This window comes from Lonchura striata, chromosome 15 (assembly GCF_050655825.1).
Source record: "Lonchura striata isolate lonStrDom1 chromosome 15, ASM5065582v1, whole genome shotgun sequence".
NCBI classification, from domain to species: domain Eukaryota; kingdom Metazoa; phylum Chordata; class Aves; order Passeriformes; family Estrildidae; genus Lonchura; species Lonchura striata.
The window spans coordinates 8,134,749-8,205,582 of record NC_140717.1 but is presented as its reverse complement, the minus strand read 5'-3'; the positions used below and the strand labels follow the sequence as shown (position 1 = coordinate 8,205,582).

The window sequence follows — 70,834 nt, the reverse complement described above, 5'->3', positions numbered from 1 at the left end:
AGGCAGCAAGGGGGCCTGGGGATCCAGGGGCCCGACTGAGGAGGGACAGCTCCCTTTGAGCAGGAAGCAGCCCTGCCTGGGTTGGGAGGGAAGCATGGCTGGGGGCACTTTGTCTCAAAACACACAAATACAAATTACAAATAGCTTGTAAAAGGTTAATTAAAGATCATCAAGCATTTAATCAGCTGTTACAGCCCAACTGTTTTATAGCTGTTGGGTTTGCATGCCCTGTGGCTTGTGAGCGTGGATTGCTGGGCTCCGCTCATCCCTGTCGGAGCGAGGCTCGGTCTTACCCGGTTTAACGTTGCTGGGCTGGCAGCGAGGGCAGGTTTTGGCAGGGCAGGGACCGGTGGGAAGTGGCTGGAGCAGCGTGTGCTGGCTGTGTGCCCGCAGCAGAGCCATGTGGAATGTCCCTGCCCTTATTGAAGGCACCTGGTAATCTGTGGGGCCACCCAGTTACACCGTGCCAGGAGCCTGGTGGGATGGTGGCATGGCCAAGCTGCATCTCCCAGGGCTTCCAGGCAAAGAGTTGCCTGAAGTAATGAGAGGAGAACATAAAGGGTAAGGGCTGAGCCCAGGGGGCAGGAGGTGGGATACAGCCCACAAGTGTCTGTGGTTTTGTCTGCCCAAGAGGAAGGTAAACGTCAGAGCTGAACATGGGGCACTGCTGGGGGAACAGTTCCCCAAACCCTGGCTGTAGGCAAAGGGGGCCCAGCCATGATGTGTGTGAGAAGAGCCAACAGTTCCTGCTGGGATGTGCTGAGCACCCCTGGAGATGGAGATGCCCTGGGAGAACAGGGCTGGAAACACTGGGGGAGCTCCTATTCCCCAGCTGGGACTGAGACCAGACACTGGTGGTGCCCAGTGCTGATACCTCTATCCTGGGCTGCACCAGGAGGAGGAGTGGGATGCCGTGGCAGCCACACTGGAGCAGTGAACAGCAGGGTGGCTGGCTGGCTATATCCTACAGCTGTAGACTGCCACAAGGTTTGCAAGAAGATATGATGTTGGGGCAATGGGGACAAGCCACATATATGGGTTATTTGTGTGTTCTGGCCATGGTGGCAGCCATGGGGACCCTGCTCACAGCCCCCAGCATTGTGGGTTTGCAGTGGGTGCAGTTGGCTGCCAGCACTGCTGTGTCCTCACCCAGCTCCTGCCATGGTGACCTCCCCACCCCAGCAGCTGCTGATGGGCATTGTGTGCTTACCCTGGAACATGTGTAGGATTTGTCCCAGGATGAGTTGTGTGGCCAGGTTGCACTGTGTCCTGTCACAGCTGGACAGAACCAGAATGAGTAGGCTGAACATGCTAAAACCTGCAATGGGCAGAAGGGGCAGGGAGAAAAGCCTGCCCTTCACCAGCCAATGTGGACGCTGCTGCCAGGCTAAATATAGCCCCTGGCCCCTCGAGGAAATCCTGCTGAATTATGGATGAGGCTGCAATAAACCCCTGATCATCAATAGGGAGGAAATTTAGCCAGGCAAGAGAGCAGTTCCCATGGGATGCAAGAGAGCAGGGCTGGGCTGGCAGGGACAGCAGGGCTGGTTGGGGACACAGCCACCCGTGGCCTTGTGTGCCCCTTTGGGTGGTTTGGTGGCTGCCCGTGGTGCCCCTGCTCCTCCTCTGCAGGGCCCAGCCACTGGAAGGAGCTGAAAGCCACATGTGGTGGTGACAAGCAGTCCCCTGTGAACATCGACAGGCACCGGCTGCAGCGGGATGGTGGCCTCGGGGACATCCTCTTCGAGGGTTACGACCAGGCTCCCCCTGGCAAGTGGAGGCTGACAAACAACGGGCACACAGGTGCGTGCTGGGCACCTTCTCCTGCTCCAGTGCCCCAGTCACCATCCTGACTGGGGCTTGGCTCTGGTGCCCCTCCTGGCTGCTGCGGGATCCCATGCAGATGAATGTTGGTGCTGGGATGAAGCTGGGGAAGAAGGAGCTGTGCCAGGGCTGTTCCCCACCCTAAGCCTCCCCTCACCCTGTCCTGCTGCCCTTGCAGTGATGCTGAACCTGGCGAGTGAGTCGGCCTCTGAGCACATCACCATCAGCGGCGGGGGCCTCCCCGGCCGGTACCGCGCGGTCCAGCTGCACTTCCACTGGGGCAGCCCGGCTGGGAATGGCTCCGAGCACACCCTCGATGGGCGCCAGCTCCCCATGGAGGTATGTGAGAAAAGGTCCCCATCACGTTCTGGGTTGCCCAAGCCCTTGCTGTGGTGGGAAGAGGTGATGCTGGGGCACCCCAAGGCTGTCGTGCAGCTGGTGACTGGGCTCTGCAACTCTGCACTGGTGGCTTCAGCTGTGCTCCTGCACAGGCACCCGGCTGTTGAAAAAGCAGCTGATGTGAGACTTGAGGTGTTTCTTTATCATGTGTGGGCCAGGCTGCTTCGTCCAAGGCACTAAGTGGGGTTTGGGAGGCTCTGTGCCCTGTTGGGACCACACACTGAGCTAGTGAATGCAAGTGAGAGCAAGCAGGAGCGTGCTGTGCCAAGCACATAGGGATCCTTCTGGATGAAAGAGACTCTGCGCCTCTAAAATATTCATTATCTGCCAGAGGAAAGCAGAATTTATGTTCTGTGTCTGGAGAGCACGCCGGGACTGCTGGCCCTCTTTTGCACACCCTTCAAAGGATGCTTGCTTCACTGGGGTGCTTTGATCCTCCAAGAACCCAGCCCACAGAAGTGCCAATAGGACCAGAAGGGCTTTACTGGGAGAGGTTGACTCAGTCTGGCCACCCCAAGCTGGCTGGAAGGATCCATAGCAGAATGCCCTGCTGCCAGGGTGTTGGCTGGGGGCAGCTATGCATGCCTGACTCCTCTGTGCTTTCCTCAGATGCACATTGTCCACATGAATGCCAAGTACCAGACACTGGCAGAGGCCAAGGGGCATCCCAATGGGCTGGCTGTCCTCGGCTTCTTCTTCCAGGTGGGTCTGCAGGGGTCCCCTGGAAACTGGGTGCTGGTGGTGCAGCCAGGCGAGCATTGCACAGGTGTCCTGGAGGAGTGGGAAGGGGAGGAGGGCTGGGTCAAGGCCAGGAGAGGCTGGGGAACCCAATGACTACAAGAGAGGGCTGGCTGGGAACCTTCCCCACTGCTCTGCAACAGGGGAGGCTGGTTCTGCCTGCGCTTGCTTGGCAGGACAGGATGACCCAGCTCTGTCCTGCTCAGGCTCTGCCTGACTCCAACCCCTTATTCTCCCCATACACAGGTCTCTGAAACCAGTAACACCAACTACAACACCATCGTGGCAGGGCTGAGGAATGTCTCCCATGCTGGTGAGTCACCTCCTCGTCAGGGCAGGGTAGGAAATTGGGACCCTGCTATAGGAGGGCAGGGATGCACCCCAGTGGGTTGGATGGGGGACTTGCCAGTCTCTGGCTTCATCTGGGTTCATCTGCTGAGGGGAAACTGGTGGGGGTGGCCCTGCTGTCCCCACCACATCCCTGGCAGGGGACAGGCTGAGTGCCCCTGTCTTGCCCCACAGGGGACTCTGTGGATTTGGCCTCCACGTTCCGCCTGAGCACGCTGCTGCCGCGTGCCGCCCGCCTCTCCGGCTACTTCCGCTACCAGGGCTCCCTGACCACCCCCGACTGCAGCGAGGCCGTCGTCTGGACTGTTTTTGAGGAGCCAGTGGAGATTGGCCGGGAGCAGGTACAGCCCCACGTGCCAGCACCCGAAAGGCTGGATCCCCAGGGTGACCCCTTCCTGACCCTTGAGCAAGAGCACAGGGAAAGTCATCTCTATAATAATGCTCCTGGCAACTTGGCAATTAATTAATTTTATGAAGGTTAAGTAACGGAGATGTGGCCACCTGCCAGTGGAGAGAAATCCCATCCATACTGCATTCCTGCCCAGCTCTGGCATTCAGAAAGAGAAATGGGAGTGAATCCATTGAAGCTCAGTAGAGACTCCAAGGAGATGGATGGATGCGTGGATGCATGGAAGGAAGGAAGGAAGGAGTTGTTCTCTGTTGCTCAAGCATCTTAGTATATCTATTTTCTTGAGGGAGTTATGGGCCAGCCACTCTCTAAGTGCTTACTATTGGCACCAAAACACAATTAGCTCCTTTAAAACTCAAGACCTGATCCTTGTAAGGGCCTGTCTCTGTGCTTACGTATGGGTCTGGCTTCAGCAGAGCAGTGAGGGGTGGTGGGAGGACACCCACTGCTGTGGGGCCATGCCATGGGTCCTGTGCCATCAGCAGTGGGGCAGTATGAGGTGGGCTGGCAGCGGGCAGGGGCCTGGGGTGCCTGGCAAAGCAGCTGCCCACCCTCCCTCTCTCCCTGCACAGCTGAAGGCATTCGTCAGCACCCTCCACTTCCCACTCGAGGGATCCATGCTCCTAAAAATGATCAACAACTTCCGCCCGCCGCAGCCCCTCCGCAGCCGCAAGATCTTTGCCTCCCGTGGGGCCACAGCCAGTGGCGGGTCCCTGCACGGGGGCCACCACCAGCTCCTCTCAGCCCTGCTCCTCCTGGCCCTGCTCAGCCTCTTCTCACCAGCCCCGTAGGGTCTGGCCCTGCTGCAGTGGAGATGGAGGTGATGCATCTTGTTAATGGGTAATGGGAAGCAAGGAGAAAAAAAAGCACCTTGAAACCTTGGCTGGGTGAAGATTTTGTGAACCTGCATCCCTGCAGAGGTGAATCTCTGCAAGCCTGGAGCTGCCCCATGATGCTCCTGTAGATGGCCAGTGGGAGCTGCTGGGAGGGGGATGTTGTATTGACTGGAATAAAGCCAAGGTATCATCACTGCTTCTTTTTTGCTGGCTCTGTGTCCCTTTGCCATCTGGGGCAGGTGCTTGGCATGGCACTGTGGGATCAGTGGGGAGGGAGCTGGGGATGGTGTCTGGGTGGTATTACAGGGATATCCTCTGCGTGGTGGTGCAGGCAGGCAGGAAAGAGCCAAATCCCGGTCGTGGCTCGGGATACCCACAGTCGCTGCGCTGCAGACGCTGCCCTGTCGCTGCCCTGTCGCTGCCCTGTCGCTCTCCCCAGGCTGGGGATGGCTGTGGGAGGGATGGGGATGTCCCTGGAACACGGCACCTGCAGTGCCCTTGTGCAGGACACAGGGATCTTTCCACGGAGCTCATTTTGTGCTGGCAGGAATAACTGCAGCTGCCGGCGCTGCCGGGGCAGCGCTGTGTGAGTGGGGTGGTTCATAATTAATGTGCTGGAGCTCCAGGCATGTTCCCATCTTCTCCTGAATTATGGGTGAAGAGCACAGCCCGTTATCTGGGAGAACAGGAGGCAGGCTGAGGTTTTTCGTCATTTCTGGAGGGATCTACTGCCAGTGGCCGCACCACTCGTGGGTCCCGAGCATCCCCTGGAGGGGGAGGCTCCTGGGGGAGGCCCTCGCTGCAACAGGCTCTTCCTGGGCGGAGTGGCCCCGTCGCAGATCCTCGATGCTCACTCCGGGGGGATGTGGCTCTGTGATCCCCCTGGAGCTCAAGGCTGGAGCCGCGGGACACGGGGACACGGGGACACGCCGGACACGCGGGGGCGCCGCGGGCACGCGCACGGAGAGGCGCCCGCAGCGGCTTGGCGGCCGCCAGGGGGCGCCCTCCGCACGGCCCCGACACCGCCACCTCTGTCCCCTGTGCTTCTGTCCCCATCCCCGACACCGCCACCTCTGTCCCCTGTGCTTCTGTCCCCATCCCCGACACCGCCACCTCTGTCCCCGTGCTTCTGTCCCCATCCCCGACACCTCTGTCCCTGTGCTTCTATCCCCATCCCCGACACCACCACCTCTGCCCCTGTGCTTCTGTCCCCATCCCCGACACTGCCACCTCTGTCCCTGTGCTTCTGTCCCCATCCCCGACACCACCACCTCTGCCCCGTGTGCTTCTGTCCCCATCCCCGACACCGCCACCTCTGTCCCGTGTGTCTGTGCCTCTTGTCCCTTGCTCCCTTGTTCTTGTGTCCCCGTCTCTGCCATCTGCGTCATGTGTCCGTGTGCCTGTGTCCCTGCATCCTGCCATCACTGCCTGTGTCCTTCTGTCCCCGTTCCCCATGTCCTTGGAGCCCTTTCCTTTGTGTTCTTGGGCCGCTGTCCCCTGAGCCCCTTGTGTCCTCATTCAATTTTCCCCTCTGCCCCTGTTCCATATGTTCTTGTCCCCTGTGTCACTGGCTCCCATGGCCTCTTGCCGCTCTCCCCCATGTCTGGATGCCATTGTACCCTGTGCCTTCATGTCCCCAGCCTCAGTGTTCCTATGCTCCCTCTGCCCTACTACCCTCCCTGCTGTGCCTTCTCTTCTTCCCATGTCCCATCATGTCCCCTGTGTGTTCCCTGCCCTTCTGTGTTCCCATGTCCTCCATTCTCAAGTCCAGCCATGTCCCACCATTCCCAGCTGCACTGCCCAGCTCCAGCCCTCGTGCCCAAAGACCACAGGGCAGCTGCCCCATGGATCTGCCCAGCTCCAGCCCAGGGTGGGCCCAGCCCAGCTGGCAAGAACAGAGGATCCGGTTGGCCATGGTGAGCCCCAGGTGGCTGCAGCCCCCAGTCCACTCCAGTACCAGGCCAGGGTGTGAGGGGTACCCAGGCAGTGGGACCAGGTGCCTGCCCAGGGGGGACCATGGAGGGCATAGGCTGTGGTCCCCAAAGACATTGGAGACCAGAGTGTTGGGCAGTAGCTCTGGCAGCAGGCACTCCACAGGGTCCCCATCACCTGTGGGACCTGTCCTGGCTGGCTGTGGTGTCCCCAGCAGAGGACAGTAATGGGCAGCAGACCAGGCAGGGTCTGGCACCAGCTGGATACCAAAACCACCCCGAAGGCTCAGCACACGCTGAGCACACACCCAAAATCTGTGCCTCTGCTGGGAATGCCGGGCTGCCTGGGAAGGAACAATGTCCCCTCACCATGAGCCGCTGCTGAACTGGGGCCCAACCCCGGCTTCTCCCGCTTTTGCCCTGCCCGCGGCGCGGCCGGGCAGCGGTGCTTGGGTGCCACGTGCGGGAAGCTTTGTGCCAAGGCAGCGGAGCGTGGCGAGGCCAGGGCTATTCCTGGCTGCCAGCTGATGTTTGGCCGAAGCGGGCTCTTGGTTTTGGCGGGCTCTTGGTTTTGGCGGGCTGTAATTTTAGCAAGGGCTGTTTCAAGCTGCGGGGCTGCGGTCAAAACAGCTGTCTGTGTGTGTGCCTGGCCCAGCTGGGGGGCTGTGATGTGCATCAGCACCCCCTGCCCACAGCCAGCCCGGGGGTCTGGCCAAAAGTGCCCAAAACATGGCAGAAATGTTTAAAGCTGGTGGGTTTTCCCCACAGTAGCTGCAGAGGAAGGGGAAAGGCCTGTGGCTCTGGCATGGGGCCGGCAGCATGTGCACAGGGTGGGGAGCTGCTGGTGAGGGTGTCACTGGCTGGGGTAGGAACCCAGAACCTTACAGATGGAAAAACTGTCCAAGATCATACTGACACTGCCAGCTCCAGCCATGTCCCTGAACACCACATCTTCAGGATGCAGGGTCCAGCCCCAGGGTGCACCCAATGCTCTCTGCCACTCCCCATCACGCTGTCTGCTCTGCTCACTCTGGCTGTGGAGAAGGAAAAACGGAAATTTGGCTAAAAGTCTTCCCTAACTGGGTAAGCCTAACCCTGAGGGCCTGGTGTGAACCCTGGCAGCCGCCCCCATCACACCCCTCAGCCACCACTGCCACAACCTTGTTGTCACCATGCCACCAACATTCCCCACCTAGAAATTTCTTAACATTAAGCTAGAAAGTCTCACCCAGGGAGTCATAACAAGGTCTGCAGCTCAATTACTATGTTTCTCCAGACAGAGAGCACCAGCCCTGTGATCAGATCTTCCTCCATCAGCACACCTGAGTGGGGATGAGCACATGTTTACCACAAATATGAGAGAAAACAAAGGTTTGCTGCGTCCCCAGACCAGGCTGAGGCTCTCCTGGGAATTACATTTTACTACTACAATAAAATTGAAATAATAAATATTTTGAAGCAGCTGAAAGATGTTTATTTTTGAGTTGGTTCAGCTTGTTTACAATCTGCTTACAAGCCCGGGCACCTATCTTTGGAGCTGTTTACTGGGCTCTCCTGCAGGCTCTGGTGTGGTTTCATACACATCTAAATAACCCCCAGCAAGGGGGTACCTTCCTGCCAGCTGTGTGCCCTGGCAGTTGCTGTTTTGACACAGTTATGCAAATGATTGCTCTCATCTTCACAAATGAGCTTGAATGGTCAGGTTGTGTTTTCAACCACACAAGCCTGAAACATATATTTATTTCATTTAATTCTTTTCCAGTTGCAGCGCAATAAACCCTGGTCTTGCACTCTCTGACTGTCTTCAGCTGGGGCTTTGACCCAGGGCTGCCCAGGGATGTCTGATAGTATTTTGTCATTCATGACTTGTATTTTATAATTTGTATCTTGTATTTTATTAATTTATAACATGTATTTTATTAATTTATAAATGTATTTCCCAGACTTAGGTAAACCTGCTCCGTATTTTGTGAACCTGGAGGCTGCCCTTGTACCCTGCAACAGGTCAGACTGAGGGATGACCCCAGAGAAGGGGCTGCTTTGGCAGCAGGCAGGGACTGATTAGTTTAATTCAGTAAATGAGTGAGTAGATTCAGGGTGACCTGAGACAGGGTAGCAGCAGGAAGCTGTTCAGGCTGGTCCCCCTGTGGTGGCGACACAGGGAGACAAGGCCACGATGTGAGCAGTGTCAGGGTCTCCCCCGGCCTCAAAGCCCACGGGTGTGGGGTCAGTGGTGCCCAGCCCAGGGCTGGATGCACTGGGGTCACTGGGGGTGGAGTGTGCACATATCTGCACATACGTGTGCAATGTGAGTGCACACACGTGTGTGTGCATGTGTACAGCAGCTGGGACATCCCACACCAGGGCAGGGACCACCCTGTCAGGCAAGACCCCACTGGGCACACTGTCAGGGACCCTCCAAGGGACTGGAGGGGTGACCCTGGCCTGGGGACACATACCCTGCTATGGCACGGAGTCTCGGCACAGCCCCAGCACCAGCCCCCAGTGGGTATTTGTCCACCACCACCCACCCTGCCAATTTTGGGCAGCATCATGCCACCCCAAGACCCTTCCCTTGTGTCACGGGCTGATGTCCCCCACAAGGTGATGGCCCCAGGGTGAGCCTGGTGAGGCAGGACACAGAGCTGGCCACCACCTCAGGGCTGAGCTGACTCCAGCTCGGCCGCGTGGCGCTCACTTGCCTTCACACGTCAGCACCCACTGGAGACAGTTTCACTTCCTTTTTTGGGGGGCCCTTTTGAATTTCTGATTGGGGACTGTAGTGGGTGAGGAGTAAATTTAGCCAGGGGATGCCCCACCGCCGCACAGCTGCACGGTGGGGCTGGCCTGGGGAAAACAGGGGCCAGTGCTGGCGTGGCACAACCTGGGCTCTGCACAGCCTTTCCCCAGGTCCTTCAGAGAACACAGCGATGTGCGTGGAGCAGGATGGGGTGCAGGGACCAGCAGCACCCTCCTGCTGCTGGGGGGCTGCAGCCCCTGCCTCAGGCAGGGCAGAGGCCATGGGTGTCACCCGGGCTTTGGCACACCAAAGCGAGGGGACTTGTGCCATCCTCCCACTGCTGTCCCGCTGGGTCTGGCTCTGTCCCACTCCCCCAGCCTGGGCTGGGGCTATTCTGGGACCCTGCTCTTGCTTTCGAGTTTCAGCCCTGCTGCCTCCAGGAACGCGGCTGTTTGTGTGGCTGCAGCTGTGCTGGGGGCAGCAGGACCCATCCCCTCCTCTGCCACGCCGCCCGTGCCTCTCCAGACGAGCTTTTCATCAGCACCAGGTGCACTCTCTCTGCTCCTGCCACGTCCCCACAAAAACAGACCCCACCTCCTCCTGGTACAGGACGTTGGGGCTTGCCTGGCCTGGGGAAATCACCCGGTGATGTACAAAAAAAAAACCAAACAAAAAACAAGCAAACAAAAAAAAACACCAACCAAAAACCAACAAAAAAACCCAAACAGGTCAGGGCTGCTTTTTGGGGCACAAATGTGACCAGAGGTGGTCATCATGGAGGGGACCCAGGGAGGGTTTGGGGAGCAGAGCAGAGCTTTGTGCTGGAGGTTTGTGGCAGTGGTTTAGGAGGGAAGGTTGCAAGAGTTCCTATGGTCCCACATTCCTTTGCCGGCATTCCTGCATCCTTCACTCTGTTCTCAGCTGTGGGACCCCTCCAAGCCCAAGATGTCCAAACCCCAGGCTTTATCAAATGCCCCCTGAAAGCCTTGCTAAGCCCTCACCTGGGAGCCTCAGCCTGAGAGAGCATTTTCACCAAGCCTCAATCCTACATGGGAGCCACTGCTTCTCTTTGCAGCTAATTAAAGCCTTCCTGAAGCATCTCATTTACTAAATTAGATCCCCCTCATTTTAAAATTACTGGCAAGCTGGGAAAATGAGAAAATAAATGACTGTTAAAATTGCAGTGCAGGAGCCAGCAGAGTGAGAGCGGGAGCTGCAGCTGGGGAGGGGAGGGAGGTTTCGGTTCTGCTCAGCACATTTGCTCACCAGACACCCCAGCAAGGGTGGTGCGGGAGTGGATCCTCTGCTTTCCTCCCTGCCAGGGGATGGATCAGGCCCTGCATCCCTCTGTGATTCCCAGCCGAGGCTCCCTGGCCCTGTAGAAGGTTTGTTAAGGGTAAAACTCCGGCTGGGAATTCGCCAAGTTGCAGGCAGCGGGGGAGGATGGGAGCCCTGGAGGGGCCAGGGCCACTGATCTATAATTAATCAGGCTTTTTTCTTGACAGTTGTTGCTTATGGAAAAGATTTAGCAAAATCTTTTAATCAATAATTAGTGAGGTTTAAGGCCCCCTGAGTCAGAGATGTGCCTGTGCCTTGCCCACACAGACCTGAGCTGAAGCGAGACCCCACCTCATGCCCCAGATTTAGCCCATGAAAGCTGGGCCTAGTGTCCTGTGACCAAGGAATGGGATTTACTCAGGAGATGTCAAGATGAATCTCAGGACCTGGGGAAAGAATTGCCCTGACACCTTCCCCCAGTGCCTCTCCCCAGAAATGTGGCATTTCTTGGGGTAAAACCTGGCAGCACAGCTGGGATGGGGGCCCTGTGTTACCTGTCATTCACTGCAGCCTCAACCACTACTAAGGTGATTCAACAACTGCTGGAATTGGTAATTATTGAGGCTTGATCTTCGCAGCAGAAAAGAAGTGGACATCCTCCCTGGCAGCAGGTCTTGGTCATTGGGGCATTTCTGGCTGGCAGAGTCTCAGGCAGCAGCTCTCCTGGCAGCACCACAAGGCTGGAGATGAGATGCCAAAGGAAGGGGTTTGCCAGGGAATAACCTTGCTTGAGCAAGAAAGGGGATCAGTGGCAGCGTGGAGGAGCTGCTGCCATCTCTGGGCTCACATTCCTCAGCAGTGAGCTGGGATGGATGGCTGCATGCATGGATGTGGCCAAGCTGCAGCAACCCTCACCATCAGGACCGCCTTCCATAGCCCAGTAGCCCCTCAGGAGCTGGCCCTGCACCTCTGCCATGGAGAGCCTTCTCTGCTCAGGAAACTCTGTTAAAGAAGCTTATATTGAAACACAGTTGGACAGATCCCTCCATCATCTGCCTTTCCTTCTTTTCCCTGGCTCTGACTCAGGCTGAGCATCCTGCTGAGGCTCCTTTCTTGAGGCCAGCAGCAGCCCAGGGGTCTGGCCTGCACATGCTCTGTAGCAATGGGATTTGGGATTTCCTGCGAAAACCATGAGCTTGTCACCCCGCACGTGGGAAGGGAGATTGTGACTGACACCCTGAGCAGGCTGATGGGAAGGGGGGTTTGCCCTATGCATGGGGCTGTTCCATGGCAAGGCCTCCTCTGCCCAGCTGAGGAGGAGGATAAAGCAGGATTAAAGCAAATTAAGTTGTTTTGGAGCATGAGGTGCCTTTTGGCAGCTGAGGTGGGGTCAGGGTCTGCTGCCAGTGCCCTGACAAAAGCAGAGGGAAGGGCACTGTGCTCTCATATCAATACAGGCTGGGGCATGAGGGAATTGACAACAGTCCTGCTACAAAGGATTTTAGGCAATCAGTGGATAATGACCTGAAAATGTGCACCTGCAGCCCAGAAATCCAGACATATCCTGAGCTGTATCAAAAGCAGTGAGGGCAGTGGTTTGAGGGAGGGGATTCTCCCCCTATATTCCGCTCTGGTGAGGCCCCATCTGCAGTGCCGTGTCCAGCTCTGGATCCCACAACATAAAAAGGACATGGACCTGTTTGGGTTAGTCTAGAGGAGGCCACAAAGATCTCAGAGCACTGGAACACCTCTGCTATGAGAAAAAGAGAGGAGAATTGGGGCTGTTCAGCCTGGAGAGGACAAGGCTCTGACAAGACCTTATAGCAGCCTTTCAGTACTTGAAGGGAGCTTATTGGAAAGATGAAGACAGACTTTTAGCAGGCCCTGATGTAATAGGACAAGAGATGATGTTTCTTACCTAAAGAAGGGTCAATTTAGTCTAGGTAAAATTAAGAATTTTCTTACTTTGAGGGTGGTGAGTTGTTGAAACAGGTAGCTGAGGGAAGCTGTGGATGTCCCATTCCTGGAAAGACTCAAGATCAGGCTGAAAGGGGCTCTGAGCAACCTGATCTGGTTGATGTCCCTGTTCATTCCAGGGAGCTTGGACTGGATGACTTTTAAAGGTCCCTTCCAACCCAATCCCATTCTAGGGTTCTATGATTCTGTGTCCCCAGAAGAAACTTGCAGGGACATGTGGCTACACAAAGCCTGGAGCAAGGCACTCCACTAGCACAGCCTGAGGAAGGGGATGTGGTGGGGCCATCCCCCCCGTTCCCAAGAGGCTGGTGAGGGATACCTCCCCCAGACCTGCACACAGCACGGCTGGGTGCTCCCAGCCCCTGTCCCTGGAGTAGCTCCTGGCTGCCCTGATGGGGTGACGACAGCAGAGCACTGGTGCTTTCAGTAAAGCAATGGCTGTCAGGCCTTCCATGGGCACGGCTGCAGGGAAACTTCCCCAGGGCTGAGCTGGGCATGGGGACAGGGCATGTGGCACACAGGAGTCCCGGTTGTCGTGGCACAGGGTATGTGGACAGGTTGGTGTTTGTGCTCAGCTGGCAGCTACACCGGGACCCCCATTCCGGGAAGTATGGGGTAACAATGAAAGAGAGACAGGGCCAGGCCTGGTGGCACAGGGACATGGCTGGCTGTGTCTCCACCAGAGGCCACGTGTGCCTGCAAGGCAGCTGGCACCCAGAGGCACAGGAGCAAGGGTTGAGGGTGGCACAGCCAGAGCTACGTGTTCAATGAGTGCACGGGGGCTCAGTGCAGGCTGTGCCCCAGGCTGCTCATTCCCTGGTCTTGGCAGTGCCAGGGGGTTTCATTGGGGTCCCCGGGGTTGAGCAGAAGCTTCAGAGAGCCCCCGCAATATGCGTGTGTGTGTGTACACATATGTGTGTTCCCATCCCACCCTCCCCACTGGTGCCACTGGGCCGATGCCAGGCAGCGAGTGGGCAGCGGGCGCATTGGAAGGACACAGAGACAGGGATGCTGAGCCAGCGCTAGTTCAGTGTCGGTGTTTATTTGTGTGACACTCACAGAGGCAGGACAGGGGCAGGGGACGGGCGGACATGGGCAGAGACATCTGCGGCAGGGAGCCGCTGCTCCCAGAGTGGAGGGGAGGGAGGGAGCCAGCAAAGGGCCGGCAGGGTGGCTTAGGCACACTCGGATGTGTTCAGGGTCTTCTCCACGTTTCCAGCCGTGTGCCTGACCTTGCACGAGACAGAATTGTAACTCTGCCATTCGGTGGGAGTCAGCGACAGGTAACTGCTGGCTATGTACCGGGTGCTGCTCTGCTGCTGGGCATTGCTCTGCTGCTGGGGCTGGCTGGTCTCCACACCACTGGTGATGGTCTTGCCGTCAGCCACCCATTCCACCGTCACATCCCTTGGGTAGAAGTTCTCTATCAGGCACACCAAGGTGGCTTTGCCCTGTGACATCTCCTCGGAGGATGGCGCGAAGAGGTTGACGGTGGGAGCAACCTGGGGCTGGCCTGCAAGGGACGAGAGTGGTTCTGGGTCAGAGAGGGCCCTGTCCCCCACCACAACCCCTGCCTGCCCTGCTGGCACTACACAGAAACTCCCCACCTTCCCCACAGCCAGAGCTTATCACTCATAACTGTACTGTATTTACATTTATATATATATATATATATACACATATATATATATATATATGTGTGTGTGTGTGTGTGTGTGTGTGTGTAATACATATACACATAGATCTCATATATGCTTGTATATATGTTTTATATACACTATATGTACATATATGTGCATATATGTATTACATATGATAGATATATACAGCTAATATACAGAATATATAGAAAGTATACAATATGCATACATATGTGGTCCATATCATATGAATAGATGTATGATTCTATTAAATGCATTTAACATGAATATTTATACATTTCTGTATCTCATATATATCTAAAAAGACTTGATATATATTTATATATATACATTATATATATTTATATATATAAAAATTAAATCTTAATTTCTTTGCCATAAAGCCATTTCTTTCCTTTTATGAGGCATTTTTTTTAAAACCCAAAAATTTCACAGACAAACAATCCTGTTTTCTGCCCAGTTCTGCTTTCAGACATTTTCTTGTCTCTGAAAAATTACCACTAAAAATCACTCAAAGGAAGATGGAAAAAAGATGTTTGGTTTCTGGTGTGGTTCTGCTGCCTTCTCCAATGTGCAGTGTTTCTATTTCTATCTTCACCTCTTATTTCTATCTCTATTTCCATTTGAAAACCAGGATGGAGTCATTAAATACTTTTTGATGAAGAAATGGTCAAAGTACATTTTTCTTGATCTTAGCCCTGAGTAATTTGGTTCAAATTGGGAATTTTCACCAAATTATTTTAAAAATTACAGACAAAGACAGACAAACGACATTTCCAACAGCATTTTCAGCGTAATAATCTCCATTTTTGACATGTCTTACCTGGACAATGGGCTCTTTAAGATACCCCTGGAATCTTTTGTCTAAGATTCCAGGGACATTTTTAACATGAAGTCAGGATGACTGTGGACTGCTCACAGCCAAGGACAGGCTGTTCTTTCACAGCACCTTCACCCCTGGCCACGGGACCCCACAGAAGAGCCCCTGGGGTGACAGACTTTGTCCTCAGGACTAAGAATTGGGGATGTAGACTTTAGACTGACAAATTTCTTTGACAAAGACAAAAATCACCTCTTTTAGGGACCTAAACTTGAGTTTCTTTCCCCCTGAGACCTAAGACACGTTTCCTGGACAAATTTTAAGACTTTTCGATTAAGAAAATACGCCCCGATTCTCCGTGGCGCGCACAGAGTCGTCAGAGTCCGCAGGGACGAGACAGAGCCCCCAGCGCCAGGCTCAGTGCCTGGCCCCAAACGGGCGGCAGACCCCAGCCCCGCGCCAAGTCCGAGAAAAAACCCCAAATCACCAAAAATCGACGAAATGTCAAAATTTTGTGGTGGGAAAGGGAAGGACGAGGGGAAGCCGTCGACTCACCTGTGACCGTCAGCATCGTCCCGGCCCCGAATACACCACACAGTGACACCAGGCCATACAAAAACCTCCTGTCTCATGGCAGAGCAGCACCGGACCCCATGGATGGGGGAGGATGGAGAAGATGGTCTGGAAATATCCCAATGGATGCAGTGGAATGAAGGTGATGGGATGGAGATGCCCTGATGGGCACAGCAGGATGGAGGTGTAGGCACAGCTGTATCTGTGGAGTTTTGGTCCTGGCTGGGCTCTTTCAGTGCAGCTCCCACACCAGCAATGGAGCTAATAGCTGAAGGTCTCTGCAGGCAACTTATTTGTATTAATATTTACCCTAAAATTAGGGAAAGGCAAGAGGTGGAGATGCCTACATAGAGCTGAGATAGCCAAGGAAGGAGTGAGCCAGAATGGGCTTCAGCTAAAACAAATTAACTTTAAATTTCCCTGCAAAAGCTTGGCTGCTTCTTTGAAAAGTGTTTTGCGTGTGGTGCCAATCCCACAGATTGGCAGATTCAGTGCTCAGTTTGGACCACTGAATGCCAACAGCACCAACGTAAATTGAACCCACAGATTTTCAAATGATGTGGTTTGTGCAAGTTATTGTAGAAAGAGGCAGAGTCAGTGAATTTCCTGAGTCACAGGAACTCTATAAATAGTTCACTGTAAAACAGGTAACACTTCGAAGATTTTGTGGTTTGAGACACTTTCTCTTTCAGAGGTTTGCTTTGAATCTGTGAAGGTTTATGCTTTTGTGCAAAGTCTGAAACTATCCAAAAAAGAAAAAACATGACTGAAATTGTCTACACAAAGCATTTAGCTGAAGCCACTGCCCTCCATGTGGATGATCATTTTCTGAGCATTTCTCAGGCTTCAATGGGGTTTCAATTTCATTTTGTGGGAGGACAAGAGGGGGAAAATGTTCAGCTCTTGAGTCCTGCTCTCCTTGGAGAGAGGCATGGAGGAGGACAGAGGCTGTGCTGGATGCAGCAGGGTGCTGCTGAAGTAGCTTTTGGCATTGCCACCAGAGCAGGAGATCTAGAAAGTCTCTCCCAGATTGGCTGACACCTCAGACAGCAGACTCTCAGATGCTGCCTGGACCAGGGAATGTAGACAGGGAGAGGGGAGAAGAGGGGTGCCAGTCAGTGCCTCAGGGCAGCCCTCTCTGACCTGCAGGACAAGGGCTCCTGTGCCAAAAAGTCCTGATGGAACAGAGGGGTCACTGCTTCAGACAGAGCCCAGGGCCTGAGCTGAAGGCCAGGGCCCCATGAAGAGACCTGGCAGAGCAAGAGGACGTGGCTGGCAGCAGAATGAGGTGCTGGGGCTGAGGACATGGCAATGCCAGGCACTGCAGAGCCCCAGGGCCTCCTTGTGCACAGCATGAGGCAAGCAGGAGGCCATTCACAGGCAATGGTCATGGAAGGGGGACATGAAGCTGCATCAAGCCCACAGCCCTGCTCAGCGCTGAGAGAGAGGGCAGAGAAGCTCTGTTTTTAACTCCTCTGTTTCCAGAGGGCTGTGCCCCTTGTGGTGATGGTCCAGGAGCTCCTGGCACAGCTGTGCTGGGAGCTGGGGTGGAGGCATCAGCAGGGCTCTGGGCACCAGCCAGGGAGATCAGGAGAATTTTAGCTCTGGAGCACAGGCAGGCACAGGAGGTCATCCCAGCATTTCTTTATTGAGAGTATGGGCAAACACTGGACAGATTTCCTAGAAAACTGGATGATATCCCAGGCCTGCAAGTGTTATACAGGCACTTGGACAATGCCCTACATTTTTGTCATCCCTGTAGTGGCCACGCAGTTAGACTGTGATCATTGAAGGCCTCTTCCATCTGAAATGGTCTGTTCAGTTCTATACTATCCGTTCTCATCCACAAATGACAAGGGCTGTAAGAATGGAGCTGTGTCACTGGGAACAGCCACATTCACTACAGGGCAGAAAAAGACAGGGTTGTGCCAGGGACCTGCCCTACCAAAGAGGGACAGCAGAGACTCCAACAGGCCCCTGCCATAGCAGGAAGACTTTGCATTCCTTCGCCATTGTTCTGTTTCACCATGGTAACATCATCACTGCCATTTTGGTAGTCACCACATTAACAGACAGCCTTGTCCTGGGCTTGGACACCAGAGATGGTTACTGTGCTCCCAGAGCCGGGTTGGGATCTGGAGACTCACAAAGGGATGTCTGGTGATCCCAAGTCAATGTAGTAGATCCTAATGACAGGGGCATGGCCAGGAAACTTGGGCTGGTACCAGTCACAACTGCTGCCATCCCTGGAGCAGATGACCTTGATGGTTTGTCTCACAAGGCTGACATCGAGTAGAGCTGACAGAGCACTTCCTGGACCAGGGAAAATGAAGAGGAAAAGGAGGGAGAAAAGAAGATGAGGGTCAGCCAGTGACCTGAAGCACAGCCCTCCCTGGTCAAGGGAACAGTGGAAGGACAAATCTGCCTCAATGCACATACATGGGACATCCTGGGCCATGACAGTGTTGCTGGGAGGTCATAACTTCCTCAAATGACAGAGGATGAGCACAGTTTTGGGGCTCCAAGGGTAAGCTGAAGCAGGAGGTTTTTGTACTACTTCCCCACTGCTCTGTGTCACGGTGCAGCAGTACTGCTGCTGTCATAGCTACCACAGAAATAGACAGCCTCGTCCTCGGCTTGGACCCCATTGATGGTTAACGTGGCCGTGGAGCCGGACTTGGATCCGGAGAATCGCGAAGGGATGCCCGAGGGTCTGTTGTTATTGTTGTAGATCACAGTGACAGGGGCACTGCCAGGGATCTTCTGCTGGTACCAGCCATAGTTGTAGCTGCTACCAGAGCAGGTGATCTTGACCGTCTCTCCCACCTTGGCCGACAGAGAGGATGGCTGAGTCAGCGCTGCCTGGACCAGGGAACCTGGAGAGGGAGAGAAGAGAGGGGAGAAGACAGGAGTCAGTCAGTGTCCCAGGAGCACAGGCCTGCCTGGGCAGCAGGATGGGGTCCCTGAGCCCAAAGGCCCAGTGCAGGCACGGTGAGTCTGGCCAAGGCACCTGTGCTGTGGGCGAGCACCACGAAGAGAAGAGGGGCCCACGCCATGGTTCAGTCCCACCAGCTCAGCGTCCCCAGAATGATGGGGCTGTGCCGTGGACCCTGACTCCCTTTTAAGCCCCCGCCCGCCCAGGACACGTCCCCTCCATGCAAATCCGACCCTGCGGTCACGGCCGGATCCTGCCCGCGCCTCTCTCCGCACACCCCTCCCGCTCCACACCCAGCCCCACCATCCCAGATGCAGCAGGCCTTGTCCCCAGACACAAAGCGGAGACACCCCCCAGCTCTGAGCCTGAAACCCACCAGCATTGACTCCCCTGTCCCCACCCCAGGCTGAGTGGCTGCAGTGCCTAAGGAGAAGGGAGAGCTGGGCGTTGTGGCAATGGCATACAGGAGTACCTGCAGCTCCCAGTGATGAGACTGGAACTATGCCAAGCTCCACCATTCCCCAACTAATTTTTCGCATTTTTCTCTCCCATGGGTGTTCCAGGCCTGTAAAATACCCCCTTGCTCTCCTGCTTTTGTGCCCTAGCTCTTCCTCTGACAGCTGAAATCCACCACTCAAGACCAAGACCTTTGCTCTTCCCAGGCATTCACACCCCAGAACAATGGGAGTGGGCCAGCACTGAGCCATGGGATCCAGCAATGCCGCCCCATTAGCTGATCATGAGCCCAGAGTGCTGGCGCTCAGCAGCCAGAGCTGGGTCAGCTCCTGCTCAGTCCTGCTCCAACTCAGAGCACAGGATCATGGCTGTCTTTGGACATCCCAACCCAAAAAAAGAGTGGCTGCAACGAAGGAAATTCCCTCTCCTCCAGGACCCTCCCTGTCTCTGACTATGCTGTCCCCAGGGTGCCCAGGGCACCAGGGGCCTGGCTGGCATGGGCAGGGCAGGGCTGTCTCCCTGTGAGCAGCATAGAGGGGACCTGCTGGAGCACAGCATGTGTCCCATAGCAGGAACTGCCACACAGGCACAGATGCTGCTCCATGGTGTGCCTGAGCAGCTGCAGGCAGCACCTGAGGATGCCCCATTGCAGCAACAGTGGCCCTGTGTCTCCCTTTTCCCGTGTTGGGAGTTACCATGGCCCTGATCACCACTGGTGTCCCAGCCAGAAGAGTGAGAGCCTCCTCCTGCTTTTCCTCCTCCTCTGCTTGGACCCAGCCATGGGTAATGTGGCCATAGAGGTGAGTGTGTTTCCAAGTGCTATATATCCCCTCCCAGACTGCAAAGAATGGGCAGGGATCTGGGGCTTTAAGGGAGTGCCAGGCTGAGACACCAAGCACAGCCACATTCAGTGCAGGGCAGCAAGAACAGGGCCATGGTGGGGGCCTGACCCCCATCAAACAGGCACAGCAGAGACTCCTGACTGATATCTGCAATAGCAGGAGGTTTTTGCATCACTTCCCCAATTGCTGCATGCTACTGTGGAAGCACTGCTGCTGCTGTCCCAGCCAGCACAGAAATAGTCAGCCTCGTCCTCGGCTTGGACCCCAGTGATGGTTAACGTGTTCGAGGAGCCGGATGTGGATGCAGAGAATGGCGAAGGGATGCCTGAGGGTCTCGTGTTATCAGCATAGATCACAGTGACAGGGCCACTGCCAGGGACCTTCTGCTGGTACCAGCCATAAGCATTGTTGCTGCCCCTGCAGCAGATCAAGGTGTTTTGCTGAAGAGACCTGGACACAGATGACAGCTAAGCCAGAGCTGTGTGAGAGCCGTGGGCTGTGGCAGAAGCTCTCCATGCCCAGCCAAAGCACCCAGGGCTCCTGTGTCCAGGCAAATGCCCATGTGCCCAGCCCTGAGCTGCCAGGGTGGCTGCAATGCTGCTGGGCCCAGGCAGGACTCAGACTGTGGAGCAGGTATGTGGCAAAGGTATTCTTGGGCAGCTCCACGGGCTACAGCTCCTTACATTGTCCCAGGCTCCTCTGCCTCTCACATGGATATTGGGCAGTGGGGATGAATCCAGGTCAGGGCTTCTACAGCACCAGGGCCCAGTCACTGGGAACACAGTTGTAGAATCATGGAATGGTTTGAGTTGGAAGGGACATTAAATACCATCAACATCTCTGCCTTGGGCAGGGACACCTTTCACTAGACCAGGTTGTTCAAAGCCTCATTCAACCTTGCCTTGAACACTTCCAGGGATGGGTCATCCACAAGTTCTCTTGGAAACCAGCTCCAGTGCCACATCATGCTATGAGTCACAGCCCTGAGACATGGAACACACAGGGAAGGGAATAAAAAAGTGCCAAAGCTGGAGAGGTGGTCATGCCTGGTGGAGTGGAATGAGGCATCAAAACCAGCCTTTTTGACACGCAAGATCTCGCTTGCGTGTGGCTCAGTGTCACCATGAGATCAGCACTGCTGCTGCCAAAGCTACCACAGTAGTAGACAGCCTTGCCCTCAGCTTGAACACCAATGACCCTCTGGAGCCAGACACAAAACCAGAGAATCATGAAGGAATATCTGAGGGACTTCTGTCATTCCAGTAGATCACAGTGACAGGGGCACTGCCAGGGACCTTCTTCTGGTACCAGCCATACTCATAGCTGCTCCCAGAACCTATAGCCCAGACAGTTTGTCCCAGGTTGGTTGGCACCAAGGATGACTGACTGGACCAGGGAGCCTGGAGAGGGAGAGGTGAAAGGCAATAAAAGATGGGGGTGAGCCATTGCCCTGGGAGCACATCCCTGCCCAGGCAGTAAGATAGGCCTCCTGCGCCCATGGTCCTCATGCCACCATGGGAAACAGCCTCAAGACAGAGAGGAAGATTAGAGACCCGTGAATCTGGAAGGAGAGCTGGCAGCAGCAGAGCAGTAGAACATCACCCTCTGAGGGAAAGGGACCTGGTCATAGCTACAGAAACATGAGGGAATCAGGGTCCAGCCTGGCCCAGGGCAATGCAGCAGAGACAGCTTCAGCAGCAGCATCAGCAGCTTCAGCAGCTTCAGCAGCAGCAGCAGCAGCAGCAGCAGCAGCAGCAGCAGCAGCAGCAGCAGCAGCAGCAGGAGGGAGCAGCCTGAAGCAAAAGGCAGCAGGGCTGGGGATGAGGCAGTGCCATTCCTATTGTGGGGACGGGAGAAGGGGGTCACCTCCTGTGCCTTGTCATGCACATTCATGTCCTCCTGTGGTGGCAGGGGACAGGAACCTGCCTCAAGTCCACTATCACAGCTTTGTTTGTCCATGAGAAAAAATGGCTCAAAGCCTTTCTCTCTTGACACTGGCTTCTGTGTCTCACTTCCCCATTACACATCAGTACTGCTGCTGTCCCAGCTAGCACAGAAATAGACAGCCTCGTCCCCGGCTTGGACCCCAGTGATGGTTAACGTGCCCGTGTAGCTGGACCAGGATCCAGAGAATCGCGAAGGGATGCCCGAGGGTCTCTTGTTGCTGCCATAGATCACAGTGACACAGCCCAAGGCACCCCAGCACAGAGGCAGCAGGGGGAGGAGATGGTCATCAGTAGCAAGATGTGATGGACTGGGGGACAAAGCCACACCAATCTTTGTAGGGACAAGGACAATGACCTTCAGACATGGTGGAGAACAAAAGAACCTCCAGTTCTGTGGGACAGCCATTCATAGCCATTGCTGTACAGAGGACACAAGAACCCACCTCACAGCCAGCCAAGAGGGAGGACAGTTGAAATATTCTCTTTCATTCTGGAGTCTGGAAATCCTTGGAATTTTCACTTCCTACTTCTTGCCGTCACGATACACCATAGCCACCACTGCTGCTGTCATAGCTAACACAGAAATAGACAGCCTCGTCCTCGGCTTGGACCCCAGTGATGGTTAACGTGGCCGAGGAGCCGGACTGGGATCCGGAGAATCGCGAAGGGATGCCCGAGGGTCTGTTGGTGTTATCGTAGATCAGAGTGACAGGGGCACTGCCAGGGACCTTCTGCTGGTACCAGCCATACCAGTTGCTGCTACCCCCAGAGCAGGAGATACTGACAATCTCCCTCGCATTGGCTGACAGAGAGGATGGTTGACTCAGTGATGCTGCCTGGATGAGGAGAGGGAGAGTAGAGAGGGGAGAAATCAGAGGTCAGCCAGTGCCCCAGTAAAACAGACCTGCCTGGGCAGCAGGTTTACAGGGAATGCCGCACTCAGAGGAGAGTGGACCCAGACACAGTCACCAGCATATTTGAGGAGTAGAGCCCAGGCCAAGGAGGCATCTCAGCGTAGAGTCAGCTCTGGCAGATGAAGATGGACATAGCCATCAGTAGCAAGAGGCAGTGAGGCGTGGAACACAGATATAACCATGAGTTTTGTAGGGACAAGGACAATGGTCCCCAGCCACAGAGTTCTGTTCTCTGGGACAAAAAATGGTATTCATAGCCATGTTAATGCAGAGGAGACATAAACCTGCCCCAGTCCCACATCCACAACTCTGCTTGGCCATGAGAAGGACTGAAAATCTATGCTTTTAATTCCTCTGTCTTTGTCAGTTCACCAGCATAGCTGCTGTCCTGGCCACCACAGAAATAGATAGCCTCGTCCTCGGCTTGGACCCCAGTGATGGTTAACGTGGCCGTGGAGCCGGAGGCAGAACCGGAGAATCGTGAAGGGATGCCCGAGGGTCTGTTGGTATCCCGATAAATCACAGTGACAGGGGCACTGCCAGGGACCTTCTGCTGGAACCAGCCATAATAGCTGCTGCTACCAGAGCAGGTGATCTCTACCGTCTCTCCCACCTTGGCTGACAGTGAGGATGGCTGCTGAGTCACTGCTGCCTGGACCAGGGAACCTGCAGAGGGAGAGAAGAATAAAGAGATCAATCTGCACCCCAGGAGCACAGCTTTACCAGAGCAGCAGGATGTGGCCCTGCATGCAGAAGCCCTGTCCATGGCCTTCCAGTGAGTCAGGCCATGGCACCTGAGCTGTAGGTGAACAGTGTGAGGAGGGGCACAGACCATGGTGCAATCCCACCAGCTCCATGTTCTCACCCTTCTTTGGTCTGTGCTGTGGACCTTGTCTAGCTTTTAAGCCACTACGTGTCTGGGACATGGCTTCTCCATTAAATTAAGACTCCATTCACAGGGCAGGAACCTGCTAGTCCATCTTTCCCTAGTTCCCACTCAGTCCCCTCATTAGGGGATATTTACTATACCACTTTTTAACTGCTGAGAAAAACTACCAGATTTATGATGAGTTACACCTGTCAGGGTGTTGGTAGCACCAGGGATCCCTAAAGCCAAGGGCACTATCTGGTGCACTATCAGTCTGCAAAAACATTGCTGTAAACTGCGGTTCTCAAATTTCAGTCATTCCTCAGAAACAGCATCCCCAGCATCCATGGTCAACAACAACCATCCTGCAGGGGACCTCAATCCTGACCAGCACTGCTGTCTATGCCACCACAGAAATAGACAGCCTCGTCCTCGGCTTGGACCCCAGTGATGGTTAACGTGCCCCCAGAGCCGGAGAATCGCGAAGGGATGCCCGAGGGTCTCTTGTCATTGCTGTAGATCACAGTGACAGGGGCACTGCCAGGGACCTTCTTCTGGTACCAGCCATAGCCATAGCTGCTGCTACCCCCAGAGCAGGAGATTCTGACTGTCTCTTCCATGCTGGATAGAATGAGCATGGCTGCTGACTTAGTGTTGCCTGGACCATATCATGTGGAAGAGAGAAGAGAGGGGAGAAGAGGGGAGCCACTCAGCGTCCCAGGAGCACAGGCCTGCCTGGACAAGGTTTCAGAGAATGCAACACTCATGGACAGAACAGGCATGGACATGGTCACAGGCACATTCCAGAAGCAGAGCCCTGCCAGTTGCTGAACGGCTGCACAGAAGCAGCTTTGGCAGCACAGAAGGACGTGGCTGTCTGTAGCAAGAGGCTGTGGGGGAAACACCTACACCAAGAGCTGCAAGGAGGGAGAAGGACCAAAATCTTTCCTCTGAATTTTGAGTCTCTGACACTTTCTCTTACTCATGGTCACCACACACCATAGCTGCTGCCACTGCTGCCTTCATAGCTAACACAGAAATAGACACCCTCGTCCTCGGCTAGGACCCCAGTGATGGTTAACGTGCCCGTGGAGCCGGACTTGGATCCGGAGAATCGCGAAGGGATGCCCGAGGGTCTCTTGTCACTGTAGTAGATCACGGTGACAGGGGCACTGCTGGTGCCAGCTATAGCTGCTGCTGCTACCAGAGCAGGTGATCTTGACCGTCTCTCCCACCTTGGCCGACAGAGAGGATGGCTGCTGAGTCAGCGCTGCCTGGACCAGGGAACCTGGAGAGGGAGAGAAGAGAGGGGAGAAGACAGGAGTCAGTCAGTGTCCCAGGAGCACAGGCCTGCCTGGGCAGCAGGATGGGGTCCCTGAGCCCAAAGGCCCAGTGCAGGCATGGTGAGTCTTGCCATGGTACCTGAGCTGTGATGAGCACTGTGAGGAGAAGGGCCCAGGCTATGCTGTAACCTCACCAGCTCCATGGGGCTGTGCTGCAGGCCTTGACCCACTTTTAAGCTCCCACTCACTCAGGTGCATGCCCTCCATGGATATGTGGCACCCAGTGTTCTCTAGAGCTCCTGTCCCACTGTTCCCTCAACCCACTACAGGCACCTCTGTTTCACCAAGAGGCAGCAAGATTGATCTGGGTTGCCTGCTCCTTCCTCAGCATGACTGATGAGCTCTCACATCAGCCAGAGACCACTCTGAGCCTGTTCCTGCCTAGTAGGACCCTGGCATCACTGCACACTTTCTGCTTCAACCGAGGGTGCCACCTTGGACCTCTCAGAATTGCCACAAGAGATGAGCAGAACAGAGAAATGGGGCTTTGAAAGGGAATGGGAACCACAGCAAGACCAGGAGCTTTTAGGCTCAACAACACTAAGGAAAATCAACCCCTCATTTCCTCCAAATTCAAAGTGAGCTGAGGGTCTCCAGCAGCTTTGCAGTGACTGTGGGTAGAGCTGGTCTGGTGTTTGTACCAATCATGAGCACACAGCACCTGCACTCCTGTCTGGCCAGGGGCTGCCCCTCTGCCTCCTGCGCACAGCACGGCCCCCGGCAGCCGCCGAAGGAGCCTGCGGGGCTGCTCTGAACCTCGCTGGCACCTGGCTGGCCACAGCTCCTTTGCCTCCTGCCTGCCCCGGCAGGCTCCTGCCTGTGCAGTGGAGCCACACTGACACCGTGTGGGGACAAGAAGGGACAGGGACAGCACTGCAGGAACTGCGAGCAGAGCCCGGCACAGGACTCTGCCCTTGCTGCCTCTCACCCCTGCCAGGGCTTCCACCAGGTCCAGAGATTCCTCCGGTCTTGGGCACAGCCATCAGGGTTTCTGCATGGCACCCTGCCCATGGCAGCCTTTGCTCACAGGGGAGAGTGTCTCACACAGACACAGGGTCCTTTGGCACAGTTGCTGTCACCAGAGATGAGGTGGCATCAGCCCTGAACTGGCAGGGACCAGCACCACTGTGGGTCTCCTGCTGCTATCACAGATCATAGTGACAAGGACGTCTGCTGAGACCAGGCATTACCACTGCTACTGATCTTGAGAGTCTCTCCTATGTTGGCTGACACCTTAGACAGCAGACTCTCAGATGCTGCCTGGACCAGGGAATGTAGACAGGGAGAGGGGAGAAGAGGGGTGCCAGTCAGTGCCTCAGGGCAGCCCTCTCTGACCTGCAGGACAAGGGCTCCTGTGCCAAAAAGTCCTGATGGAACAGAGGGGTCACTGCTTCAGACAGAGCCCAGGGCCTGAGCTGAAGGCCAGGGCCCCATGAAGAGACCTGGCAGAGCAAGAGGACGTGGCTGGCAGCAGAATGAGGTGCTGGGGCTGAGGACATGGCAATGCCAGGCACTGCAGAGCCCCAGGGCCTCCTTGTGCACAGCATGAGGCAAGCAGGAGGCCATTCACAGGCAATGGTCATGGAAGGGGGACATGAAGCTGCATCAAGCCCACAGCCCTGCTCAGCCCTGAGAGAGAGGGCAGAGAAGCTCTGTTTTTAACTCCTCTGTACCTCATTTCCACATCTCTCTCGGTATCACCATACCAATTGCCACTGCTGCTGTCCCAGCCACCACAGAAATAGACAGCCTCGTCCTCGGCTTGGACCCCAGTGATGGTTAACGTGGCCGTGGAGCTGGAATAGGATCCGGAGAATCGTGAAGGGATGCCTGAGGGTCTCTGGTTACTGCTGTAGATCAGAGTGACAGGGCCACTGCCAGGGACCTTCTGCTGGAACCAGGCATAGTTGCCATAGCTACCCCCGGAGCAGGTGATCCCCATGGTGTCACCCACCTTGGCTGATGGTGAGGATGGCTGCTGAGTCACCACAGCCTGGACCAGGAAACCTGGAGAGGGAAAGCAGAGAGGGGAGAAGTCAGGGGACAGTCAGTGTCCTAGGAGAACAGACCTGCCTGGGCAGCAGGTTTACAGGGAATGCCGCACTCAGAGGAGAATGGACCCAGACGCAGTCACCAGCATATTTGAGGAGTAGAGCCCAGGCCAAGGAGGCATCTCAGTGTAGAGTCAGCTTTGGCAGATGAAGATGGACATAGCCATCAGTAGCAAGAGGCAGTGAGGCATGGAACACAGATATAACCAAGAGTTTTGTAGGGACAAGGACAATGGTCCCCAGCCACAGAGTTCTGTTCTCTGGGACAAAAAATGGTATTCATAGCCATGTTAATGCAGAGGAGACATAAACCTGCCCCAGTCCCACATCCACAACTCTGCTTGGCCATGAGAAGGACTGAAAATCTATGCTTTTAATTCCTCTGTCTTTGTCAGTTCACCAGCATAGCTGCTGTCCTGGCCACCACAGAAATAGATAGCCTCGTCCTCGGCTTGGACCCCAGTGATGGTTAACGTGGCCGTGGAGCCGGAGGCAGAACCGGAGAATCGTGAAGGGATGCCCGAGGGTCTGCTGTTATCCAAATAGATCACAGTGACAGGGGCACTGCCAGGGACCTTCTGCTGGTACCAGGCAAAGTATTTATTGGGATTGCCTTCTGAGCAGTTGATCTTAAGAGTCTCTCCCCATTTCGCTGACACTGAGGATGGCTGACTCAGTGATGCTTCCTGAACCAGAAAACTTGAAGAGGGAGAAAAGAGAGGGGAGAGGAGGAGCTCAGTCAGTGTCCCAGGTACACACACCTGCCTGGAAAAGATTACAGGGAATCCAATAGTCAGGCATGGACATGGTTACAGGCACATTTGAGCAGCAGTGCTCAGACAGTTGCTGAACGGCTGCACAGAAGCAGCTTTGGCAGCACAGAAGGATGTGGCTGTCTGTAGCAAGAGACTGTGGGGGACACAGCTTCACCATGAGCTGCAAGGAGGGAGAAGGGCCAAAATCTTTCCACTGTTTTTTGAGTTTCTGTCACTTTCTGTTACTCACTGTTACCTCACACCATAGCCACTGCCACTGCTGCTTTCATAGCCACCACAGAAATAGTCAGCGTCGTCCTCGGCTTGGACCCCAGTGATGGTTAACGTGCCCGTGGAGCCGGACCTGGATCCGGAGAATCGCGAAGGGATGCCCGAGGGTCTGCTGTTATCCCAGTAGATCACAGTGACAGGGCCACTGCCAGGGACCTTCTGCTGGAACCAGCCATAGTCACTGCTGCTGCTACCCCCAGAGCAGGTGATCTCTACTGTCTCTCCCACCTTGGCTGACAGAGAGGATGGCTGAGTCACTGCTGCCTGGACCAGAGAACCTGGAGAGGGAGGAGAGGGGACAAAGTGAGGGTCAGTCAGCATCCCAGGAGCACAGACCAGCCTGGGCAGGGGAACATGGCCCCACTGCTCTCCAGGCACAATGACTCTGACCTGAGCACTGTAGAGGGGGAGGGGCCCAGGCTATGGTGCAATCCCACCAGTTCCATGACCTCACAGTGATGGGGCTGTGTCATGGACCTTGACCAGGAGAGCCTCTGCTGTCCAAGGCACCAAAGAAATAGCCTCATCCCCAGCTTGGACCCCAGTGATGGTTAACCTGCCTGTGGAGCCAGATATGGACACAGAAAACTGAGAAGGGATGTCTCTTATCATTAAGATAGATCACAGTGACAGGGGCACTGCCAGGGACCTTCTGCTGGTACCAGCCATAATTGTTGCTGCTCCCAGAGCAGGTGATCTTCACTGTTTAATTACACTGAGTATGGCTGACTCAGTGATCCTGCCTAGGCCAGAGAACCTGGAGAGGGAGTGGTGTAACACTGGAAAGGTCAGTTTTTTCTCCCCAGGAGCACATCCCTGCCCAGGGAGTGTGACAGACCCCTGTCCACAATGGTTCTTGTGCCACAGTGGGACAAACAGCCTCAAGACAGAGAGGAAGATTCGAGACCCATGAACCTGGAAGGAGAGCTGGCAGCTCTCCAGAAGAGCAGTAGAACATCATCCTCTGAGGGAAAGGGACCTGGTCATAGCTACAGAAACATGAGGGAATCAGGGTCCAGCCTGGCCCAGGGCAATGCAGCAGAGACAGCTTCAGCTTCAGCAGCAGCAGCAGCAGCAGCAGCAGGAGGGAGCAGCCTGAAGCAAAAGGCAGCAGGGCTGGGGATGAGGCAGTGCCATTCCTATTCTGGGGACAGGAGAAGGGGTCACCTCCTGTGCCTTGCCATGCACATTCATGTCCTCCTGTGGTGGCAGGGGACAGGAACCTGCCTCAAGTCCACTATCACAGCTTTGTTTGTCCATGAGAAAAAATGGCTCAAAGCCTTTCTCTCTTGACACTGGCTTCTGTGTCTCACTTCTCCATTACTCACTGGCTTCATCCCTTTGCCCTACCAGGACTGCTGCTGTCCCAGCTAGCACAGAAATAGACAGCCTCGTCCCCGGCTTGGACCTCAGTGATGGTTAACGTGGCCGTGGAGCCGGACCTGGATCCGGAGAATCGCGAAGGGATGCCCGAGGGTCTCTTGTCATTGTTGTAGATCACAGTGACAGGGGCACTGCCAGGGACCTTAAGCATAGCTGTAGCTGCTAAGCCCAGAGCAGGTGATCCTGACTGTCTCTCCCACCTTGACCTTTGTCTCGGATGGCTGAGTCAGTGCAGCCTGGACCAGGGAATCTGGAGAGGGAGAGAAAAGAGGGGAGAAGACAGGGGTCAGTCAGTGTCCCAGGAGCACAGGCCTGCCTGGGCAGCAGGATGGGGTCCCTGTGCCCAAAGGCCCCATCCTGGCTCAGCAAGTCTGGCCATGGCACATGAGCTGTGGTGAGCACTGAGAGGAGGGGAGCTGCTCAGGCTCCAGTGTGATCCCCCAAGCTCCATGATGTCATGGTGCTATGCTGTGGCACCCAACACCCTCTTATGTGGCTGCCTACCTGACACAGGCCCTCCATAGAAATGTATCTCCCAACATCTCCTGACAGCTTTGGTCTCACTGCTTCCTCTCTTTCTTGCCCATCTATGCAGCAAGATAACTCCAGGCCACCTGCTCCCTTGGGCAGGCAATCAGCTGGGAAAAATAGGACCTGCTCCAAGCACAGGAGGCATATCTTAGAAGCTGGTGTATCTCAGGAGCCACAGGATTACATTCAGCTGGATTGAGGTGTGTGGGCAAAGGCCTCAGCGTTAGCAAAGATCATCTCTTCCAACCACTTCCTTCCCATGCTGGGGCTTCTGCACAGGCTCTGCACCTGCAGCTGCTCAGCCGAGCCCATGGTCCCCTTCCAGTGCTGAGGTGCCACAACAGCCTCGATGCAGGCACTGCCTCAGCACCAGTGACTCTCCCCCTTGTCAGCAGCCCCAAAGGGAACAGAAGGGCTCTGCACCCTGAAGCCCCTGGAGCACAAGGGCAAGTGCTCAGCCTGGCCAGCTCCACACACCTGCACAGATCTCTCCACACCACCCTTCCCAGACCTGCCTCTGCCTTTCCATGCTGCTCTTTTGGCCATGAATGTAGACAGGAAAAATTGCAAAGGGATGCTCAAGGGTATGTTGCTCTAGTGACAGGGGCACTGCAAGGAACCCTCTGCCTGGACCAGCCAGCATAAATCTAGCTACCACTAAGCCCAGAGTGGTGGATCTTTGTGGTTTCTCTGAGGCTAGATGACACCAAGGATGGCTGAGTTGGCAACACTGCCTGGACCAGGGGAGAAGGAGACAAGAAAAGAAAGGTCCAGTAAGGCAGGCTGCTCTATTCTGTTGCTCGATACTGGAATCTAGGGAATCCTCACAGAACTCTGCCATAGTACATTTTTGTATCACATCAACTGTGCAATGTAGCAGCATCACTGCTGCTGTCATAGCTACCACAGTAATAGACAGCCTCATCCTCGGCTTGGACCCCAGTGATGGTTAACACGTTTGCGAAACCAAACCCAGATCCAGAGAATCGCGAAGGGATGCCCGAGGGTCTTCTGTCATTGTAGTAGATCACAGTGACAGGGCCACTGCCAGGGACCTTCTGCTGGTACCAGCCATACCAGCCGCTGCTAGCTCCGGAGCAGGTGATCCTGACAGTCTCTCACATGTTTGCTGACATTCAGCATGGCTGACTCACTGCTAGTGCCTGGACCAGGGAACCTGGAGAGGGAGAGGAGAGAGGGGAGAAGGACAAGGGTCAGACAGTGTTCCAAGAGCACAGGCTTGCTCAGATAAGGTTATGGGGAATGTGACAGTCAAAGGAGAACAGACATGGAAAATGGCAACAGGCACAACTGGGGAGCAGAGCTCAGCCCCCTGTATCAAAGCACAGAGGCACCAAGAGGAGGACATGGTCATTAGTAGTAGGTCAGAGAACTGTTGGAGACAAAGCCACACTATAGGTTTTGTAGGGAGCAGAACAATGATCACCACCCACAGAGACACCTCCCAGTCTCTCGGACAAAAAATTTAGAGCAAAATTTAGGGCCAGGATCATGTGGAGGAGGGAAAAACTTACTCCAGTCCAACATTCACACCTCTGCTTGGTCATGAGAATGCCAGAAAGTCTCCATTTTTACTTCCTCTCTACCTCACTTGAAAATCTCTCTTTGTTACTGTACCAGCACCACTGCTGTCCCTGCCACCACAGAAATAGACAGCCTCGTCCTCGGCTTGGACCCCAGTGATGGTTAACGTGCCCCCAGAGCCGGAGAATCGTGAAGGGATGCCCGAGGGTCTTTTGTCATTCTGGTAGATCACAGTGACAGGGCCACTGCCAGGGACCTTCTGCTGGAACCAGCCATAGCTGTAGCTGCTGCCAGAGCAGGTGATCTTGACCGTCTCTCCCACCTTGGCTGACAGAGAGGGTGGCTGAGTCACTGCTGCCTGGACCAGGGAACCTGGAGAGGGAGAGAAGAGAGGGGAGGAGAGGGGGTCAGTCAGTGACCTGGGAACACAGATCTCCCCAGGCAGTGGGACAATGATTGGACCCCCGTGCTCAATGTCAACAGCTGGTCACACTGAGTCTGGCCAGGATATCTGCACCAGGGGTGAATAACACTGCAAGGAGGGGGACAAGGTCAGCCAGGTGCCAGCTACTCAGAGATCACAGGATGGGGATGGGTTCAGGCTCCTTGCTGTTGTGGGGTCATAGTGGGATGTTATCCAGGGTCAGGGGCTTCCCTGAGAGCCAGAGGTGCTCGGGAACTCCTGTACAGGCTGAAAGTGAGCCCAGTGGGCTGGCACTGAGTACACCCAGCCAATGCATCCTTAGCCAAGCAGCTCCTCTTGAACACAACAGAGCAGCCCTGATCTTCCCTGGCAGCCTCATGCATGATGCCAGAGCTCCAGCACCCATGGGAAATATCCCTTCCCTGGTTTTAAATGCAAAGCTTTGGCCCAGCTCCCTGGCCCATGTCATGTCCCCAGGTCTTGGTGCTGGGGGCAGAAGGCTGAGCTCTATTGGATGTTGTTCAGGGGCTCCTGGTGCAGCTGGGCTGAAAGCTGAGCTGGAATGCAGCCAGCTGGGCCCTTGGCACAAGCTGAGGAACACAGGGGGCACATCGGTCTTGGCAGAGTGTGCAGGGACAGGGCTGCGGGGAGGTTGTCCCTTCCCCACATGACAGAGGATGGACACAGGGATGGGACTGTAAGAGACAGCTGAGGTGGGAAGCTTTTTTATCGCTTCCCCATTGTTCCGTGTCAGTGTGCAGCATCACTGCTGCTGTCAGCACCACCACAGAAATAGACACCCTCATCCTCGGCTTGGACCCCAGTGATGGTTAATGTGCCTGTGGAGCGGGACCTGGATCCGGAGAATTGCGAAGGGATGCCCGAGGGTCTGTTGTTATTGTAGTAGATCACAGTGACAGGGGCACTGCCAGGGACCTTCTGCTGATGCCAGCCAGCATAGCTCCAGCTGCTACCCCCAGAGCAGGTGATCTCTACTGTCTCTCCCACCTTGGCTGACAGAGAGGATGGCTGAGTCAGCGCTGCCTGGACCAGGGAACCTGGAGAGGGAGAGAAGAGAGGGGAGAAGACGGGAGTCAGTCAGAGTCCCAGGCGCACAAGCCTGCCAATGGGAGAACATGCCTGTTCAGGCACAGCAAGTCTGGCCATAGCACCCGAGCTGTGGGCAAGTACTGCAAGGAGAATGGCCCAGGCTATGGTACAATCCCTCCAGTTCCATATCCTCACAATGATGGGGCTGTTTTCTGGGCCTTGACACGCTTTTAAGCCTCTACCTGCCCAGGCACAGGCCTCCCATGGATATGTGGCACCCAGTGTTCCCTGGAGGTCCTGTCCCAGCGCTACTACCACATGCTGCAGGCACCTCTGGCCCACCAAAAATTGCTCTGGTTGCCTGCTCCTTTCCCAGTAGGGCTGATTACTCTCAGATCAGCTGCAGACCACCCTGAGCCTGTTCCTGCCCAGCAGGACCATGGCCTCGCTGCACTGGGAGTTCTGTGCACAGAGCAGGGGACAGCACCACCTGGTCATGGGGACACATCCACCTGTCCTGGAGCACCCAATCCTGGCTGGTGCTTCCTGGCCACACAGGGCACTGTGCTCCCTGGGTGCTGATCAGCAGCTGGGAAGACCACATCCTGCTTCAACTGAGGGTGCCACCCTGGATCTCTCTGAATTGCCACAAGAGACAAGCAGAACAGAGAAATGGGGCTTTGAAAGGGAATGGGAACCACACCAAGACCAGGAGCTTTCAGGCTCAACAATACTAAGGAAAATCAACCCCTCATTTCCTCCAAATTCAAAGTGAGCTGAGGGTCTCCAGCAGCTTTGCAGTGACTGTGGGTAGAGCTGGTCTGGTGTTTGTACCTATCACGAGCACACAGCACCTGCACTCCTGTCTGGCCAGGGGCTGCCCCTATGCCTCCTGCGCACAGCACGGCCCCCGGCAGCCGCCGAAGGAGCCTGCGGGGCTGCTCTGAACCTCGCTGGCACCTGGCTGGCCACAGCTCCTTTGCCTCCTGCCTGCCCCGGCAGGCTCCTGCCTGCGCAGTGGAGCCACACTGACACCGTGTGGGGACAAGAAGGGACAGGGACTTCACTGCAGGAACTGCGAGCAGAGCCCGGCACAGGACTCTGCCCTTGCTGCCTCTCACCCCTGCCAGGGCTTCCACCAGGTCCAGAGATTCCTCTGGTCCTGGGCACAGCCATCAGGGTTTCTGCATGGCACCCTGCCCATGGCAGCCTTTGCTCACAGGGGAGAGTGTCTCACACAGACACAGGGTCCTTTGGCACAGTTGCTGTCACCAGAGATGAGGTGGCATCAGCCCTGAACTGGCAGGGACTGGCAGGGACTGGCTGGGACCAGAATGTCCAGAGATCATGACAAGGATAGTCCCAGATCCTCTGAGGAACCACAGCACAGGACATTTTGAGGGCAAGGACTAATAGCCCCACCACAGCTCTTCACTTCCAGTAGCCATGACATGTCAATATCCTCCAGCACCGCTGAGGGTCTCTTCAAGCTGTCATAGATCACAGGGTCACTATCAGAGACCTTTTGCTGGGACCAGGCACAGCCACTGCTAGCCCCAGAAGTCTTGATGGTTTCTCCCAGAGTGGCTGACACTGAGGATGGCTGACTCAGAGATGCTGCTTGGGCCAGGGACTATGGAAAAAGGCAATAGAGGGAAAAAGAGGGGTTTCACCCAGTGTTCCAGGAACATGACCGTCTCCCGGGCGAGGGGATGGAGAATACCACACTCAAAGGAGAATGAGTGCAACCAGAGCCACTAGTGAATCTGGGGAGCAGAGCCAAGGCAAATGTACCCTAAGGCATCCCAGCACAGAGGCACCTCTGGCAATAGGAGGAGAATGTGGTCATCAGTAGCAAGAGGCAGTGGGATGGGGGACAAAGCCACACTGTAAATATTGTAGGGACCAGGACAATGATCTCAAGGCCCAAGTTTCCCTCCAGTGCTCTAGGACACAAAAGGGGGGACATTTGTAGCAACAGTCATACAGAGGAGACAAAAACGTGCCCCAGCCTCACAACCATCACTCTGCTTGGCGATGAGAAGAACAATAAAATGCCATTTTTATTTCCTCTGTACATAATTTCAAAATCTGTCATTTTCATTACACCAACATAGCTGCTGTCATAGCCACCACAGAAATAGACAGCCTCGTCCTCGGCTTGGACCCCAGTGATGGTTAACGTGCCCCCAGAGCCGGAGAATCGCGAAGGGATGCCCGAGGGTCTCTTGTTGCTATCGTAGATCACAGTGACAGGGCCACTGCCAGGGACCTTCTGCTGGTACCAGCCATAGTAGTTGTTGCTGCTACCAGAGCAGGTGATCCTGACTGTGTCTCCCACCTTGGCTGACAGAGAGGATGGCTGAGTCACTGCTGCCTGGACCAGGGAACCTGCAGAGGGAGAGAATAGAGGGGAGAAGACCGGAGTCAATCAGTGTCCAAAGGGCACAGACTGGGCAGCAGGGAGGTGCCACTCTGGCCACTCTGGCCAAAGGCCCCAAGATGCAATGGAGGGGCCCAGAGCCACAGACAGAACCCAAAACATGAGGGTCCTGCAGGGAGAAATGGCAGAGCAAAAGGAAAGAGAATGCTGCAGTCAGTGCCTCCACGGTGCTGACCACCACTGCTGCCGTCATCACTACCACAGAAATAGACAGCCTCGTCCTCGGCTTGGACCCCAGTGATGGTTAACGTGGCCGAGGAGCCGGACTGGGATCCGGAGAATCGCGAAGGGATGCCCGAGGGTCTCTCGTCACTCCAGTAGATCACAGTGACAGGGCCACTGCCAGGGACCTTCTGCTGGTACCAGCCATAGCTGCCGCTGCTCCCAGAGCAGGTGATCCTGACCGTGTCTCCCACCTTGGCTGACAGAGAGGATGGCTGAGTCACTGTTTCTGCCTGGACCAGGGAACCTGGAGAGGGAGAGGTGAGAGGGGAGAAGGAACAGGGGTCAGTCAGTGTTCCAAGAGCACAGGCTTGCTCAGATAAGGTTATGGGGAATGCAACAGTCAAAGGAGAACAGACATGGAAATTGGCAACAGGCACAACTGGGGGGCAGTGCTCAGCCCCATGTATCACAGCACACAGGCACCGAAAGGATGACATGGTCATAATTGTGAGTCTTAGTGGAGTGGAAGACAAAGACATTAGTTTTGTAGGGAGCAGAACAATGATCACCAGCCACAAAGGTACCTTCTACTCTTTAAGACACAAAATGGGCAAAATTAAGAGCTATGGTAGTACAGAAGAGACAAAAACCTGCCCCAGTCCTACATCACAATTCTGCCTGATTATGAGAATGCCAGAAAGTCTCCATTTTTACTTCCTCTCTACCTCACTTGAAAATATCTCTTTGTTACTGCACCAGCACCACTGCTGTCATAGCCACCACAGAAATAGACAGCCTCGTCCTCGGCTTGGACCCCAGTGATGGTTAACGTGGCCGTGGAGCCGGATAAGGATCCGGAGAATCGCGAAGGGATGCCCGAGGGTCTCTGGTTATTGCTGTAGATCAGAGTGACAGGGCCACTGCCAGGGACCTTCTGCTGGAACCAGCCATAGCTGCTGTCACTACTCCCAGAGCAGGTGATTTTGATGGTCTCTCCCACACTGGCTTACATTGAGGATGGCTGAGTCAGTGATGCTGCCTGGACCAGGGAACCTGGAGAGGGAGAGGAGAGAGGGGAGGAGAGGGGGTCAGTCAGTGACGTGGGAACACAGATCTCCCCAGGCAGTGGGACAATGATTGGACCGCCGTGCTCAATGTCCCCAGCTGGTCACACTGAGTCTGGCCAGGATATCTGCACCAGGGATGAATAACACTGCGAGGAGGGGGACAAGGTCAGCCAGGTGCCAGCTGCTCAGAGATCACAGGATGGGGATGGGTTCAGGCTCCTTGCTGTTGTGGGGTCATAGTGGGATGTTATCCAGGGTCAGGGGCTTCCCTGCTTGGGAACTCCTGCACAGGCTGAAAGTGAGCCCAGTGGGCTGGCACCCAGCCAATGCATCCTTAGCCCAGCAGCTCCTCTTGAACACAACAGAGCATTCTCTGACCAGCCCTGATCTTCCCTGGCAGCCTCATGCATGATGCCAGAGCTCCAGCACCCATGGGAAATATCCCTTCCCTGGCTTTAAATGCAAAGCTTTGGCCCAGCTCTCTGCAACTTTTTGCTGGGGCCACAAGGCTGAAGTCCCTGGTGTGATGTGCAGGCATGACAGGCACAGCTGGACTGAGAAGCAGCCAGCAGGGCCATTGGCACAAGCTGAGGAGCCTAGGGAGACCTTGCTGCTGGCTCAGTATGCAGGGACAGGGCTGCGGGGAGGTCATCCCTTCCTCAAATGACAGGAGGAGGGCACAGTCATAAGACTATTCAGAGACAGCTGAGGTGGGAGGCTTTTATATCGCTTCCCCATTGTTCTGTATCAGTGTGCAGCATCACTGCTGCTGTCAGCACTACCACAGAAATAGACACCCTCATCCTCGGCTTGGACCCCAGTGATGGTTAACGTGGCTGTGGAGCTGGAGGAAGAGCCAGAGAATCACGAAGGGATGCCCGAGGGTCTGTTGTTATTGTAGTAGATCACAGTGACAGGGGCAGTGCCAGGGACCTTCTGCTGATACCAGCCATAGTTGTCACTGATACCAGCCATAGTTGTCACTGGTAGCAGACATAGTTGCCGCTGCCACCACAGGTGCTAATCCTGGCAGTGTCTCCCATGTTGACTGACACTAAGGATGATTCACTAGTGCTGCCTGGACCAGGGAATGCAGAGATGGAGAGGGTAGAGGAGGATCAGCCAGTCTCCCAGGAGCACAGACCTTCCTGGACAAGGCTACAAGGAATGCAGTAGTCAAGGACAGAACAGACAGGGACAAGGTCACAGGCACATTTGAGGGGAAGAGTTCACCCCATTGCAGAACAGCTGCACAGAACAAGTTCTTGCAGCACAGGAGGACATGATCGTGAGTACCAAGAGGCTGTAGGGGACATAGCTACACCAAGATCTTTGTAGGAATGGAATAATGGGTCCCAGCTGTACAGTCACTTCCTGATCGCTGCAACACCAAAGAGAGGACATTCCGTGCTGTGGACATGCATAAGGGACAGGAATCTACCTCATTCACATGAACAGCCAGGAGGAAGAAGGACCAAAATCTTTCCTCTGATTTTGGAGTGTCTCCCTTCCTGATCCTCATTGTCACCATACACCATAGCTGCCACTGCTGCTGTCATAGCCACCACAGAAATAGACAGCCTCGTCCTCAGCTTGGACCCCAGTGATGGTTAACGTGCCCGTGGAGCCGGATAAGGATCCGGAGAATCGCGAAGGGATGCTCGAGGGTCTCTTGTCATTAGCATAGATCAGAGTGACAGGGCCACTGCCAGGGACCTTCTGCTGATACCAGCCAGCATAAGGATAGCTGCTGCTAAGCCCAGAGCAGGTGATCCTGACGGTGTCGCTGGACTGTTTCACTTGGCTGACGGTGAGGATGGCTGCTGAGTCAGCGCTGCCTGGACCAAGGAACCTGGAGAGGGAGAGAAGAGAGGGGAGAAGACAGGGGTCAGTCAGTGTCCCAGGAGCACAGGCCTGCCTGGGCAGCAGGATGGGGTCCCTGTGCCCAAAGGCCCCATCCTGGCTCAGTAAGTCTGGCCATGGCACATGAGCTGTGGTGAGCACTGAGAGGAGGGGAGCTGCCCAGGCTCCAGTGTGATCCCCCAAGCTCCATGATGTCATGGTGCTATGCTGTGGCACCCAACACCCTCTTATGTGGCTGCCTACCTGACACAGGCCCTCCATAGAAATGTATCTCCCAACATCTCCTGACAGCTTTGGTCTCACTGCTTCCTCTCTTTCTTGCCCATCTATGCAGCAAGATAACTCCAGGCCACCTGCTCCCTTGGGCAGGCAATCAGCTGGGAAAAATAGGACCTGCTGCAAACCAGGACACCAGAAGCCAGTATGCTTCAGGAGCCACAGGATTACACTTAGCTCGATTGAGATGTGTCGCAAAGGCCCCTCAACCTTAGGCAAGTTCCATGTCAGGGGATGGCAGGAACATTTTCTACCCTGCCTTGCCAATGCATCCTCTGCTGCCACTTTCAGCAAACCTGTGATCCTGGTGTCAGCCACCCTCTGTGCATCCCCTGAGGCAGCTCTGCTCTTTCAGCCACTTCCTTCCCATGCTGGGGCTTCTGCACAGGTTCTGCACCTGCAGATGCCTAGCCAAGCCCATGGTCCCCTTCCAGTGCTGAGGTGCCACAACAGCCTCAATGCAGGCACTGCCTCAGCACCAGTGACTCTCCCCCTTGTCAGCAGCCCCAAAGGGAACAGAAGGGCTCTGCACCCTGAAGCCCCTGGAGCACCTGACCCGCCCCACACACCAATCCTTGTGCATGAAGTAATTAGAACATCAGAATATGGTGCAAGCCCTCCTTTGAGGTCAGCTGTGTTGCATGAGCTCAGCTAAAGTCACGATACTTTTGATTTGCTGTTGGTCATATTTGACATACTCTGGAATTGTGGCCTGATCAGAATGACACTACAACAGCCTTGGTTCTTCCACAGTTGCTCCTAGCTCTCTAAAGCTGCAATTTCAACTCTCTCCCTCTAAAGACCGTAAAACACAGAAAAGGTGAATAGAGGACTTATAAAATGCTGACTAAATTTCTGCTCCTCCTGCAAAGTCTAAGTGCCAGGCTAAACTGTGATGTTCCTGTCTATAGGCAGAGCCTCATTTCTATTGGTTTTGTCCCATTCATCTCCCCTATAGTTTTAACTTTGCGTATGCTTGCTTAAACTGTATAAAATAATAATTAAATAAAAATATATATGAAAGTCTGTCTACAGACATGTTGAATATAAAACCACAAAAAACAAACAGTGGTGGATTATCGTGCTGCAAAGGATCTGTAGAATGCTATTGCAATCACAAATGATATAAATAAGTAGTACCAGTCATCAGATAAAATTGCTTGCATTGTTCTTTCCCAGAAGTCATCAAGTAAAATAATGGTTCCATCAGCAGATTGCCTTTGAAATCTTGTTTTTCCAAAAGCTTGAGAGCTTTAGCCTTAGCAGTTTATCCAACAGAAAATCAGTCTCCCCATTTCTGCCATCCTATGGCAACTTGCTGCAGCAGGCTGCTGCAGCAGGGTGAGGATGGAGTGTGAAATGCTGTCTTCAGAGGGTAGCAGTGGTTGCACTTTTCAGTGTTAAACAGATTCTTCACCCCTTTCCAGCACTTCATAATAATTTTCCCTAGGGAAGGCGATCAGCTTGGTCTATCGTGTCATTCCCGCTGAGATATATTCCAGCATTTTATGTGTTTGCACCACTGTTGATGAGGTCAAGATGCTGATGGCTTGCTCTTGCTTTCTTTTCCAACTTGGTATTAATTCCTTAGCAGGTGATACCGCTGTGTGAAGCAGTAATTGGAAGAACTTGTAAGAACCAATGTGATTTGGACAACTTTGTGAGAATTCTCTCCCTTTTCTCTCCTAGAAAAACAGGATATGATCAGAAGTGCATTGTGACCTTTGTCCGCTCAATGGGACAGAAGTGGCATCCTCCTTCCTTGGTAGTGCTGCTCAAACCAGTGTCTAAACATGTTAAATAATTAAAAATATTTGTTTGAAAATATTGCCTCTTCTCATGTCTTTCTTTGAACTACAAAGCAGCTGTACCAAAATGTAAATTTGAAGAATGTCATGGAGCTGAGAAGGACTTGAATATGTGTAAAAAAGGCAAACAAGTAGAGGCAAACGGAAAATCTATTCCATTTTAATATAAGACAAGTGCATGCTTCTATCAATTATTAAAAGAAAGATCAGACCCTTTGCAAAAGTGGATTGAGCAGGGGAAGGAATGCAAATGATTGCTTCATTTTGGGAAGATATGATAAGAAATGTCAAAATCTGTGCTTCCTGATAATACTTCTATGTGGTTTAAGTGATGTCCATCCCTCTTGCGAAAAGCCTGGTGATTCTTGGGTGTCTGACATCTCCTTTTTATTTGTCAGCTGAGAGACTGGGCTGGTTGATGTGTATTTGGCAGCAGATTTAATGAGGGCACCTGATGGAGAAGTAGCTCTGCTTATCTACGCTGAGGTCAGTGCTGGGGATAATTGGGATGGGTTCTATACTGCCTGATTTCTGTAGTTTACAAGAATATTAATGCTAGTTAAAAATGGTAGCAGTTGACATGTAATGAGGAACAGATATAGAATTTAGCCAAACCAATTTGGAAACAGCTATCTGTGGCAGAAGTGGAAGGTCCTAACTGCCAGCTTTGCTGATTTTAACTTGAGCCACTGGCCTTGAAAGAACCCACTACTGCTTCACTAGGATGGTACATGGAGAACTGAATAAAAATCCTTCCTCTCAGGGGCTGCAGTGCTGAAATGCAGACCTCTGAGTTGAGGCCACCACTGAACAGTTGATGAGTTGGCCTCGTGTTTTCTGCACTCTCAGAATCTCTCTCATTGCAGTGGCAATTCTTTATCTCCAGGCTTGTAAAACTTTCTAATAAACTGTACTGGGAGTCAATATCTGAATATAAAGAACTAAAGCACAGCAAATCCTAAACATGAATCTTTGTTCTGATATTCTTTTAAAAAGCAAATGCCTTTTTTATTTTGCTCATCATTTAGCTGGACAGGTTTGAGCTGTAGGATTTGTTCTGTCTTGTGCTAGTCACTTAACTGCACACACAGTTGATCCTTTTACCTAGCTCCATAATGTGATATTTGTTCTTCAGTTCAACTGTAGTTAAGGAGGGGTGGGGGAGGAGGTGAAAAGGAATTTTCTAACTCAGCAAGTTCCACAAAAGATGGAGTTCAGCAAATTATCAGTGCTTTAATAACAGCCCTCTGCATTTCTTTACAACCTGAGGCAAGCAACTAACTATATGCAGAGAGGGGAAATGCCAACTTCAAAACCTGCAGGGAATGATGGGAAAGTACTTAGTTCTTCATTTTTGATCCATGTCTAATTAAACAGACAGCTCTATCTAGTATTTTTGGTCAATTAAGGTCTGACTTGTAGCAGCATGCACATTGTCTACACGATGTTTTCCATTTTGAGGCAGTTGTGCGGCCACAGATTTTTCTTAGAAATCATGGTTTTGGTAGATTAGAAGTATATGTCTTAAGAAGGAATTCTCAGGATGCCTTCAGATTGAAGCATGTTTGTTGCTGTGGGCTGCTGTTTCAACTATGGTGAAATAGTAGAAACCTGCAGAGTAGAGAAAATGAAATTAATTCTGTCTGAAATCTTGCCTCATAGAAGCTTTTCTATTAAGTATTTCAATTAAGGAGATAGAAAACCACAAACTATAGTTGCAAATAGAATGGGAGACAAATGTTAGGTTTTCCATGGATGAGGTGACAATCTGTTTGTACTGGTAGTAGTTGAAATAGAGACTAGTACCTGATTTCTTGTCAATGTGTTAGAAGCTTCCAGTAAAACCCAGCTCTCATTTATCCCATATGTATTCCATCTCTCTGCATGCATCTACAGAGTAAGGCACACTAATAGTAATCAAGGTACATTGGAATCCTACACCCATTGACTGCATTTTGTTCCTGTCCTGCCCAAAATGTGTTTAGATTTTAAACTTCTTGGAGCAAAAAGACAACATTTGTAGTTCTTACAACTTATGATCATGGCCTCACCTGGAGCCTTTAATGTACCTATTGATGTGAATAGTACCTGTCTTACACAGATATAAAATATTGCCATTTGAAGAAGTGGAACAGGATTGGATGTGACATGTGTGACATATTTGTTTAAACACTGGAAAAAAAGTAGCATTATTGATATTATCCTATGCATAAAATACATTCCTCAGGTATGTCAGATGACACTCGATGGTGTATCCACATCTTCAAACAGAATAATGTAGATTAGCAGCAAACTACAGTTACAGACCTGCTTGGTAATAAAAGCTGCACTGTCTGAGGAAATAAACATGTTCATACTTGGGTGAACACAGTCCTAATTTATCTAAATCACCGTTGCTTTAAAAATACATATTCAAATAAAAAGCTCCAATCCTCTGTAGTGGCAAATGCATACAAAAGTATGAGTAAGCAAATGTGAAATACCTCTTCTGATGTCTTTTTTTTTCTGCTTAACTACAAGCTCACCTCTAATAACATTTTAGCTGTTGTAGCAGCCAGGAGCTGCCAGCAGAGGTTACCACAGCCTTTGGAGAAAGGCTGGTCCCTCTCCACGGAACTCGGCCGGCACATGGCCCCTGGATCTGGATTCCTTTTGATGAAAGGCATGTGAACCTATGACTACAGGAGAGTCATTGCATTGCTCCAGAAAAAAGCATGGAGTGTATGTCTAGAATTCCTCCTGCACCTTTGGCCTGGCCACCTAAAATAACCTACAAAATAAACTTCTCTGTGAGGACTGCATAAACTTCTCTGTGAGGACTGCCTGAATTTCAACCTCTTGAGTGATCCTGTGTGCTAATGTGGGAAAAGAGACATGACAGAGGGGTTGCCTCATTGATGATGATGATGATGATGATGATGATGATGATGATAATAATAATAATAATAATAATAACAACAACAACAACAACAACAACAACCATCATCATCATCTCAGCCCAAGTGAGGCCAGATCTGGAGTATTGTGTTCTATTCTGGTCTCCACAGTTCAAGAAAGTCAAGGAGCTAATGGAGAGGGTCCAGAGGAGGCCACAAAGATGAAGAGGGGTCTGAAGCAACTTCCTTATGAGTAGACACTGAGGGAGTTGGGCCTGTTTAGTCTATAGAAGACTGAGAGGAGATCTCATTAATGCATATAAATGTCTCCAAGAGATGTCATCCAAAGGATGTCAGAGGATGATGCCAGACTCTTTTCAGTGGTGCACAGTAATAGGAAAAGAAGCAATGGCCATAAGATAAAACGCAATAGGTTCCATCTCTACATGAGGAAGGACTTCTTTCCATGGAAGGTGGCAGAGCACTGGAACAGCTGCCCAGGGAGGGCCTGGAGTCTGCCTCTCTGGAGACATTCCAAACCCACATGGACACCTTCTTGTGTCACCTGCTCCAGGGAGCTTGGACTGGGTGATCTCCTTCCAGCCTGTTATTCCATGATTCTTTGAACAGCAACAATAATAGCAATAATAATTCTTAGAATACCCCTGACCCTCACAGTAGGGGTAGGAATTGGATAGATTTGCCCAGCAGCTGCTGTCTGGGCTGCGATGGTAGCTCTCCTCACACCTGATGGGGCATTGCAGTGCACTCTGAGGGTACTAGGGGACCTTCCTGCCTTTTTTCTCCTCACACACCCTGCTCCTATTTGCCACCTTTTTTCCCCTCATGCACCCCCAGCCCTGTTTCCTATCTTTTTTCCCATCACGCATCCCCAGTCAGACTAGTTTCCTGCTTTTTTCCCCTCATGCACCGCTGGCCCCCATTTCCCACCTTTATCCCCCCATGCATCCCTGGATCCATTTCCCGCCTTTTTCCCCTCACACACCCCAAGTCCGTTTTCTGTGCTTTCCCCTCACACACTCCCGGGTCCATTTTCTGCGTTTTCCCCTCACACGCTCCCGGGTCCATTTTCTGCACTTTCCCCTCACGCACCCACAGCCACCATGAGCTGCCTGGCGTGGGGCTGCTGTGACAAACTCATCGTGGGATGAAGCTGTCAGACAGGACGGAGTGTGTCGCCCTCAGACAGGTGTCCTGTGGCTCACGGAGTTCATGACCATGCCCAGCCTGTGGCCAGGGACGGAAGCGGCCCATGGCCCACCAGGGAATGCTGAGGTGACGCTGAGGGAGGTGGTGGCCATGCCATGCTGAGGTGCTGCCCTGTCCCTGTCCCAGCTTTGCTTACACTTCCCCTCATTGCCTGCAGCCCAACAAGCTTGCTGCAGGTTCATGTTTGGTTTAAAGACTGTATTTTAATGTGTATTTAAGTGTTAACCTCCATGTGGGGCTCAGAACTGGCCCTGACCTGTGGGAATGGCCGAGCTCTTCAGCCTGACTTTACTTTTCCCAGCCCCTCATTGATGTAAATTTGCTTTTAAACCTCCTGCTACCCCCTAAGCCTGCTTTCATTTTTCTCCACTCAGCTCACTGAATGCTTTCATTTCTCTTTTTCTTTTCTCCTTTCCTCAGGTCCCTCTGTTTTGCCTTAGCTCTGTCTCAGCTGTAGTTACTGAAGGCTGAAACAGGATAGAATTCTCCCTTCTAGAGATAATGTTGCTTAAAAAGAAAAGCACTCCTCCTTGCTTTTGATAAAAGAAAGCATCTCCTTTTTTTCCCTCCTCAATTTCTCTTCACCTCCACATGGCTCTGGTGCTATCTGTAGCTCTCCATTGTCCCAGTCCACCTTTACTTTGTTTATTTTTTTATAAGTTCATACTGTCATGGCTGCAATCCGTGTTAAAGGTGCACCCATCCAAAATTTCAAGAGAGAAAACTTGTGTTTCTTCACACCTGTGCCATCCACTGGGCTGTGGAGTATTAATTTTCCCATTTATGTTGCATTTGTCCCTAAAAACTCAGATCTTGGACTGAGCAAAAGCATCTCAAATACATGGATTTTGCTTCGATAAACATGCATTTAGTTTTTCAGCCGTAGGATTTGTAAACCTGCTTGAAAGTTACTGAAAACCCCTTTGTTGCTAAAGAAAGCATTTGTCCTCATGCCAATATCCCAGCCTGCTGCCAGCAGCAGATGAGGTTTGCTTGCAGAAGATAAATTATTTATGGAAAGGTGTACATTCTATCTGATCTGAATATTTACAGTGATAAGTTTATATTTAGAACTTTTTATAATATCAAAATAGCACCAGCATCAGTTAAGCTTTTTTTTTTTTTTTTTTTAAGTAGATACTTAAGATTTTGTTGTTATCTCTAAATGACCCCAGGTAAGTTGTGCTCATGAACCTTCATCCTGATGCATAGAAACCCAGCCCTATGCTGAAAAGTAATTATTATATATATAAACAATGTTCTCCTGCTTTGCCTAATGATGTCTGGGAAGACTAGTTCTCAGTGCTCAACAGGCTTTTATCCTGTCCTACTATTTTTAAAATTCAGGCTGGGTTCTCCCTGCATCTTGTATATTCCTGTTTTTAAAAGCTTGGCAGTTGAAAATTAAATTATATACAGGTGATACATGAACTCAAATATTAATGTCAAATGTTCAAATTTCTAACATTAAGTATTCAGCACTTGTGTGCCAAGTCCACTCCTAAAATCATACTAAATTTAAAAATAACTGAGAATGTGCTTTTTTATCATCTGAAGATTGTAGAGGTTGAATTCTTTCTTGTGTAAAAACTACATAACTATCTTACTCCAGCAGCTGCAGAAAAAAAAAGCCACAAATGCTCTCAGACCCATGAAAACATTGTGGGAGATCGCAACTGACAGTGACTGCAAGACGAGTGAAATAAAAATCAAATTTCAACCTGGGGTGTCTTAGTTGTTTCTGATTATGAAATGGAAATGCATTCAGGTTTGAGGATGTTTTTGGTACACAAGTAATACTCAGCTACAAGGGATGTATTAAGAAGCTGTAATTTTTTTAAGTCAGTATTTCAGATCCTGATTCCTGCAACTTAAAAATGGTGCAGCTGGGGGTAGGTGGAATTCCTTTGGAATTTATTGAGTGCTGTAAGCTGGGTGAAGACTGAGAGCTTTGGACCTCTCAGGATTCTCCTTGGCTTCCTGCCAGCTGGCTTGCAGGTAAGTTCCATGTAAAGAGCTGATATATTCTGTCCTCAAACTCAGAGTTTGCTGCTGAAATGCTGCAAGGGACCGGGCTATTAAAACAAATTAAGCTATCTATTTGTGAACATTTTGTGATGTTACACTGTATGCACTTGTCACACTGCTGCCACATCAAGGTTAGAGTGAGAAGGTGACTAGCTGGCAGTCACTTAATCAAAGGGAGCTGTTGATGTCTCAGGTAGCCCAGGCCGGGTGAGGCTTGCATGCTTCATTGCTTTTAACAGCCAGATAATGAATATGCTTTCCAGAATCTGTGTTTCTCATAGGGGAAGCAGCAGCTGCCTGTGATCTGTGTCGCTGTCAAAGGAAAGTGAGATGTAGTTAATTCTGGGCTACACAACAAAGACGTATTGATCAGAGTTCTTTTGGCTCTGGTTGGATTTCTGCAATAACAATGACTAGGACAATGCAGCAAGCCAGGATGGCAAATCTAGATATGCTTTGTCTTACCCCAAAAAGCATGAGTTCTTACCACCAAGATCTGCTGCTGGGCATCAGCAGGTTCAGAGCAATTCCACTCCACAGGGTCAGCAAGACACTGAAATCAAGTGAAAAGGGCACATCTTGTTCACGTCATTATAAGTGCACTTCATTTGTAGCTATAAGTTAAATTCATAGATTCAGCACAAACAGCTTGCAGTGCATAAGTTACACATGATTTAAAGAAAAAACAAACAACCCTGTGTTTATGCTATCTGGATAAAGTCATATAGAGCTGCTAACAGAGGTAATGAACGTTGCAAGAATTATACAGAGTGAATGTATACATTATGTTTCCTCTGTTCCTGCTCTACTAGTAGGACTTGGATATGGATGATTATGTGCTGTATATTTACTAGGGTATTACAGTGTATTTTTTATTGCAAAGCTAAAAATTCTTGTATACTTGTTTTGTAATATAAATATGTAATTACTATTTTTATTTCTGCAGAGTTACCCAACTCATTGCCTGCCTTCCCACTTTTTTTTTCTCCTGTTACTTTCCTCTAATAGCTGCATCTTCTTTTCTTTTGTTCATGTGTTGTGCAGAAGAAAAATGGGCACTAACAGGTTTGCTAATTACTATAAAAATCTTCCCAGCCTTGTTCAGTTCAGATCATTCTATTAGCTAAAGTAATGGAGTGCAGTGGCACGATGATGCTCTCACTTTTCATTGTCTGAGGTCTTGCTGGTGCAATATATTACTGGGATTGTATCTGGGGCTGTCACAATGGCTTTTGATTTCCCATACCTGCTGTTTCGTTTTATCTCAACGTTCCTTTTTTTACTACTACTTAATTCTCCTTATCCTTCCTAAATGACTTTTTAGGGCACAGGACTGTTTGCCCCATGCTTCCTCAGTTTTTTTCTGAGAATCAGTAAGGCTGAGGATTGTTGTGCTCAGTCCCCTGCAGATGGACCTGTGGCCAGTGTCAGGGTGTTCACATCACTGCAACAGCTCCTGGCAGTTTTCAGCTGCTCTATTTTACTTAAAGGCATGGTCTTTACCCTCACTGCATCATTTTGCTCCTGACACCTATTTTTCCTTGCCTATCAGCATTGTCAATGTCATATTCCTCGGCAGTATTTACGGCAGCAGACTTTTGTCTCATCACTCTGATTATATTAGCTCCAGTGATTGTACTTTCACCTCATTACTGAAATAAAGTTAACATTAATGAGAGTCATGCAGCTAAACCTCTGTTCACCTCTCCGGAAATTTATTCTAATGATGAAAAGAAGATGCATGTGGATCTATTTGAAAGCAAACCAGCTTTTTTCCTCACCCCCACCTAGATACCTACCAAATTCAGTGTTAAATAAAGTCTTTTGTTATTAAGAGCTGATGATGCAAAAGAAGCCAAATACATTATACAACATTAACAAGGTAAATTGTGATTGGTTGAACACTGATTTATGTACTGGTCTGCTACAGAATTCCTTTATGACCCAAATTTATTTGTTTCTGCTGCTTCAGGAAAGTGTTTTCTCATATCTGACTCTCACTGTAAATTAGCCATAAAGTAAGTACTTGGAGGTTCTAAGAGGTGTGCTAGGAAAGTTCAAGATATTATCAAGGGTAACAGTAATCGTACTCCTAAACAAGGTGAAGCATTGAGAAGTAGAAAATGTCTATAGAAACACAGCAGGACTTTGTGCCTGAAGAAAAAAATATAATTTAGATAAGGAAAGTTAATGAGATAAATGTACATGCTGCATGTGCCAAACAAGGGGGCTCAAGAGATCTTTTATTGATCAGAGTTTGGATTTACAATAAGAGTAATCCATTTGTCACTGGTCATTGCTAGGGAAGCCATATGACTAGAGAGAGTTTGTTTGTGTTTTCCTTTGTTTACTTGCTAGTTAAGGTCAGAGAATAAGAAATCAGTATTTATTAAATCTTCTTACAATTGGCTGCTGTGGCATGGCTTTAGTTCTATATGAGGCCACTGCCTGCTCCAGCAACACAGGTTACCTAGAAGGATAATAATATAGACTGAAAGGAATGCAGCTTTGGAGTAAATTTAATTGTTTGATGTTTTCCTTAAATTTTACCTCTTCATTTATGAAACTAGGCTGGGCCTGGTGTGGTGGAAGAGGTCCAATATTATTCTTGCTAAACATTTGCATATCTTTAGGATAAGATAAAAAAAGAATGTTCACTCTATACAATATTATGAGCAAACAAACCTTTGTGTTCAAAAATACAAAGTTATGTTTTACTAGAAAATACCACTGGCCAGTATAGTAAGTGTAATATTTTAAGTACTAAGTGTTCTAAAATACTTCATTAAGCTTTCAAGAAAAAAAAGTAATTCAAGAATTACCAAAGCATGATTGACTCAAAAAAGGGAGTGAAATATGACTGTACCGATAATCACACTTTGACCTGTTTTGGATTCTGGGCTGTAGAAATGTTTTCTCTCTTGTGAAGGCTTGTGATTTTGACCATGAAATGTACAAGGAAGAATATCTAGACTTGTCACCAGAAGAAAAGCTTTCTAAGAGGAAGGCTGTTTAAGTTAGCCTTTTCAAATGTCAGAATCCTAAACAAAATAGATTAAGTTGGATAAAGGTAACCCTTTACAAAGGTTGATGAAATAACATTATCGCCCTTTGGCAGAGACAGAAAATGTAACACAGTGTTAGGAGACATTGGTCTTGTCAGATGGTGCAGCAGGAGTGGGCTGGGGCACCGCACCTGAAACTGGTCCCTGGATCACTGTCCTGCTCTGCCTTCTGGACATTTCTGCCTTCTCTTTCTGAGCTTACTGCTGTTGTGCCTGAAGCACAATAGCACTGACTCATGTCTGGAGCCACAAACTGAGTGTGTCAGGTTGAAATGTGCCTTATGGAATAATAGTATGTACTGTGTTTAGTTTGAGAGAGTTTTACAAGACTGTCCTACAGCAGCTTTTTTTACAGTTGCAGATTAAATTAACAAGCAACACGAATTAACTTATTTTCAGCTCATGTTTCATGGTCATTTGCACTGCTCTTGTAGCATTCTTTTTCAAAAATAGTCCATCAGTTGCAGGTATTTACGTCGCAATTTGTTCTTTTTCCTTTATGTGCACATCTCTTCTCCCACCTGCTTCCCAGCTTGGCTTTTCCTCATCTTGGTGCCCAGGAAATGCCAGTGTCTGGTTGAATGAGCTCTGCTATAAATCAAAGTGTCATCACTTAGCTGGTAGAAGTGATTTAATTAATGCATCATGCCTTCCCCAGAGCCTCTCCCCAACTGACTGCTAATCAACCTTCATCAGCAGGAGGAAAGTGCAGCCCTTCTTACAACTGTGCAGGAGAGACTGAAGGAAAGACAGTTAATTGCAGCTGCCAAGATCAGCCTTGTCACTTGTCTGTAATCTGTTGTCTGCTTCTTGAAATATTGCTGTCCTGGTCCCTTACAAACCATGCTTAACTCCATTCATACATGGAGTTAAGAAATGATCCAGTATCATCCCAGGGATCACTTTCTGTCAGAAAATCTATTTGGCAGATGACATGTTTTAAAAGCACCCTATTGTGCATGGCAGTATTGGAGCAACTTCTACAGCCTGAGTGTTCTTTTAACTGGAAGGAGCAGTTTATGTGTGAACATTTCTGCATTTCAAAGGTGGTGCTGTGCAGTTAGCACTATGGATTCTGAGCCAAAAAATTGTTGTGCCAGTATGGAATTACAGGGCAGATGTTGTTAGCAAGTGGTCCCCTTTGTCAGCTGCTGAATAAATACTAGATGATTTTATCTCAGGTAAATATGTACCAAAATGATAAACTCTGTACAAGACAGAGCACTTGTTCATTTCAGTTTAGTGCCTCCACCATTCAGGACAGCATCTGTGGTAATGGGAATCTCAGATTCCATCTGCTGGATAATATGGGCAGAAGAATTTAGGGAGTGTCTTATTTGTGACTATTCATAGTTATACAGGCAGTCAAGATAAATATGGGAAATAGCACTTGTGGGAAGCAGTGGTTTTTTGCTAGCAGCTGGAATAGGAAACTGGGAGTCAAGATTCCTGCTTTCTAGGCTTGACCACACCCAGGTTGCCAAATGACCGTGAGAAAGACACTTGACTAGTTTTTATCTGGGTTTGCCCCAAATATAATGTTTGTTGGAGAAGGACATACTGTACTTAGGACAGGACACACTCTCTTCTCCCTTCAAACAGCTGGTGCTATGGAAGCAGATGGGCCAGGGCCACCTTCTCTGGAGAGCAAGGAGGCTCATCAGTGAGAAGGACAGCAGTGCACACAGCGGTGCTTTAACGTCCACAGGCCATTTGGGTGACTGAAGTGCAATAACGATCACTTCAGCTGTAATACTGCAGGTACTCGGGAGTACCTCTCTCCTTGTGGAGCCCGAGATGTTGTCTCAGGGTGGGTTTTGGGGTCACCTTCAGAGGCCAGTGGGAGAAGGATTTGGCCCCCACTACCTCTCAGTGTGAGCTAAAAGCTGCCACAAGCTGTAGAGGATGTGTGAGTTGGGCCACAATGGGTCACTTCTGATATTCCACCACCTCAAGATGGCCTGTATCAGGCACACTCAGCCTTTAGTCCTCCCTGGGAGGACCCATCACAGTCAGGTGCACTGGCCTGGTCCTGATGCTCAGCCTACCCTGTGACAAATGGCACAGATGAGTCAGCACCGAGCTCTGGGCAGTGGCACCAGTTCAGTCCTAGCTCTGTGTCCTGTGTTGCACCAGTCGGGTGCCCTGAGCCGTAGCCTCAAGGTTGGGTGCTCTCAGTCTGACCAGGGTAATTACCATTATGGCTAAGCAGCTGTTTCCTTTGTAAGTCCATAATTTTGAGGGTTCATTACATGGACATAAAAGTCCTCTCCAGGCAGAGATTTGGCAGACAAAGCCCAGCCAGGGAGCTGTTTCATCATTTGTTAGTTTGTTTATTTTTGCATCTGTTGGGCATTTCTTTGGGCATTTTGTATACAAGGCTGCAAAAGATACAGCTGCAATCATTTTCAATTGCTTACTATTAGGGTCTTCGTTGATCTTTATTCTTCTATTGGTCACTTATGATTCAATTGAGGAAACAAATTTGTATTACACTATTAAAAGAAATAAGAGCATTTCCAGATACTATGCTTATTCACTTGTTTCATAGGCGCATTGTTTTACTTATTCCCACAAACTCTACTCCTCCAATTGCTTATTGCTTGTTCTGTTGTTTTATACTACAGTAGTAGACAAAGAATGTTCATTGCATAGCTTTGCTACTATTTTTATTCATTCCCCAGCTTTTTTTGACAGAAGTGAAAATATGAAAACAAGCTGCTTAAGTATCTATCTTTTTGGTGATTTAAATTGTGAAGAACTTTTAAAGTAGTGATATTACTGTAATTTTATCCCAATGCAACTTGTAATAGAGTTTGTTCCTATTCAGGAATTATTTTTTAGGAAATGCTTTTGAATATAACATCTTTAAATATGATCACTGAAGGGAGCTGCATCCTCAGACCTTCTGAAATTCCTCAATGTCCCTTTTTTCTACTGTTTAAACCACACCTGAGATAATTTAAAAGCAAGATGCACTGATATCCACAGCAACCCATGCCAAATAAAACTGCCTTCCTTTGTAGGATTTGGCTGTGGGCACAAGACTGAATAAGTGGCCTTGTTGTAAGGATTGTGCTGCAGGTGAGTGAATAGAGCTGTTCTTTAGCAGATATTTGGATACTAGGGAATCCTGTAGCTGGCAAGATGCTGAGCTTGTAAGTGCTACACCTGTGGTTTTTCTCCTCTTTTTTTCCTTCTTAAGAAGTCTTGACACTACCTGATGACTTAAATCAGAGTTGTCATCTGGACAGTTTTCATCTTGCATTGAAAAATATTGCAATGAATTCTTTCAGAGAGGGGAAAGGAGCTGTGACTGTGTTTTCATTTCACACTTGTAGTTCATTTTAGCACTCTAATGAGTGCTGGCTGTGACTGAGCAGGTCACAGAATCGCTGTGCTGCCCTCTAAACCAGGAATGTCATTTTTGTGAGCACTGTGAGCTCAGACACTACATAAGGAAGGGCTGTACTCTTTGTCTGTGTGTGAGCTGCTGAGGAGGGACAAAAAGTCAGTAATTCTTGTACATCATTACCTCTCTGCCTTTGGACTGGGACAGTGTGACCTGCAGACAGTGTGCCAGGGAGAGCAGAGCCCTGTGCCTTGTCAAATCCCTTCAGCTGGGTCTGCTCCTCCTCTGCTCATGCCTCAGAAAAATTGGCTGTTGTGCAGGAGAGCAAAGCTTGTGTTCTCAAGACAGACCAAAATTCTGTTAGTGCTCTCATGACAAATGCAGTATTAACCAGCCCTTAAGTTTGTAAGGATTTACTAATTCATTTAGATTAAGTAAAAATATCTTGCCAAAGGCCTTCTATCCTTTTTCCCCCAGAAAAATTGCTTTTTTGATAAAGTGGAAAAGTAATTTTTGATTTAAGAGTATTAATTTTTAGGGGGGAAAAATGGTAGCCAGATATTTGACAGAATCTCAGAATATTCTGAGTTTGAAGGGACCCACAAGGATCATCAAGCCCTACTTTTTAGTGAATGGCCCATGCAGGCACCAAACACCTGTCCCTGGTGTCATTAGAACATTGTTCTAACCAACAGAGCTAATCTCAGGGTCACCAATTCAATGCAATTAAAAACCTAAACCTTGAAAATATTTGTTTTTTTTTTTTCCTTAAAATTCTTGTGTAATACAATTTTTTTTAACTTAATAAAAAACAAACATAAAAATAAGTCCTTTCCCACAAAAACAACTCAGATTGGTGGATAAGGTGCCAGAGTGTTGGACTGGGAGCCTGATGAGAAAGCTATCTTTGTGTGGGGAGTGAAGGAGGAGTGTCATTTCTGAAGGTATCAGAAATGCAGGGGTTTTATTATCTTCTGTTGTTCTGCCTCTCATTCTCATTTTTGTGTGTGCATTAAGTGGCTCTTGCTGAGCCTGGTGTTGAGATGTCATTGTGATAAATCACCTTTTACTGGAGATTATATTTTTTCTTCAAATGAAGCTGCCAGCAAGACACATTTTAACAGTTACAAGTGACTGCAATATTTTCTGTCACCTTTTCTCTTTCTCTCCTCAAAATATTATACAATACATTCTGACTAAACTCTGTTGATGACCATGTTTTCCAATAGGAGGGAAAAAATAACAGAGGTGGTGATTAAAAACTGTCAGCACTAGTGAAGGATCTTTATAGGTATGAAAATTGGATTTTCTCCCACCTTGCTTATACTTCAGGAATCCCAGCCCCTGTAGTATTATCCATTGAAGCTCTCCAAGATTCCCATGGAACCATACAAAATGTCAGAGTTGCCTGGGATCAAATTTCAGAATCATGGTATGTCTGTAAAGAATAATCATCAGGTGTTTTTATCTAGCAAAATAAATCCATATTTTCAAGTTTACACATCAGGTATCAAGATCATACACTGTCTTCAGTAAATTTACTTACTTTTAACAAACAGTTGTGCCACTTTGTCTTCAGAACTGCAGAACTTTGTGGTTATGCTGATGTCATTGTTCTTACCCTGTAAAAATTCAGAATTAATGTAGGAAATAGTGGATCATATTTGTAGCAAGAAAGGAGTAAAATGATTTAATTACAATAAATATAATTTATAGAACATTGTTATTTTTTCAGAACTAGCAACTGGAGAACAATATCTGGAAAATTGTCTTGAAAAGTCTTATCAGGGTCATAAAAAGATTAGATTTATTTTGGTTTTGTCAAATTATTAATTGGTTTTAACATTTTTGTGGAAATAATTTTGGCAGTCCAAGTCACAGATAATAAGTTGTATGCTCTTTAAGCCTTTTGGTGTGCTTGACAGTCACTTCAAAGGTTACAGTCTTATTCCTCAGGAAACAGCTGTTTGAATCCCAGCTGGAACCTCAAGGCTAATCAGAGAAACAAATTAGTTCCTCAGAGTTATGTAAAGTAAAACGTCACCTCCTTCCAAAGGTGTCTGGGTTACTCCAGTGTAAGTTTAAGTCACTCTATTGGTGGGACGAATGGTGACACTTGTCAGGATACAAATTGTCCGGAGTGACCCCAGCTGGTCCCTCTCTCAGGCCTTCTCTGTCTAGTGACCTGCTTTGGTTTCTTTGCTCTAAAATTTCTCAGCTCACTTCCATTTTTCTTCCCTCCAGTTGTTACTTTCAAATGAATTCCACATCATTTTGCCCTCGAAGCCCATTTTTAGCACTGGTTGTGAGTGAAAAACCTGTGATGTGATATATTCCCATGTGAAAATCAATCTATTTCATAGTTGTCTTAATACTTCATAGAATTCATTCACCTTTTTAAGGTTTACATTTCTGGTGGATACTGTCTAATTTTTTGTCGGGTATGGGTTTTTTTTCTCTTGGAACAGATCTGAGAAAACAACATTACAGCAAGCCCCATAGAAGATTCTTTTCTGCATATGACCTAGTCAGACATTCCAGGTGTTAAATGGCAAATCAAAAATGCCAGACACCTTATTTTGTCAATATCCTATGAAGGTCAGTCATATCCTAGACCAGTAGTGACTGTATGCCAGTGTCTTGGACAACTCCTGAGGCAGTTGTAGCAAAGATAACAGATAGGCACATTAAATAGTCCCGCCACGACGAAGAGTGCAGCTTGGTCATGGAGGAGAGCCCCATTCCTCTGTGGTTACTTGATAAACACTTTTAATTATCAGTATTGTCATTTGCATAATGGAATTGTACAGCTGGCCACATGCAGTGAATGGAGTTGCCACATGGTCTCCTAGTACCCAGGCATAGGCAGAATTCCTGGAAGAATTCTGGCTCTGTCAGAGGGAGGTGAACAATTGCCCAGCACAAATGCAGGGGCTGCTGCTCAGGAAGAAAGGGTTAACTGGGCTGGGCTGGGAATCCTTGGGCAGCCCTCAGGCAGCAATTTGCTGGTCTGTATCAAGAACCACTTGCTGTTGGTTGCAAGAAGCTACTTTAGGGCAGATGGTCTTTTTTTTCTTTGCCACAGTTCAAGCTTTAATTCTGGGGAACAGCTTTTTGACAGAGATCCAGGAAACGAATGCAACGGTCAGCTGTGCTTTGATATCCCGTGGTTTTGGCTTTGGCTCCAGCTGGAGTGTAGCGGAGCTGAGCAGACTCTGCATTTCAGACTCTCCTGCAGCACTGCTGAAATCAGAGCAGGCTGTGGGCAGAGATGGATGGCTGCCTTACCATCATGGCTCCAACACAGCTGTGTGGATCAGCAGATGGCAGTGCTGCCAGCCACGGGCCACAGACAATAGGAACTGCTCCTCTTCCCGCGCTGCTCCAGATGGGAGGCCTCTGAAGGGAAAATGGAATATGCTTGTTTTGCAGTGGTCTTTCCAGCTCTGCCTTCCCTGCACTCAGTTTGCTCTTACCTTCTGGGAGATACTTTCCTGCTGTGAAATGTGATTGAAGATAACCACAGCCAGCCTTAGTGTGTTATTATTCACTCTGACCTTGTGATATATACAACCTTACTCTTTAAGCTACCACTAATCTCAAATGTAGAATGAGATTTAATAAGTACCATGATTTCTGACACTTCATGGAGTTACAAGTGAAACTTTTGGGCTACAGAGCCACAATCAGTGGATGACATTCAGAGAGAAGGCATGCATCAGAATTAATCTGCTCCATCTGGGGCAGTCAGAGCTTGGCTGCAAGTGCAGTAAGTAAACAGGATTACATCTTTGAGAATGACACAGTACTTGGCATAAATAAGTTTTAATTTCATCCCATTACTGAGGCAGTTAACACTGTCCATCAGAAAAGCTACCTTAGGTGCTGCTCCTCTGTGTGAGTGGGTGGTTATAGAGCACCTGTACATGGAGAAGTATTGGCTGCTTAGGGTGATGGAGCTTAAGATAAATAAATTGATTTATTGCTTATAAAAATTAACCTTTTATTTGTGCCTTCATGATATCAAGAGTTTCCCAGTGGGAATACTTTCCTTAGTGATGTGAGTAAGAGAAGTGCTGTGTGTTAGCTTGTGCCAACCTCTGCCATCAACAGCCCCAAGGTGCTCAGTGATAAACCTTGGTGATGCCCTGCTAGTGCTATGCTAGAAACAGAATGAGTTGTCAGAGTACCTCAGAGTTCTGACTGAGGGCTTACAGACAAGTATCATGGATTCTGAGGAAGGATTTGGGAAGTCAGTCAGCTCTTCCCAAAGAGCTGCTGTTATTTTCCAGATACAACATTTTTATAGGACTATCAGAGTATTTAACAGAAAGATTTTCCTCTCACACATGAAATATTAGGAATTGGTTTTGGTTTGCATTTTTTTTTCTCTGGTTCCCAAGTGCTTACTAAATGAAACAAGCAGCAGAGGATGAATATTCTCATGAATCATCTTTTGTTTGTATATGCTAGTCAAGACCTAAAAAACCCTATTTAGGAGGGAAAGCAGAAAAACTCGAGAAGCTTTTCTTAATCTTAGTTCAAAAGTAAAGGCTTCCAATTGAAGTCCCAAGCCCCATAAAGTAATTTTGTCAACTGGCTGCATAGTGGCAGATGCCCAAGAGAATCAGCCAGTCAGGAAGGTTGTCCCTTCCGTGAACACAGTTCTGACTTGGCAGTATGGACTGTCCCCTGGAGCACTCAGTTCAGGGCTCCCTCACATGTTTTGGAGGAATGTTCAGCAGACCTGAGGGCTGTTTAGAGTTTTTATGTCACATTAGCAATTGCAAACCTCCTATTTCTAACCACAGCCCTGAAGACTCTATGAGGAAAGAATGCTACAGCAGACCCCTCAATGTATTGTTTTCCACAGAAAATTTCCTGCAAATCCTCCATTGCTAGATAAAACTTCCAGAATATTAGGGTTTGTTTTTTTTCTGAAATGATTGCCAAGTTTAACCAAAGGTATTTCTTTGTGAGCATATCTTCAGATGACCTCTTGGAACCAGAACCCTGACAAATACTGGGGAGGCCTCTATAATATGCATTTCCACATTGTCTGGAATATCCACTATTTTGACACAAAAATAAAACCTATATGATAGCATTTAGAACAGGAGGTTAATTGTGTGGTTTCATCACAAATTGAAGCATTAAGGAAAATAGTAGTTAAGAATGGCAGCACCTTGCAATGAGACAAAAAGAGTAATTGAGTATTCCAGGGTTTGCTGTTGAGGCTGACATCCTAAATTTATTAATGACCTGGAAAAAATAGACCATAAGCTTTCAAAATTTGTGGTTAAAAGCTATAGAGCTTGTAACATCCATTAAAAGATAAGTAAATCAGTGGGACAATCATTATTAAAGTAGATGAATTTTCAGTTGGCTACATGTCAAGTGCTATGTGCTGGCCAAAATAAAGCATTCTCTTGGTAGCATGCTGGTGGACCTCAAGCTTCCCATTTCCTCTAAGGAAATATTGAGCAGTCTGTGTAAATATTTAATTCAAAAAATGTCCTCCCAATGAGCAGAAAATATAGCAGAACAGCTGGGACATCTTGTAACATTGTACCTGTGTCAGGGGGGAAAGAGAACAGGTGTACTGCCACACTGAATGTTTATTTTAATATTCTGTGACCTAAGATTTCCCATAAGCCTGGCATTTATTTCTTATTCAACCCATATATTACAGTACTGTTGCTCAGTCTACTCTCTCTTTTACACTGCCAGAGCTTTTGGCACCTGTGTAGCTATAAATGCCACAGAAATTTAAGATGTAAATGGGCAAAGGGATGTATCATAGCAAATGGAGGTTTGACACTTGCATTTGTGGCCTTCAGTTCCTGCCTTGTGCATAAAAAGCAACTATTTTCCTACCAACACAGCAAGGCTCTGACTCATTATGTTGATTTCCCAGCTGAAGGTCTTTTCCTCATAATCAGTACATTTTATATTATGCCTTGGCTACTGGTCTTCACCTTTATAGGACCACACCATCTCACTGTTCCATAGGGCATTCTGGAATTATACAGGAAACCAACCTTTCCCAGAAGCTGGTGAAAGCCAGATTTGTTCCTGCTGAGATGATGGTTCTGAGCTTTCAGTTTTTTATAACACTTTAAAAAAATGGTTTACATTGCTCAATTTGTCATCAGTTGCTCATCTACACTTGCTTTTCTCTTTCCCTCACATGCTGCAGAAATACTGGGATTTTAGCCTTTTAGGGATGTGAGAGTTGTATAAGAGGCAACCCAAAATCAGTTAACACTTCATTAAATACAATCCAGCATCATATTAGAGTTTCCATAGACAGTTTGTATAAATCTTCTGGGAACACAGAAGTGTCCTTTATTTTTACTTTGGTGTTGTTCTTTGATTACTGTATCACAGATTATGAAATGTATGTTTTGAAAATGTGTTTTTGTACCAATATCACAAATAACTGAGGCTTCATAACTAATGATCTACTACTTGTGAAAAAGTATTAAGGAAATCTTTCAAAAATCAAAACAAAAAAGAGTTTGTGGCCTCCTAATTTATTTTAGTTTATGCACCCTGGCTTAAAGCAATCTGGCTTTTTTGGCAGTATCTCAGGTAAGCAGCAGCAGCAGTGCCCCAGTAGCTGTACTAAAGTTTTAAGTATGAGAAGGGCTCAGATCACCAAAAATCCATGATCTCTGCTGTCTAGAGAAGCAAACCCTCTGAAATATTTCTAGGCCTTGCTAGCATTTTTCAGTCCAATCAAAGAGAAGAAATGCAAGTTTTCCTATAGTCACTTTGAAAACCATCTACAATATCCAAAATGTCACAAAAAGGAACCTGAGATAATTGTTTGGCATGTACCTAAAGACATTATTGTATCCACTGGGGAGTAGATGGTGAAAAGAAAAGTGAAAGACGTGGAAACTGCTGTATGTTATCTTTGCAAGATGCAACAACATTAAATAGAGAGGACACCAGAATGTCAGGAAGGAGTCTGAACCCAGAGCAGCCATCCTTATTGCTAATCTGACCTTGCAATAAGCATGGCTATACAGTCCTATAACTTCAGACTCACTGTTTGTTACAAACCCATACCTTAGCACTTAGACACTCTTCAATCACTCAATTTCAGAAATACTTATAAAACTGTATGCAAGACACCAGTAAAACCTGCCAATGTTATCCAAGTGCACCAGACAACATCTCTTTAAAGCACTGAGGCAGCTAATGGTGGCTTAACACAGTGTGTAACAGCAAGGGTGAGACATTCCTAAGGCAAAGACTGCTTTAAAGTATGTAACTAAAAACTGAGCTTGCTTTGCATTGCTCACAATTTGACCATTGATTTGCAGATCCCAGGAATATAATATAAAATAGGATAAATTTTAATTTAAATTTCTGCAAATAGGCTAAATTTAGGAAAGTAATTGAGGGACTTGGCTTGAAGTTTTATAGCTGTTTATAGCCAGCCAGATGTGGTTTAGGAATCTGCAGATCTGCAGCTACAGGTTTAGCTACACACATTGATTTTGGGAAAGATCCCAAATGAGTTCATAGCTGTAGGAGTTCCTGCTCAGACCGTGCCTGATGGCAGAGGATCATCCCAAAGTTTCCTATCAGCTGGCAACCTGAAGCTGAAGCTCCTCTGTGAGCAGCCATCTGACAGCAGCCAGAAAGGAGGCCCTGAGATTTGCTCTCATTATCAATTAGCACTTGGATACTTGGAGCATTATTCTCTGCAAACAGCTGGAATGTCTCCTAGTTACGGAGTCTTCCTAGAAATCCCTGTTCAGCCACTGTGGACGAACTGATATTGCTGTAAGTATGTTTATCATGAACCTGAGGCTCAGCTTCCTCAGCAGTCTCCCCCTCCCCTGTTCACCCAGCATCAAGCACATAATTTCCCCATAGGAATCTTGCTACATTTAATGCAGTGTCCTGGTTTATTTTGTGCTGCTCAACTTCAAGTGCTCTTAGCTTTACTGAACGTGTCTGTACTGTTTTAAGTGTCTGCTAAATTCCAAAAGCTGTTGTGCTGTGCCTGCTGCAAATGCTTGGGTATGATCCAAGTCCTAGTCTGGCATTTAAAAGGGATTTTCCAGGATGTTACAATTCACCCAGCACTGTAACTGTGCCAATCCAAAAGCTTTGCTGCCTTCAAAGATACACTCCTGCATGCAGTAAAATTGTTTTTCAAGCCACACAAAGCATTAAAAAGACCAGCTCAACCAGTGGCTTTATTGGCTTTATTGAGCTCTCCAGAACTGCATCCTCTAAGCCACTCTCAGGCTGTGAGAGATGCTCAAAGCTCCCATGCTGCTGTGCCTATGGAAGTTTCTGTGACAGAGCATCACATCCTTGAGACTGTTCCTGCATGCATCTGCCTGCCTAGAGAATTCCACAAGAAGGAGAAATGCCCACTTCCTTCTTCTCTAGGAGATCACATCATCCAAACTCAAATATACAGATCCTCTCTACACTCTCAATGCTTCCATGGAAGAGAAGGACAAGAAAATGTGTGGGTGCAAATCTTTGAGTAAACTGTGAGTCTGTTTATTCTGAAAATGGACAAGTCCATAGCAGCAGTGACATGACACTGTTAGAAACTAAATTACTAAATGCTTAAAAGACAGGTTGAGTGTGAAATAATATATTTAGCAACAATTTAAGTATTGCAGCTCTGGACTGAGCGCTTTACTATGTCTAATATAAACTGAACTGTAATGAACAAATTGACCCTATCTCTGCATACAGTACAAAACTGTCAAAGTGAAGTAAAATACTGCTGAAAAGTTAAAGAAACCTAAACAATAATAATTCTTCAAAATACACTTATGATTTATACTATGCTGTTGAAGCCACTGAAAATTTAACTTTATTCAAATGAAGTTGCCTTGTACTGGTTCTCCAGATCCCAAAGCTGCCTTTTGTTATGAACCTAAATTACAAGCTTTAAGCAAATACAAGTTACTGCAATCAAATCTAAGTTGAGTGGCTTAAATATAAAACTGTCTGATACTAAAAGATCGTATAAAGATACTTAAAGGCATATGCCAGACTCAAACTATCATGGAATGGTTTGGGATAGAAGGGAGTGTAAAGCTCATCTCATTCCACCCTCTGCCATGGGCAAGGACATGTTTCACTATCCCAGGTTACTCCAATACCCATCCAACCTGGCCTTGGACACTTCCAAGGATGGGGCAGCCACAGCTTCTCTGGGCATCCTGTGCCAGAGCCTCACCACACTCATAGAGAACAATTTCTTCCCAATATCCCATCTAAACTACCCTCTGACAGCTTAAAGCCAATCTCCATTGTTGTGGCACTGCTTGCCCTTGCACAGTTCCTCTTGAGTCTTTCTTTCTGCCTGCACTACATGAATTCTGGTGAGCCTGAATATTTTAAACATGTTGAGTGCAGTGCTCAGGGTGATGGCCAGGAGTGAGCTTTCCTGGCTGGCTGAGCCATTGCCCAAGCTGAAGGGTCAGGTCCCAAGTTATTCCAGAATGCTGAAGGAGGCTGCAGAGACCAGAGCTCCTGCTCTGTTCAGATGGCACAGCCCTGGCTTACAGAAAGCTACAGCCCATCCCAGGCTCATTTGCCCTGGTCTTACTGATTTTATACTGTTAAGCTACAAGTGTTCTGTGTCCTGATACCAGCAGCACAGACAGCAGTGGTTTGCCAGGACAAATGAGCTGGTTCTCTAGGATATAATTAAAATGCTGATAAGTTCAGACATAAGACACATAATAAATTAGTTAGAGGACCTGAGTAAGAAGGATGAACTTTGCTGCAAAAGCAATTAGAAGAATTTCAGCAATGGGACCACTTCCACATGTTCTTGTGTGTTGGGAAATCACATATAAATTTTATGTGTCTTTAGCAAAACTGAGAGATTATTAACATAAACAGATATAAATTAAAAAATCCGAGTGAAATCTAGGAAGGTTGTTGCAATGGCACCTGGTTTTGATGGTGTTGTCATCCTTCTGGCTCTAGAAGCAAAGCAGCAAGTACGGAAATGCTCTTAATCTGCTCTTATGTAGAACAACTGGACTTCTAATTACTGAACTGATATTTAAACCACTCATCAATTTGCTATTAAAAACCTACCAGACCTGGGTTTCACAAGATTGCTTCTTCAGAGATGATAAACGTGCTGGCTGTACTCAAGTGGTTTTCAAGCCTTGTAATCACCACAGGAGCTATTTTAAATGCTGTATTTGCTAGTTTTTCCATTTTGCCATTTGCTCTTATTTAATTTTTTTCTGTGTTTTTCATCCCTTCTGGCCACATTCAGCTTGTATTTAGCATACCCATTTGTTTATGTTCGAGGATAAATGTACTCCTACAAGCTAGACAAATTACTGGATTTTTATATCTTCTGGTTTAAAATCCATTTCATGGCAGGTGGAGAGGGCTGGGCAGAGTCCTAGAAGAGCTGTTGACCCTTAAAGAATAGTTATCATTTTACTAGCAATAACTTGCTCCTTGTCTTCTGAAAGGAATTGCCTACTGTGTTTCAAATAACAAGGGACATTGTTGTGTTTGCTTTCATACAGGCTGCTGAACAGCTAAGATACCAACTAATTAATTTTTTTTTTTTTTTACTATACAAGGACTAGAGCTATTTTCCTTATTGGCTTGCACTGCAGTTCAGCTTGATTATTAGTGTTTAAATAAAGAAGCCATGTAAATTTTAGACCTAAAAGAACAAGAATAGAAGATGTGTCAAGAATAGAAGTATTTCATGTTTGATACTGTCACTGAAATGCATCAATGTCTAGGGGAAAGAAGGCGCTGATGGAACAGCCATGCTGTGAACATTATCCATGGGCAGAATCTTAACCAGGTATCTGGGGGGCAAGCAGCTACTGAAAATTAAATGTACCAGTGGATCTTCAGTGTCAGAGCAGATGAGGCTTCAGCTTCTCAAATCTCAGCCACATAATTTACAAGTTAAGCAAAAGTGTAAGTGTCAGAAGAAGATTCAAGGTGGAGAAAGACAATAACAAATAGAAAGCACTTATTTGTAAACCTGAGCAGTGCACAATTTGACTGAGGAAAAACAGTGATGTAACCAAAATTAAATAGAGTCCAGGACATTATTAGGATTAACATCTCCATTGATTAAATGAGTTGCTGACAGCAGCAGCAGCGTTGTTGGGCTATCAGCTCTTGTTTGACGTTTCAAAAGCAAATGATGGATGTCATCAAGATTTTTGCCTTTATTTGTGTGATGTAAGAGATCCTGTTTGGTGGATTTCAGATCCATCAGATCCTTCTAGTTTAGTAGGATCCTGAGCACATCAAAATATTTACCTCTTGTCTTCATTGGAGGCAAGTTTAATTTGTTTCTTCTACTGTTTCCAAAAGCAAGGACTTGTCTACTTGCACTTTGAACTAAATTAACAAAAATCTATTTTGATTTCTTCTGACAATTATTTCAATTCAAGCCTGCACATACATATCTTCTTTGGCCATAATATCTTAAAACAGACTTAATCCTAGTCAGAGTGTAGATGAGCTTTAATTGCCATCCTCCACAGCGCTTTTGCAATGCTCCATGTTTTCCATGCATTTTGAAGGCAGTGCAGCTGGACACTTGGCTGTAGTTTGCCTTTCAGGAAGTCATCTTCTGCTCTGTGCCTGGCACAACCATCCTTCTTCTGGTGCCAAAGCGGAGGCAGCAGCCGCGCGGCTGAGTCCTGGCACAGGGCACAGATTGTCACTGGCCTCTTGTGGAATCCAGTAATTGCCATGGAGCCAGGCCAGTCAGACAAGGGCATACTCCATCCCCTTCAGCCCTGGCTCTTCTAAGCCGTTATAAAATCTCTTAGAAAGAAAATATTCAGCTGAGAATGAAGATAGGTATGGCTGCCTCTAATTTGGCCTGGTCTCCCACACTTCCAGTATATGGCAAGTGCCCTGTGAGCCTTAACAATTAGAAGAAATTAGTATTTACTACAGTTTGTACTGACAGCCACAGCTCAGTTTTGGAGTGTCTGAGTATCCTTAGAGAATTCTCCTGAAGGATACCTGCCTAGCTGTTGGGAAATGACAGCATCCTCACAGACATCAGTGTGCTGCAGAACGTCTCTGGGTAATGCTTCCTACTTGACATAATATATCAATGTTGCTTGTGTTCTGTGCTGCAGGATGGTGAGAGCCTTGTCCTAAATGTTGCTGCTTTTCCTGGCTTGGGTGGAGGCTCTGGTCACAGGGTTAATGAAGAGTATGAAAGTGGGCTTCTACATGAGCCAAGTCCTTACATTGGCAGGTTTCAGTGCATGGAAATCTCACCTGTTTAATGGAAGTTAGAGTTTCGCTAAACAGGTAGAAATCACAGCACTGTGTGTGTATATTCCCAAAAGATTAAGGCAGATTTGGTGTTAAATCCTGTGCTCCACTGACAACTGAAGCACTGGGTCACTGCTTTCTCTCTCTTGTAATATCATCCACAGCCTTCTTAGCCATGCTTGTTTCTCCTGCTCCTCCATTCTTACCCATTAGAGTCCCATTTTTAAAATCTGCCTTCCTGGAGAAGACTTTCTGGCAGAGATGGTCAGAGGACTAGTCCATCCTTCCCTCAGCCTCCCTTCTTCTGTTTAAGTACCTGTCACAGAAATACTCCTTCCAAAGTGTGGTCTGTGTGGGGCTCCTGCAGCCTGCAAGCCTGTCAGCAAAGCAGGATGTGCAGCAGCCAGGTGACATGTGCACAGTGCCTCTTGTTCCCAAGGCTGAAGAGTTGGTGGTGTCATCCCTGTTACTTTGAACTGCTTTGCCTTGCTGAGGCTACAAGCTCCTCTTTTGTCCAGACACCTCAAAAGCCAAGTTGGAAGCAAAAATATGTTTCCAAAGATAGGAACATGGCATCACTAGAGGGCATTCCATACCTCATCCCAGCCACAGCTGACAGTGATCCAGGGTGAGTGGAGGGGCAACCCAGCAGGGTCCTTCAGCTCTGTTCTGCTCCCTGGCTTTGTCTGCATGGAGGTTTTCTATAGATAAAACTGATTTATAAGGGTGCAGATTTTCCTTATAAATGGCTTATGTCCAGTCTGCACTGCAAATATTGTTGTGTTATGGATAGTTTCTGTTTCTCTTCAGAAACAGTTGTGGATATATTTTTCAGTATTATACCAGTGGAACAAGATCTGTGTCCATGTACACATGTGTAGGAGGACAGGAGTGTTACCATTTTAACTGTAATAAAATAAAGAAACCAATATTTGGTCTGTAAAAAAGATGACATGGAATAAAAGCAGCCAGGTCAGTATTTACTCAGTTTACTAAAACTGAAAAGAGTGGAATTTGTAAGTTGAGGAGAACCCTTTCTGATTCCAGCTTTCAGTGAAAGCAGTTGGGACCAAGGCACTGCATCCTGAGCACAGAGGTCTCGAGCACTGTAGCAAAGAACACAGAGAAATGTTTGAAGTGGAACTTAAAAAAAGCCCAACCAAAAATAGATACCAGTAATACAGCAAGAGAGAAGGGGGAGGGTGAAGACAGCTTCATTTTACAAATGTCTTTGTTGAGACAGTAACTGGATACAGAAATCCAAGTCACAGTGGGATTCCAAGAGTGCACATCTGCCTCCCAGCCCTTGTGTTTCCCAGAGCAGTGGTGTTTAGCTGAGATCTTTAGAAAGAGCTTATATGGTTCTGCCTGTGAAGGCAGATTTTAAGGTTCATTTTTGGGTGCCCTGAAGGAAATGAATGTCTTTTTGCTGATATTGAGCAGACTATGCTCCAGTGTGGATGTATTTCCACACCTTATTGTTCTAAAAGAGAAATACTAAATTAACTTCTACCACATAACTTTAGTAAGACCTGCTCTAAAAAGAACCGGAGTCCAGCTCTGGCTTCAGTGAGACAGTCAGATGGGGCCTGTGGTAGCAACTACTCACCAAAAGAGTTGCAAAAGTAGAGAATCTTCAGCAGAAATGAATGGAAAAACCTACTTTATGTGTCTAACAGAGGCCCAGACAAAATCTATCCCTCAGCTGGTGTTAGATGGGAATCTGACTCTTGAGTAACCTGCCCCTGGGAAACCATTAATTCTGCTCTCCTGGGCTCCCCAAAATTTCTTCACTGTAAATCTCCACAAAGTTTAATTATTTCATACCATATAACCCTATGTTATCATGCCAAGGTTTCTCTTAAGTACAAGTTTGCTTGAAAAAAATTAGCCAAAAAGGAACAGTTTTCCCCAACAGTTATATGTGGATATCTATGTCAAATAAGTTACATCAGGGAAACATTTTCATGCTAGATTTTGCTTCTCAGATGAAGCCTCACCACAACTGTATTTGCTTTCTTTCTGTTCTGTCTTTTCCATCTTTACATAGTGGTCAGAGGACTGTATGAAAGGAGCTCAGAGAACTTTCCCATCCTGTTCATTGACTCCTTATCCATGTGTATCCTCCCTCATGGACCCTCAGGTTCCTTGGGGCTTGTCTGTAACATCTATCCACAAATGGGCTACCTCCAGTTCTGCACAGATTTTCTAGTCTTGGCATCCCTTGCTTTTGCATCCTCTGTTACGCTGTTCTCCAGATCATACAGCTCAACTCCACTTGTTTCTAGAGCAAGCCTTAGCAAAGGCAAAGGACCTCTGTGGAACTTCTTGGCAGGAAACTCTTAACATAAAGCCCATTAGGGCAGCACCAGCTGAGCTTCTCCCTTAACAACTTGCAGAAGATTGGAACAAATTGTACTTGTGGTTAATTGTTTGGTTTTTTTTTAAATACATTTTTTGAGAGTAAAGTTTAGTGCCTGCATATACATGCTCACTACTGAATTATTTTAAAATAGGAACAGAGAAAACCTAGATGAAAATAGAGGTCAAAGAGATCCTAGAGAGGGATAAATGTCTTTCTGTTCTGTTTGATTTTGAATTCAAGGAGGAACAGGTGATGCCCAAATTCAGAAAAATGAGTGTTGTTCTCTAACCCAGTGTTAAAAGTCTAAAACTGATTCTAGGAGAATTTAAACATGCAAAGGGGAGCAAAGTGCTCATGGTTTTTTTCACGTTGGTAGGACTTGAGTTCTTTCTATTCTTATTTGTGCCTCTGAAAGTCTCCTTCTTAGTGCTTGTTACAGCAGTAAAATTGTAGAAAATGTTTGGAGGACTCACAGAGATTATTAGACAAAGATTCTTCTGGAGCAACACTGGCACAACACATTCTATCACACATTTTTGCCTATCCCCAGGTTAACAGAAATATGTGTAAGTGTGAAACCTGAAATGCAGGTGTATTAAGCATTCAGAGGTATTTTCTCTTCAGTGAGATTTGTTTTATCTTGTTACATGCTTTCCCACTTTATGGATATGGGATGTAATAGGTAAAAATTTGGTAGTTCCTAGGCAGATTTTTTGGCTATAAAGACAGCTAAGTCATTTGCACAGGCCAGAGCTCAGGCATGATCTGTATCTGTTTTGTGCCTGGGGAAGTGTTACGTTTCTTAGGTTCCATGTGTCAGTGGTGAGATTTCTTCTTTTACTAACAATTTAAAATTACAGGTGAGTGTATTCACAGACAGGATTTCCTGCAAGTTATCTGTAGTCCTGTGTGCATGAACGGGGACATCACCACAAGAAGATCCTGGCAAGCATTTGAAACAAAGGCCTTGTGTAAATGATTGTATAAACCAGTACATCCCATTAGAACAACAAAACCAAAACCCATTAGAACAACAAAACCAAAACCAAACCAAACCAAAACAAACAAACAAAAAAAAACAAACCCCTCCCCCCCCCAAAAAAAAACAACAACCCCAAAACAAAAAAAAAAAACCCCGACTATTACATGTTCTGATGGAGTGTCAAAGGTTCTGGAGAAATGAAGTGCTTCCCTGCTTAGATGGTGGAAGGCCATGTCCAGGTAATATGCAGTAACTGACACAGCAACAAGCAGTTTGGGATAATAAATGTCCTGCTGTCCAGACACTTCACATACACAGACACACAGGGTACCAAAAGGGTTAAAGATAGCTGTTCTCAGCAGTGTTTGGCCTGGCTGAGGATTAGAGCTTATTTTAGCTGTTCTTCCTAAACATAGCAAAGGTCACGAGGGACCTGGCTTTGTTGCTGAGTCTTATTGGCCTTGCTCATTGAAGGGGTTTTGAAGGAGGACAGGATTGTCTCACTTACAAGGATAATAGGTGACAAGCCCAGTGCTGATTAACCTCATTTTAATTGATAATTAATTTTAAACCCTATTTACTTTCCCTGAAACAGCTGAGACTTCAAGGGAATCACAACAGAGGTGAAGAAGAACTGAAATGTCCCCCAAGGAAATGATACAGGCAGGAAGGAGAGAAGACAAAGCTAGATGTGTATTCAAATTGTCAGTTTGGATCTTCATTAAATTTATTGCTTCTGCAAATGGAGGCCTCTCACCTTGTGCTTGCTATTGCACTTGCTTCTTCTGCAAAGACATCCCAGTCTCATAGTGCAGAGACCTCTACACTCCAAAATCTGGATCCTGCTTGCCAGTTAGCCTTATTTTTGCTTTATTAGAACTACTTTTGCCTCATTTCTAAGCCTGCTGGCCATGTGGGAGCATGATTTCTTATTGTACTTGAAATATATGTGATGCTCCATAGTTTTCCAGTAGTGAAAGGTTGAGAATGTGTGTAAAAGGTCGTTTTTATTCACAACTCAACTATTTACACATTCTGGACTTCATTCTGCAAATCAGAGCCTTTAGGGATTAACAGCTGTATTAAGTTTTCTAGCAGCACATTCCTGTAGGAGCATTCCTTATCACAGTTAAAATCTGAAAGCCACAATGTCTGCAGTCTGCCCTTCACAGCATCGCCTGGAGAGGGCTCACAAATCATTCTACAAATATTAAGGAGTTAATTCTTTAAACACCTTTGAGATGTGTGTCATCCTTATGGCATAGGCTGATAAAATGGAAGTCTGAGTAATTTATTCAGGGTCACATAACATCCATGGCAGAGGCAGCAACTCCTCCTGGCACTCAGAACTGCTCTGAACTTATTTCCAGGACAATGTTCCAACATGAGCTGCATTCTGTATTACGTTTTTTTATCAAGATGCAGTTCATCCCTCTATAGCAGTTGTGGCATTGCAGAATGTCTGCTCATGGGAATTACCAACACCATTTTTTTGCTTATGTTTGCAGCCTATTCAGTACCTTCATCTTCCATCATAGAGCTGTTTAAAATAATGCAGATAATTTAGTCTGAATTTACATAATCTCACTTGATAGGTATAATCAAGGTCTATTCTCAAGTAATATTCTGAGGTAGTCACACGCCCTGAATATGAAATGCCACCTGTGACATTTCCCCTGCCTTTACTGAGTGGAGCACCTCTCTGCTGAGCAGAGTACTTCTCATTCAGGTGACAGGAAAACCCACTACTCTTCTGAGTCCTGACCTGAGTTCCCAAAGTGACTGAAGTCTTGGACTGGACAGTTCTAGATGACTTGTTCAAGCCTGAAGTTCATGAGTTCTTTGCATCTGTCACACCACATAAAATGGGGATATTTTCCTGCTGTCAGCTCTTACAGTAAAGCTCAGTGTTTTTTGATAGAGGACACTGGGATATATGCACAGAAGGAATGTGAAAATTCTATTAATGAGGGCAATTCAGTTTTAATAGCTGCTATGTGAGCACTGGATCTGCTCAGGCAGAGAGAGACAAGTTATTAAAGGTGATAGTACAATGATGATTAGACCAAGCCCCTGGCTACAATCTTTCCTGCATTTAAAGTAATTTCAAGCATCAGTATCTTACTGTTACAACTGGCAGCACAGGTGGTTTACCTGCTTG

The 70,834-nt window shown here is 48.7% G+C and overlaps 2 protein-coding genes across 5 annotated transcripts in view; one reads left to right on the top strand and one right to left on the bottom strand.

Annotated features, from left to right (window-relative positions):
- Positions 1-4,750, top strand: part of LOC110481339 (carbonic anhydrase 15) — a 6,939-nt gene extending 2,189 nt beyond the window's left edge. The window contains exons 3-8 of the mRNA XM_021549900.3: positions 1,633-1,803; positions 2,003-2,163; positions 2,833-2,925; positions 3,208-3,274; positions 3,484-3,650; positions 4,291-4,750. Of these exons, the coding sequence (XP_021405575.1) occupies positions 1,633-1,803; positions 2,003-2,163; positions 2,833-2,925; positions 3,208-3,274; positions 3,484-3,650; positions 4,291-4,509 (878 nt within the window). The 3' untranslated portion in view covers positions 4,510-4,750. The remainder of the gene's footprint in view (positions 1-1,632; positions 1,804-2,002; positions 2,164-2,832; positions 2,926-3,207; positions 3,275-3,483; positions 3,651-4,290) is intronic.
- An 8,739-nt stretch (positions 4,751-13,489) lies between these two features.
- LOC110481370 (immunoglobulin lambda-1 light chain) lies at positions 13,490-38,619 on the bottom strand. 4 transcript variants are annotated; one of them, XM_085593089.1, is made up of 4 exons: positions 35,728-35,988; positions 31,490-31,716; positions 15,517-15,554; positions 13,490-13,993 (listed from the first exon to the last, which is right to left on the bottom strand). In XM_085593089.1, exons 1-4 carry the CDS (start codon positions 35,977-35,979, stop codon positions 13,656-13,658), a joined length of 855 nt encoding a protein of 284 aa, XP_085449215.1. In that variant the 5' UTR covers positions 35,980-35,988; the 3' UTR covers positions 13,490-13,655. The 4 variants fall into 4 exon arrangements, with proteins under 4 accessions (XP_085449215.1, XP_077643285.2, XP_085449216.1 ...); XM_077787159.2 differs by lacking the exons at positions 31,490-31,716; positions 35,728-35,988 and adding exons at positions 18,119-18,410; positions 18,545-18,701; XM_085593090.1 differs by lacking the exons at positions 31,490-31,716; positions 35,728-35,988 and adding exons at positions 18,122-18,410; positions 18,545-18,701.
- Between the last annotated feature and the right edge of the window lie 32,215 nt (positions 38,620-70,834).

Excerpts from the sequence above, each read along its gene's own strand:
- LOC110481370 (XM_085593088.1), bottom strand. The coding sequence starts at position 38,604 with ATGACATCATGGAGCTTGGGGGATCACACTGGAGCCTGGGCAGCTCCC. Across the intron at positions 15,555-38,080 it reads GACAGCAGCAGTGGCAGCTA|TGGTGTATTCGGGGCCGGGA; the intron begins TGGTGTATGGTG and ends GGTGTCACTGTG. Across the intron at positions 13,994-15,516 it reads GACGATGCTGACGGTCACAG|GCCAGCCCCAGGTTGCTCCC; the intron begins GTGAGTCGACGG and ends CGTCCCTTGCAG.